At 49.8% G+C, this 65,634-nt stretch overlaps 4 protein-coding genes across 11 annotated transcripts; 2 read left to right on the top strand and 2 right to left on the bottom strand.

Annotated features, from left to right (window-relative positions):
- Positions 1-8,438: 8,438 nt before the first annotated feature.
- On the top strand, positions 8,439-23,527 carry EXOC7 (exocyst complex component 7). Of its 8 annotated transcripts, XM_036900265.2 has the most exons (21): positions 8,439-8,601; positions 8,806-8,871; positions 10,015-10,199; positions 10,389-10,494; positions 11,570-11,792; positions 12,859-13,026; positions 15,885-15,977; positions 16,909-16,977; positions 17,921-18,066; positions 18,317-18,469; positions 18,731-18,829; positions 19,206-19,268; positions 19,561-19,627; positions 20,334-20,372; positions 21,120-21,185; positions 21,475-21,595; positions 21,761-21,856; positions 22,546-22,609; positions 22,837-22,878; positions 22,986-23,119; positions 23,348-23,527. In XM_036900265.2, the coding sequence occupies exons 1-21, from the start codon at positions 8,542-8,544 to the stop codon at positions 23,448-23,450; spliced, it is 2,163 nt and encodes a 720-aa protein (XP_036756160.2). In that variant the 5' UTR covers positions 8,439-8,541; the 3' UTR covers positions 23,451-23,527. The 8 variants fall into 8 exon arrangements, with proteins under 8 accessions (XP_036756160.2, XP_036756165.2, XP_036756162.2 ...); XM_036900270.2 differs by lacking the exon at positions 15,885-15,977 and having other exon boundaries at positions 8,440-8,601; XM_036900267.2 differs by lacking the exon at positions 16,909-16,977 and having other exon boundaries at positions 8,440-8,601.
- An 807-nt stretch (positions 23,528-24,334) lies between these two features.
- Positions 24,335-27,653, bottom strand: ZACN (zinc activated ion channel). Its single transcript, XM_057499541.1, is given in 15 exon segments — positions 24,335-24,558; positions 24,561-24,632; positions 24,754-24,783; positions 25,124-25,222; positions 25,225-25,254; positions 25,415-25,541; positions 25,543-25,623; positions 25,736-25,830; positions 25,833-25,851; positions 26,450-26,457; positions 26,563-26,732; positions 26,957-27,063; positions 27,188-27,232; positions 27,326-27,479; positions 27,616-27,653. Coding segments are annotated over 15 exon segments (1,299 nt in total).
- Positions 27,654-27,970: 317 nt separating this feature from the next.
- GALR2 (galanin receptor 2) lies at positions 27,971-31,411 on the bottom strand. Its single transcript, XM_036900336.2, has 2 exons — positions 30,910-31,411; positions 27,971-29,635 (listed from the first exon to the last, which is right to left on the bottom strand). Exons 1-2 carry the CDS (start codon positions 31,275-31,277, stop codon positions 28,861-28,863), a joined length of 1,143 nt encoding a protein of 380 aa, XP_036756231.2. The 5' UTR covers positions 31,278-31,411; the 3' UTR covers positions 27,971-28,860.
- A 4,019-nt stretch (positions 31,412-35,430) lies between these two features.
- Positions 35,431-62,874, top strand: SRP68 (signal recognition particle 68). The gene is made up of 16 exons (XM_036900285.2): positions 35,431-35,617; positions 37,149-37,215; positions 38,505-38,618; positions 40,383-40,578; positions 41,126-41,208; positions 41,480-41,589; positions 41,909-41,991; positions 42,902-43,042; positions 51,764-51,862; positions 53,960-54,024; positions 56,909-57,065; positions 57,743-57,837; positions 58,844-58,973; positions 61,027-61,102; positions 61,551-61,603; positions 62,045-62,874. Exons 1-16 carry the CDS (start codon positions 35,452-35,454, stop codon positions 62,270-62,272), a joined length of 1,863 nt encoding a protein of 620 aa, XP_036756180.1. The 5' UTR covers positions 35,431-35,451; the 3' UTR covers positions 62,273-62,874.
- Positions 62,875-65,634: the final 2,760 nt, after the last annotated feature.

The raw sequence follows: 65,634 nt of genomic DNA, 5'->3' as shown, positions 1-65,634 counted from the left end.
CCCCCTGGCCGGGCCCGCGCCCTCCCCTCGCCCCAAAACCCCGGCGCCGGGAGCCCCGGCTGGCGGCAGGGGCGCGCCCCCCAGCGGCCTCCGCACCCGCTCACGGGGTGGAAAGCGAGCGCGGCCGCCAGCAGGGACCCGACCCTGAGGATACGGGAGGGCTGGCTGCGCAGGGGCAGCGACGCTGCGGGGAGAGGCAGAGGCGAGAAACCTCTCAGATTTCTTCACACCGAAACTCAGTGTGGGGTGTGGGTGTGGGTGTGTGTGGGGTGTGTGTAGGGGGGGTTGTGTGTGGGTGGGGGTGTGGGGGTGTGGTGTGTGTGGTGTGTGTGGTGTGTGTGGTGTGTGGGTGTGTGTGGGTGTGTGTGGGGTGTGTGGGGTGTGGGGGGGTGGGAGTGTGTGTGTGGGGGGGTGGGGGGGTGTGTGGGTGTGGGTGTGGTGTATGTGGGTGTGTGGTGTGGGGGTGTGTGTGGGGTGTGTGTGTGTGGGGTGTGTGTGTGTGGGGTGTGTGTGTGTGTGTGTGTGGTGGGGGTGTGGGGGGGTGAGGGGGGTTGTGTGTGTGGTGTGTGTAGGGGTGTGGGGGGGGTGTGGGGGTGGTGTGTGTGTGTGGGGGGGGTGTGTGTGTGGGGTGTGTGTGTGTGTGTGCTGTGGGGGTTGTGGGGGTTGAGGGGTGTGTGTGTGTGTGGTGTGTGTGTGGTGTGTGTGTAGGGGGGTGGGGGGGTTGTGTGTGGTGTGTGTGTGGTGTGTGTAGGGGGGGTTGTGTGTGGGGTGTGTGTGGTGTGGGTGGTGTGGGGGTGTGTGTGGGTGTGTGGGGTGTGTGTGGGGTGTGTGTGGGGTGTGTGTGTGTGTGGTGTGGGTGGTGTGGAGGTGTGTGTGGGTGTGTGGGTGTGGTGTGTGTGGGTGTGTGTGGTGTGTGTGTGGTGTGTGTGTAGGGGGTGGGGGGGTTGTGTGTAGGGGTGTGTGTTGTAGTCCGAAATGAAGTGTCTGTGTGTGTGTGGAGGGGGTGTGGCGGGGAGGCGGGGGGTGCGCGCGCACGCGGCGGGGGTGGAGATGGGGAGTTGAGGCAGAAGTAAAGGGCCACGGAGTGGCCCTCTGTCCCGGGACAGCCCAGCTAGAGTGAAAAGCTAATAGGAACATTTTCAAGTGTTGGTCATCCTCCGCATCCAGCGGAGAGTCGCTTGCCCGGAGGCCAATGTCAGAGCAGGTGGTCAGTGGCCTGGGCCCTACGGGGTTCACCAGGGACGGTGGAGGGGCTGTGGCATGTGGATGGGCAGTGGGGTGAAAGCTGGGTGCCTACTTGACCCAGTCTCCCACTTGGAGACACAAAAGCCGCTAGACAGATTGACTTCTTGAGGATCTCTCCACGGGCCCCCACGGTTGTGGCCTCCGGGTGCACCATCTTGCCAGGTGGTGCAGTGACCCTGGAATGTTCCATCTGCCCCCAGCGGGTCATTCTGGTTTCTCTGGGTGAGTCAGCCTGCAACATTGTGTGGGACAAAGTGGAGCATCTGCTTCTCTGGACTGGCTCAGCACCTTCTAGATGCTTCTCTCACCTTGGTTTCCGCTTCTGTAAAGACACTAATTACCACCCCCTCACCCCTCACACCCCCACAGGTTGTTGTGGGAACTCCAGAAATAACCATTAGAAAGGCTCAGCATGGTACCAGACACAGGGTAGTACCCTCATCACAGGCTTACTTGTGGCCTGGGAAATGGGGGAAATGTGGCCCACATGCACAGCTGGCGCCTCACGGCCTCTGCTCTTTGAACAACCCACTGAGCATTTGGCACTCACTGCTTGGTTGATCTCGAGGGAGGGGTCAGCCAGGCCTCTCGGGGTGCTGTCTGTCGGTGACGTGGAATGGTTTGGGGGCAGACAAGCAGACACAAGGGGGGTTTCCCCGAAGGTTCTGGATAAATTGACAGTTTGGAACTCAGAACACATTTCTTTTTCTTTTTTTTTTTCCAATTTTTTTGAAATTTAGAACACATTTCTAAGCAGTGCCTTACATAGCAGCAGCAGTTTATTTAATTTCTAATATAGCCTAGCTATAGCTGGGAAGGCCAGTGAAGAGCTGGGGTGGGCACTGCTTAACATTTCTTAAGCACCTACTGCGTGCCAAGCCCTTTATGTAAGCTCTGTCACCTCAATCACAGTCTGTTATTCAGAGGAGCCCTTCCGTGACGGCAGTCACATAACTGGCAGGTGGCAGGGCTGGGAGCAGACTAAGCCTGTCTGACCTCACACCCGGGCTTCTTCCCTCTGTCCCAGCATAGCACCAGCTGATCCCCACAGGAGTCGGCCACTGCACGGAACACACGCCGTGGGAACACATGTTCAAAGCCAGGCTCCCACCTGCTCCGCCGAGCTCTCCTGGGACCTGCCCTGGGTGAGGTGACCAGTGGGGGTGGGAGGCCAGGGGATTGCAGAGGGGCAGGAAACGATGGCGATTCTCGTCAGCCACATCTCTGTGTGATGTTTCTGCTTCTTGTATGTTGCTCTAATTCTCAGGGCAGAGGAACTCACAGTTACCTCAAACACACACACGACTTCCCCTCGATTCCCCTCTGGGACGCATACCACGAGCTTATTTCACCCCTCTGCTCCTCCCTCCATGCCCCCGCTGCTTTGGTGCCCCCTGGATCTAGCCATGGTGCGCTTTCTTGTTTATTTGTTCATCAGAGATTTGGTGGCACCCTTCCTGTGTTGGGCCAGGGCTGGATGCTGGGGAGGCACCTTGGGAAAGCCGGCCCAGGTCTTCCTGTCGCCCCAGTGATCCCATCAGCCCTGTCGGCTTTCCTCTCGCTTGTCTCCCAGCCATGGAGACCCGTTGCTTCTTGCCCGCCTTTGGTCTCCCCTCAGAGGCTCCCTCGGGCCAGCGGCTCCTCAGCTCCAGCTCTCACCTGTGAGGGCCTTCTTCTCCGCAGGGGGCCGGCTCTCTGCAGGCCGCTTCTCAGACGGGACAGGACTCTGGTCCGGCCTTCCAGTGCACCAGTGCCAGCGTCACACTGTGCCTACCTCCTCAAGCAGGCATGGGTGCCCTGGTGGCATTCCAGCCTCTTTGAGGACCTGGCTTCAAACCAGTCCACTCAGGGGACATTCAATTTGCTGTTGTGAAAATGATTTTAAAGCTCACTCGAAAAAAATAAAAACAAAATGACAATATCTAGGGAGTCTTTTTTTCAGGAAAAAGGAAAGGCCAAGAAGGAAATAGTAAACATTAAAACCCCATTGCTTTAACTGGAATTAAAATTTCAGTTACAAAGTTTAACTTGTACAGAAACAGGTAAAGCAGTTCAGTGAAATAGAATACACCCCAGACGATAGGTCCAAATATCTATGGAACTTAGTGATGGTACAGGTAGTATTTCTGTTTCAGGTTAACAATGGATTATTGAAGAAATTATACTGGGACACTTATTGTCTGCTATTCATTCAGGAAAAAGTCCAGATGGCTTAATGATGTAAATAGTAAAAAAATAGTAGAAAAAAAGAAGGGTGGTTTTAAAAAACCTTAGACTGGGGTATGCTTTCCAAGAAAGGCACACAAACACAAAGTATAAAATAATGTCTGATCAATATGAATAAATTAAAAAATTAAAACTCTAGGAGAAAAAGTCAGCAATAACAAAAAAATTAAACTATGTAATCAAAAAGGAAAAAAATAAGAGAACTGTTTTCACATAAATGACAAAGGTTACTTTAATATATAAAGAATTCTGAAAAACAAATATAGTTCATTAAACAAGAAAGATTCGCAAACTTAACTTTTAATTGAAGAAACAACCAAGATTCCATTAAATGAGTAGACTTGATATTTTAGTGAAGTTTTAGGTTTACAGAAAAAAATGTGCCCACAGTGCAGAGTTCCCAAATGCCTCTGCTTATTGCCTCAGGTAGAACTTGTAGTATGATGCTGAATAAGAGTGTTGAGAAAGGACCAGCCTTGCCTTACTCCTGATCTTAGGGTGAGCATCTAGTTTCTCCCTATTAACTATGATGTTTCTGCTGAGTTTGTTGTAAATGTTTTATCAAATTGAAGAAATTACCCTTCATTCCTAGTTTGGTGAGAATTTTTATCATGAGTGGATGTTGGATTTTGCAAGTGCATTTTTGCATCTATTGATATGATCATATAATTTTTCTTCTTTAGCTTACTGATTGTGATGGATTACCTTAATTGATTTTCAAATGTTGAACCAGCCCTTCATACTTGGAATAAATCCCACTTAGTCATGGTATGTAATTCTTTTTTTACGTTGTTGAGTTCGATTTGCTAATATTTTGAGTATTTTTGCATCTGTATTCATGAATGATATTGGTGTGTAGTTTTTTTTTTTTTTTTGCCTTGTAATATCTTTTGCTGGTTTTAGTAGTAAGGTAATGCTGACCTCATAGGATGAGTTTGAAAGTTCTATTTTCTGAATAAGACTGTAGAGAATTGGTATTGTTTTGTCATTAAGTGTTTTGTGGAATTCATCAGTGAAACCATCTGTGCCTGGTGCTTTCTGTTTGGGAAGCTTATTACTAGTTACAGGCCTATTCAGATTATTTATTTCTCCTTGTGTGAGTTTTGACATATTGTATCTTTCAAGAAATTGGCCTATTTCTCCTAAGTTATCCAATTTGAGGCTTAGAATTGTTCATAATATTCCTTTCTTATCCTTTTAATGCCCCTGGGATCAGTAATGATGATCCCATTTCATTCCTGACACTACCACACCAACTTGTGCCTTCTCTTTCCTTTTCATGATCAGCCTGACTAATCAAGGTTATCACTTTACTCATCTTTTCAAAGAACAAACTTTTGATAGTCTTGATTTTCTCTACTAATTTTCTGTCTTCAATTTCATTGATTTCTGTTTTAATTTTTATTATTTTCCTTCTCCTTATTTTGGATTTAATTTACTTTTTCTTTTTCTAGTTTTCTAAGGTAGAACCTTAGATTACTGCATTTAGATCTTTCTTTTCTGATGGATCCATTCAGTGTTATAAATGTTCCTCTGAGCATTTTTTTTTCACTGCATTCCACAAATTTTGATAAGTTGTATTTTCCTTCCCATTTAGTTCAAAATTAAACATGAGGTGCCATTTCTCATCTAACAGATTGGAAAAAATGTTAAAGTTTGACAATATTTAGTGTGAGTTAAAGTGTGAGGAAATAGGAACACCTATGCATTGTTATTGAAAGTATAGACTAGTTCAACCATGTTGGATGGCAATTTGTACACATCTATAAAAATTTTTAAGGTATATACATGTTTTAATTTAGTCATGTATGGATGTCTGTACTGGGGTGGTCATGTACAAGCCCTCTAGGTTCAGGGGAGGGGTTTCCCACAGCAAAAAACTGGAAACAATTTAAGTGTCCATTAATAGAAGACTGCTTCAATGCGCTCTACCTGTTCAATGAGATACTAGACAAAGAATGGAGCATATCTCTATATTGAAAGATGATCAAGGTATACTGTTGATGCAGGAAACGGGAAAGCACATTTAATGGGATGGCATTTATGTTTTGTCTTTTAAAAAAGAAGAGTTTATTCTGTGTATAATAAGCTTGGAGCTGTTTGAACACATCTGGTGTCAGAACTCTGGTGACATCTGGGACAGAAGTGCCTGGAGACCAAGGAGGGGGAGGGCACCTTTGTTTTCCACTTTACACCTTCTTTACAGATTTATTTTTTAACCTTGAATAAATATTACATTTAATTTGAAAAATAGTTTTAATACGCAATTGTAGATTCACGCCCACAGGTAGCTCGAAGCACACTCCACATTTCCTTTGCTCTCTCTTGCTTAGAAGAAAGCATGAGAAAGCCTGCCCACCTCTGGTCTTTTCTCTCATTTTGCATCTAAGAGGATTTCAAGAAAAAAATGAAAGACCATCCTGACCACGCTGTTGGACAGCACTGTTGATGACTGGTGGTTTCTAAAAGAAGAAAATAGACTGTTTTTGAGCATTACAGAAAAAAGGAAGATTTGTTTCTCAGAAGTGTTTTAATAGAAAGGTAATTTAAGTTCACCATTTTTTGAAACTAGAGAAAATGAATCATCCATCTACTCTACTTATCAGTTTAGCATTTTTGGCGGTGTTTTCTTGAAGTGTTTTTGCAATGCACCTGTCATATTTTAAATGGCTGCAGTCCCAGGGAAAATACACTATTATGGTCATTTATGTCACAGCATACACAGTTTCAGTATTGCTGCGGGGCCAGGAAACATCCATTTGGAGGAATTGTACCCCTGATTCCTCAGAAAGAGCACACCGTCAGAAATGGAAGTTACCAAACTAAAGTACACGCTGCTGAAGGAGGGAGCTCCTCTCCCTCCTTCCCTCCTTCCCTCCGGGAAGAGAGCTTTGAGTGGGTCACGTGGGGCTCGGCTGCCTTATGGCACCTCCGTGATCTGCACAAGTTTGCAAATGAGAACCAAAGCTTCCGAAGCTGCAACCGAAACACCTTTTGCTAAAGCTGCTGGTGCCAAGTATAGTTGGGGAATTACAGCTTTTACTGAATCAATGTCTACTTGTCAACACCTGCCTGACATTGGGTTGAGAATAATTCAAACTCATCTTTTCATTCTGTCTACTTGCACTAGATATGGTTGTCATAAATATAACCTGCTTTTTACAATGGATATTCTTGTAAATCAGATTGGCAGTTTTGCATAACTTACATAAACAAAACTCCTGAGCTACCCAGCAAAGGGAGGCAGAGAACAGCCTCAGCTGTACCCAGCCAGCTGTGTTGACTTAGCGCCGCTGACCTCTGTGAGCCCAAACTTCCTCAACTGCAGACCAGAGACAACAGATGTGCCTGATTTGTAAGTTTGTTGTGAGGATTAGACAGGATAACAAGCAAGGATGGTGTTTGTAACAGAGATGGGCAAACAGAAGGCTCTTAATACATGACAGCTGGTTACCAAATTACACTTAGTGAAGGAAACTTAGATGATGTCATCCATATATTTTTTGAGTACCTACTATGAGCTAGGTGCTGTTCAGAGAGGTTAAATGCTGAATGAGGCTCTCCTGGCTGGTCCATCTGAGTCCAAAGCCTTTACCACTGCAGCCCTCCAAGCCACTCATTTTGTACTGTAGCTTTTGTGTAAACTTTTCCCTTTACTTCGTCTCCACCATGATGCTGCCTTTCTAGCTCCCCCATTAACAACAGGGCTGCACCTCTTGGATATATCTTTCATTGTCTTTCCTTTCATGGTGACCTCCTGCCTGGGCAGAAGAACTGCCCTGTCTCTCTCCAGTCTCTCTCCCATTTCTTCCTCTTCTTTGAGGAGCCAGGTCCTGGGGGAGATCTGGGAACCCAATGAGTTGGTGCCCTTACCAGCACATGCCTTGTTGTCTATCTTCCTGTGCTTGGATGCTGGCTCCAGAGGGCCAGAACAAAGCTACACGGCTCCTTACTTCCCCGGAGACTGGGGGCAGAGGCGGGTGAGCAGGGACAGGATAGAGGAAGGAATATGCTAGGTTTTGCAGAAGCTAGGTCTTGTGTGAATCCAGAACATTCTGGATTCAGGAGTCTGGATCCAGGGGCATCTGCCCTGAGCTATGGGTAGAGGAGACTTTGGGCAGAGGAGTTGAAATGTCTTAGAGCTCCAGGAAGATGCCCTGCCAGCCCTCCAAACCTTCCTAATTTCCCCAAAGCCCCTGGAGAAATGTTCCCTGTGTATCTGAATACCTGCGGGCAGGCCCCCCTCAGTCCTTAGCTGACAATAGCGCCCGGGGCCCCAATCCCTCAGATAGATCTGGGGTCTTTCAGCCTTTGCTTTCACCTTTTCCAGGCCTATGTAAGTTCCCAGCAGAAGCCATTCTCTACCACCAACCTGGTCCTCACTCCCAACTAATAACACCACACAAACACCCTAGAGTAGGGTTTGTACAGCAAGCTCCAAGCCCCCAATGGATGTTCTGAGGACTCCACCAGCCCCTAGAATTTGGCTGGGCCTTGGCACAAGTCAGGATTATGGTTATGGATGGCCTGGGGCCATGGGCAACCACTCTGTCCCCAGCCCCAAGCCCAGGGCTTTCACACAGGGCCTGCTCTGTAAGCTTTGGCATAAACGTAGGGCCTAAGGGGGAAACCAATACACAAGCCCCTAGTTCATTACATGAGCACGTACTGTGTGACACACTGTGTGCTGTGCTCTATGGGGAATGAGACACAGTATGTGCTTTAGGAAGACAAATTCGTCGCCTTGCTCAGCGACCTTGTCTAATCCTCCCAAGTGAGCTGGTAACTCCTGACAGCCTTGACACAGAACACCACCCAAGAACCTTCGACCAGGCAGAGCACCTGCACAGAGGAGGGTCTCGGCCAGACTTCCCGGCCACACCCATCATGGCTGCCTGCACTGGCCCTTTACTGGGCTCTGCGCAGGCGCATTTCCACCTACCACTCCCAATATGGCACCAGCAGCAGCCCCGGGGCGGGGCCAGGAGCGGAAGTGGGTGTGACGGAACGGGAGCCGAGAGGACTCGTTGAGGCCAGGTCCTGGGGAGTGAGAGCCGAAGGGTGAGAGCGATGATTCCCCCGCAGGAGGCGTCTGCCCGGCGGCGGGAGATCGAAGACAAGCTGAAGCAGGTGGGACTGGGGCTGGGCAGGCGGGAAGAGAAGTGAAGGAAAGGGCCGAGAACCGGTCTGGGGCTTCTACTCAGGGAGGAGGCAGGGGTGGGAGAGAACACACCCTGCTAGGTGATGGGGTTGGGGTGAGGCCAAGGGGCTGGGACGCGGCGATCTCCTTTGGCCTCCCGCTTCTTGTGATGCCCTCCTCTTCGCCACCCCCAGGAGGAGGAGACGCTGTCCTTCATCCGAGACAGCCTGGAGAAGAGCGACCAGCTCACCAAGAATATGGTGAGTAACTACTCAGCTGGGAGAGGTGGAGGGCCTCCAGACCCTGGAGGAAGCCCTGTGACCTGGCGGCTCTGGTACCGAAGGCCCGGGGTTCTGGCCCCCCGTGGTGATGATGATAATGTGAGGATTTCTCTAGCAACAGTGTGGCCAGCTCCTCCCCTTGTCTGCCCCTTCGCTGAGGATGCCACAGCCCCTGCTGGAGTGAACTTTCTGCTTTCTCCATTCTTTCCCAAACTCTCCATTCTTTCTCCTCTCCCACATTCAGTCAGCCTATTGCCTTAGGTGGGCTGGGTATTTGTCAGGTGTTGTTCTCAATTCAGGTGGCAGGGTTAGCATCCCTGAGATTCCTGAGGGTCTAGAGAACACTCAGCTTTCACCCTAGAGGGCTGAAGGGGTAGAAAAAGCTCTGACCTCACAGATCTCGATCTAGTCCTCGCCCCTCCACGTATTTGTGTGTGGCTCCTGACCGGTAGCTTTGGGCCTCAACTAACTAGTCTACTGAAATGGAGACAACTCCAGCCTCCCAGTGTGGCTGTGAAGGTCCTAAGAGCTAATGCATGAGAACACATCTTGACAGTACCTGGTGTATTCTGTTCAACAGGTGCTCGACAAATATGAGTTTCCTTCCTAATTTCTAGAGAAGACTGGAAAAGCATAAATTGAATAGCTGCAAACTTGGGTGTGTACTTACTAACACAATCATAAAGTCCCAGTCTTTACTTAATGAGATGCACCCTTAGAGAGAGAAGGTTTTGAAGGTACCAGAAATGCATTTGAGGATACTCTGTATGAAACTACTTCCTGTCCAGTCTTGGAAAGCTTCAGAGAGAACAGAAATTGAGATTTGGCTTCAAAGGGTCAAAGGAAAGCCATCCTGGAGCGATTATCTCGGAAAGAATTAATTTGAGGGTTGGTTGCCTTCAAATCAAACTTCATCCAGTTTTTTGGGCCACCTCCTATGTGCTGGGCACACAGTAGGTACTAGGGATACAGTGATGAACATGCACACCGTGTTCCTTCCTTCATAGAGCTTATTGTCTAGAAAATCGGAGAAAAGGCAGCAAATACCGAAGACCTGGTGGGTGGGCAGAAGCAGTCCTGGGACAACCCTGAGGCCTGAGAGCACCCGGCTTCCTCCTGCAGGTGTCTATCCTGTCGTCCTTTGAGAGCCGCCTTATGAAGTTGGAGAACTCCATCATCCCAGTGCACAAGCAGACAGAGAACCTGCAGCGGCTGCAGGAGAATGTCGAGAAGACTCTGTCCTGCCTGGACCATGTCATCAGCTACTACCATGTGGCCAGTGACACTGAGAAGATCATCAAGGAGGGGTGAGCCAGGGCTAGAGGGTCGTATTCCCGATGCTTCCTGGGCCAGCAGCCCTAGGCTGGAGGGGTACAACAAATTTGAGCCTGTTGTCCCTGTGTTAATTCTCTGCTTCTCCTTCCAAATACCATTCCCTTGATCCTTCCTCTTCATCTGCCATCCACCCAGACTAATGCAACTCTTTTCCTTCCCAGCCCCACAGGCAGGCTGGAAGAGTACCTGGGAAGCATGGCCAAGATTCAGAAGGCTGTGGAGTATTTCCAGGACAATAGCCCAGACAGCCCAGAGCTCAACAAAGTGGTGAGGGGACTGCAGGGTAATGTGAGAGGTGTGGGGACGTCAGTCCCTGCCCTGGTGTCACGACCAACTGGAGCAGCTTAGAGAAGAATATAGTAGAACAAACAGAAGTATATACTACAATACACACAAACATTAAGACCTCTGCCTCAGGAATTACAAATACACATTTCTTTTACGTTACTATATTTTTATAATTTACCTACATTATAAATTACATGTAAAATGTTCATTTAACATTTGTGTTTTATAAGTACATTTTTTTATTGTGGTCAGATGTGTATAATATAAAATTTACCATTTTAACCATTTTAAGTGTGCCATTCAGTGACATTAATTACATTCACACTGTTGTGTAACAGTAACCACCATCCATCTCCTGAATATTTTCATCATCCCAAACTGAAACACCCATTAAACACTAACTCCTCTTTCTCCTCTCCTCCCAGCCCTGCTGTGTCATTCACCTTTCTGTCTCTGTGACTCTGACTACTCCAGGAACCGCATTCATGTTTTATGTTGAATTTTTTTTGCTTCGTATCTTTATGTTTAAGTATTGGAGTCATTAAGTCACCAGAGCAAGATGGGGTCAGGCTTGGTAGGGGGTGAGGTTTACTCCCCGCATTGAGGAAAGGAGAGGATGCAGACAGAAGACATGGTGGGCACAGAGCCCCAGGCCCCCAAGAGGGTGAGGAATATCAGGAGGAGATACCTGGCACACCTTCCTGGGGGCCCCACAGTTCTGGCCCTCAGGCCTGTGTCTTGCCCAGAAGAGCGAGTAGGCTGAGATGGGGGGTGTCCTTTGTCCCACCCCGAAAGCTTTTCCTTTCTCCACACTGGGGCAAACTGGTAACCAGCCAGTGGTCTCTGGCTGTGCAGGGCCCACCTGATGGCCTGGAGGGTCGACAGGATCAGTACCTTGTGCACTGGTGACCCAGCGGGGACACACCGGTATCCTCAGTACACCGCAGTCACGGGTGGGAACCTAGGCTCACACAGAGGGGTGTCAGGGCTGGAGAACTCTGAGGGCCACTCCCACTTCTGGATCCTCCCTTCCTTCCTCCTGCTGCCCCTGCAGAAGCTGCTGTTTGAGCGGGGGAAGGAGTCTCTGGAGTCCGAGTTTCGCGGCCTGATGACCTGGCACAGTAAGGTCGTCTCCCCTGTGCTCATCCTGGATCTGATCAGCGGTGAGGATGAGCTGGAGGCCCAGGAGGAGGTGCCCCTGGAGCACCTCCCCGAGGGGGTGCTCCAGGACGTGATCTGCATCTCCCGCTGGCTGGTGGAATATGGCCGCAACCAAGGTGAGCTGGCCCAGGTGGGGGCCCTTGTGGTGGGGCCAGAGTAGTGGGATTTTTTTTCCCCTTTATTTCTTTAATTCACCTGGATTTGTTTTAAATAAAAAGAAACATTAGGAAACAATATATCAGCAATAAATCTACAGTTTATGTATAAACTGCACAGTGACAGGTCTCAGGGCCACCATGTGTTGACCACATGAACACATCCATGGTGCACACGCTGTGCTGTGGGAAGCCTAGGGAGACTTTCAGGGTAAGAGGCCAGCCGGTGGGCAGCCTTCAGGCTCCTCAGCACCTCTCAGCCAGAGCCTATGTGCTTTGGTCTGTTTTTAACTTGGGGCCCTGCCAAAATGTACCCTGGTATCCGTATCTTTTTCCCCCTTGTTTGCACTTTAGAATTTTCCCGTTTTCTAGTCTTGATAATTAGTGCTGTGGTGGGCATGCTTATTTGGCTTGCTTTCCTTATATAAGGAGGTCTTTGGGGTATATTCTCAAAGGTGTAATTCTCAAAGGTGTAGAAACATCCAAACAAATGTGTAACTTTGCCAATCCGAATTCCTCTCCAGGCACATGGGACTGGTTGGCAGACACACAGCAGTCTCATGGCTGTTTGTTCTTCATTCATTTTATTTATCTTAGTTACTTGATGGAGCTGGCACAGCCCTCTAATTTTTCGAATTTTCACTTTGTTAATGGCTAAAAATACGGGGTGTTTTCTCATTCACTGACACTTGTCTCTTTGCCTCCTCTAATTGCTCATATATTTGACCCCTTACCAAATGAATGTGGATTCAACTTTATATTTTTATCTAAAAAAACCTTACTTTCAAAACTTACAACTGATCATTGGTTCCCCTGGGGGATGTTTTCCCTTTTAAGCATTTGCCTGATTTGGGACAAGGCCACATAGGGGGCTGTGAGCCAGAGCAGACACCAGAAAGTGGTTAGCAAACAGAAATAGCAGGCCGCGCTGCCGCCCCGCAAGCTGCATCGGAGGGGAAAGCACTCCTGTGGCCGGGCAGGCCAGGGGCCATGGCTGCCACGACTCTGTTGCCCCACCTCTCCTCAGATTTCATGAACGTCTACTACCAGATTCGCTCCAGCCAGCTGGAGCGCTCCGTCAAGGGCCTGAAGGAGCATTTCCGGAAGAGCAGTTCCTCCTCCGGAGTTCCCTACTCCCCTGCCATCCCCAACAAGAGGAAAGACACGCCCACCAAGAAGCCCATCAAGAGGCCAGGTGAGCCCCCGCCCAGGCCCATTAAGCACCAGCCAGAAGGCCGCGTGGGACCTGGATTGCTTCTGCTGCCCTGGAGTCAGCAGCACAGGCCCCACCAGAGATTGTCCTCATGGTGACCCCGACTGGAGGTCCACAGGACAGAAAGCAGGTGTCTACCCACCCAGCAAGGCCCCGTCCAGGGAAGCCCTTCTTTCTGCCCAACAGGGGCTAAGGGTTGCATACATACCTTCGGAGCTGGGAGTCACAGACGTGGAGAGGCAAGGTGGCGGTACCAGGGCAGAGCCACGGGCTCAGCCTGCTTCCCCTCCCTCCCTTGCCCTGTCAGGAGGCCAGGCACGCTGCTGCAGCTGTGACAGTGGGCAGGCACGGCAGCCTTCACCTTCCAGAAAGTCAGGGGTGCTGGAAGTGGCACATAGCTGAGAAGTAGATGGGGAAGCTTACATATTCACAACTGATCCAGAAAGTAACAAAAATTCCAGACCATCTTCTCTGAAGAACTGGCTTTCAGGCTGCGCACAGTCAGGGCCTTGAGGTGGGAAAGCGGAGGGAGTGTTGAGGTGGGGGAGGCCTGGGCTGGGGAGTCGGTCCTGAGGGAGCAGCTCAGTTGACCCTTCTCCTGTCGTCATGTCCCCGTAGTCTGTACTCCCAAGTAAACAGTGTCCCTGCGTGTCAGCCACAGCTTCGCAAGCCTGGCTGTGGAGGGACATGGCCCTCAGCCCAAGGAGAGGCCAGGATACTGCATGCTGAGGGGCTGCTGCAGGCAGCACCAGGGAGAGGAAGCCCCCAAAGCAGAGCGCCGCTCCCACCCTGCCAGGGCGTACCCCAGGGGGCGGCCTGTCGGTCGGACCCTCCCGACAGCAGGCTTTGTGTGGAGCTTACACCCTTTGTTTCTTCGTTTTCCCTACCTGCCTGTGCCCCTCACAGAGCAAGGAGTCTGTTCATACTCAGAGCCCCTGTCCCTCATTTGATCAGCAGAGGCTGTCTGCAGGGATGACGTGTGCAGAGCACGGGGTCGCTGAGCCTGGTGGCCTCAGCTGCAGAGGCACTGCCTTCTCCCCCTCTGGTGTGGCTATCCTGGTGGTGCCCTAGAAAACGTGCTGCAGTGACTCTGCTAGGGCAGCCTGCTGGGCTTTAGCGGGCTGCATGGGGGCTGGTCCATCTTGCACCTTCGAGTGTTGGGCGCGGGATTGTCTCTGAGAGGCTATGAGACTGCCTGGGCCTCGGCCAGTCCTGCTCTCTTCCCCTCTGTCTCTTTGAAGGGCCCACTGCTGGCCCCAGGACCCTATTTGCATCACCCCAAGAGTGCTGGCTGGCCAGGCAGGACGGGGCCTCCCACAGGAAGCAATCTGATCTCAGGGGCTCACGGTGGACCTAAGCTGCCCTCCGCTTCTAGGCCCAAGAGAAGCTCTGGCTGTGAGGGACCCTGTGGTTTCTGTGGGCTTCCAAGAATTGTCAGGAGCTGGTGGGCTCAGGACTGATGTTGGAAATTAGGGAATCAGGCCCCTGGGACCTCACTTCCTGGCCCTGAGGAGAGGTGCAGGGAGGCCGCCTTAGGTCAGTAATGAGACATCAACCTCGGAGTCTCCGTGGTATTTGGGCGCCTGATGCTCTTGGCGGCTGCCTGATCCACGTCCCTGATTCACCTCCATGCCAGCGGCTGGCCAGGCTCCTGAAGGCCCAACTGCTCCAGGTCGGTTGTGGGGCAGGAATTTGATTCACTCATTAAACAGGCCGCTTGCAGAAGGGGGAACGTAGGGAGTCAGATGCTGAGCCACCTGAACTTGGCCGTTAGTAGCTAACTGTGGGGTGGTGCAAACAGAAGGAAATGAGCCACTCCAGACCTGCCCCGTTCTCGCCCAGCTCTCTGGGGAGTTGCCTCACTGTGTTCTGGGTCACAGGGATTGGGGCATAAGGGGCACAGGAGTCTCTAAAGAAGAGGGACCAGAGTCAGGCTTATGGGTGCTTCCCTCCCCCAGACGTTTTATGAACAAGGCGACTGTTGGAGTCTGTTTTAAATGCTGTTTTATTTCCTACATTTTCTGCCCTGAGGTGTGTCGTTCCCACAGAGGTGGCTGATCCCGAGGCTGTGGGCACTGGTCTGGTTTTCACTGTGATCCTGTCGTTTTTCTCCCCCCTGCCGAGAGCACACCCCCCTCTCCTCCTGCCCCCACTCCTCTCTGTGTGGTGGTTCTGGCTCTCTCAGCTTTGGAGGTTTTTCCGATTGCTTTGGTGATCTGGGCAAGTGGGGCAGGGCTAGGCTGCCCCTGGGTCCCCAAGCTTCCATTCGGGCCCTGCTCTCCCAGGAAGCCCAGCCCCGTCTCACCAGCTACCAGTTCCGCTTTCCGCTGACGACTGCTTGGCCCCGTCCCAACACTGAGCGCCCCCAGGGAGCTCTGCCCGGTGTTTGGGGCTGGGCCGTGGGCCTGCCGCCTCAAGGTGCCCCCAGGCTCTGCCAGCCCAGGTGTGGGAACTTAGCACTGGCTTCTCCAGCCCAAGCCCTAGTCTGATTTAGATGCGGCTCAGTAGTATTTTTCTTTTTGGCCTCCCCCGCTGGGTCTTTGCCATCTTACCTCCTTCACCCTCGGCACTTGCCCAAAGTGAACTCAAGTCCAAACAATAAAGGCTCAGTAGCAGAATCAGGAGCCTCATCTGGGGAACAAAATATGTCCATTCCTTCATCTCTGCCTGTAGGGTCTCCAGAGGGCTGGGGAAGGGCCTGCTGGGAGAGAGGGTATGTGAGCATGCTCACTCTTGGGGGGCCAGTGTGGGGCCTGGGGGGCAGGTGGAGGGCTGCTGCTGTTTTCTCTCACTCATTTCCTAGGTCTTCTTATCTCCTCTCTGTGTGGCTCTGGTGACAGGGACGATCCGGAAGGCTCAGAACCTTCTGAAACAGTATTCCCAGCATGGTCTAGATGGGAAAAAGGGGGGCTCTAACCTCATTCCTCTGGAAGGTAATCACCCTGTATTCCTCTCCTGACCCTCCTCCTCCACCGTGTGTCCACTCACATGGCAGGGCAGAGCCTCCGACCGCCTAGGAGGGCCTTGGGGGAAACCCTGGGAGGGAAGCAGGGTGGGGGAACTGCAGGTCCCTGGTGCCATGCACCCTGGCTGGCACAGGGACAGGTTTCGTGGCCTCGGCCTAGTCCTGTCTTGCTGACGGCAGCTCTGCCCTCCCTGAGGTTTACCCCCCCCACCCATCCTGTCTCTGTCCTTGTCTCCTGTTTGAACTCAGAGGGAGATCCTTGTCGTGGGCAGCCCTTTCACGCTCGGACCAGCAGTGGCAGGACCAAGCCAGCCTAGGCCTTGCGGCCACTGGCCTCCTACAACTTTAGGAAAGAGAGTGTTTGTCACAGAGAGATGGGCAGCCCATAGGCCGTGTCCCTCCCTACGTCCTGGCAGAGGAAGGATAGCCCTGCCCTGGTAGACCTAACCCTCCTTCAAAAGAATGGCTCTGCGGGACAAAAGAAGGCTGTCCCATTCTCAGCAGTGACATTTCTCTATGTGGGTCTCTCCCCAAATATGGTGAGGGGGATAAACCCCTGTGGCCCAGCATCGCACTGTCTGCGGCCGCCAGAAGCTCTGCAGAACCCTCCCTGGTCTTCCCACGGCTCTCCCTCGGCTTCCAGGCCTGGGGAAACCAGCCCCCAAGGATGGGCTGGGGCATCACAAGGCAGGGCACTGCAAGGCAGGCTTGAAACGGCTGTGCCCACGGTGGCCTGCGGCGGAGGAGGGGCTCAGAGCCCTCTCCAGTGCCACTCCCCCTACACCCCATCTCACATCCCCCTCCTGGAGACTGAGGGCTTCTTGTCCATCCCTGGAGGGGCAACCCACCTGGCCCCTGGATAAACGCTGCTTGTGTTTGTGCGGCCGACGTCTTGCTAGGTCACGAGCATGATTTCCGAGTTAAGCATCTGTCCGAGGCCCTGAACGACAAGCACAGGCCACTGGCTGGTGAGTACCACAGCCCAGCCCAAGGGCAGCCACCGCCGCCCTGGCAGCAGCCCATGGAGGGCCTGCTCTGGCCTGGCCCAGCCAGGCCACTTGCTCTGAGGATGGGCCAGACCTACTCACCTCTCTCCAGTCTCTCTCTCTTTTGGGCACTAGGTCTCCTTGCCTCTCTCCAGATGGGAGTGCACGCCTGGCTGTCAGGGCCTGGGCCAAGGGGAGAAGTTGCTGCCACTTGGAAGGCGGGCAGAGAGGGAAGGCTGCTCCCTGAAGGGCAGGGAGCCCCAGCACTGGCTCCAGCATCAGCTCCATAGCTCTGTCTCAGGGTGCATCCCTTTGCTCACAGGACCCAGCCCTCAGTAGTGGGGCCCGGTCTCTCCTGGGGCAGCTGACAGCCAAGGAGCCCACCCTACCAGAACTCATATTACCTCTTCTCAAAATCTGACCCCATGCTAGCTAGCCTTGTAGGCTGTAGTCCACCGCCTTAGACATTTCAGAAGGCCTGGCTGTGCTGATAACTGCCTCCAGAGGCCCAGCATTTTCTCAGGTGGATGACATGGTACCCGCCTTCTTGAGCTGGCGCTGCCTCCTGCCCAACCCTTGCTGCCCAATTACTAGTATATTCAAAGACCTCCATCCTGGGGTCAGACATACCTTACCCAGGAGGTGGCTTTAGGAATCTTTCCTCCCTTTATCATCTCCACTACCTAGAGTACCTGATGCTCTGGGACGTAAACACTCTATGTGGCCAAGAGGCTAGATTCAGCCCGTTTCTCCCCCCAAACCCAGTCAGGCCTGCCGGAGTCCTCTCGGCTCTCTGCCAGAGCTGTCTTCCTCCTCCCCATCTGCTGCCAGCCTGGGCTACAGGCCAGGAGCTGAGGAGACCAACCACCCCAAGCAGGGAGAATGGCTCCCTCAGAGCAGCAGCTCAGGGCACTGTGTCCCCCAGGGAGAGATGACATGCTGGACGTGGAGACCGACGCCTACATTCACTGCATCAGCGCCTTCGTCAAGCTGGCCCAGAGCGAGTACCAGCTGCTGATGGGTGTCATCCCTGAGCACCATCAGAAGAGGACCTTTGACTCCCTGATACAGGTCCTGCCCTGCCGTGCTCTGGGCCTGGGCAGGGGCTGTCCCTGCAGAAGCTTGCGTTTGTGCAGGCCTAAGGTCCCTCGCCCTCAACTGCAGCCGTCACCTCCACCTCAGGGCGTCACCCACGCCCTCTCCCTGCCGCAGCATGCAGGCTTCCCTGGGGGCCTCCCTGGGGACTCGGGATGGGGTCCCTTCTGGGAACCAGCTCTCACCTCTCTGCCTCCTCCCTGAGCCGTGTCCTTGCCCATCTTAGGATGCCCTGGACGGGCTGATGCTCGAGGGGGAGAATATCGTGTCTGCTGCCCGGAAGGCCATCATTCGGCACGACTTCTCTGCCGTGCTCACCGTCTTCCCCATTCTGAGGCACCTGAAGCAGACCAAGCCTGAGTTTGACCAGGTGCTCCAGGTATGCGGGTTGGGAGGCCCCTGGGGACACAGGGAGGAGGAATCTTGTTACCTGGTGTTCCCGGCCCCACACACCCGCTCAGAGGGTGAGTGGGAATCAGCTGCCACAGGGCCCTGGGCACATGGAGACAGAATGATGGGAGAAGAAAGCCGGCGCCTGGGGTGAGGGGCTGGGAAGAAGCTGGGCCCCATGCACAGCCTGCAGCGGCGGGCGCTGGCTGGGGCTCGGGGCCGCTGTGCAGGCAGGCGTGTGCTTCCCCAGGGCACGGCCGCCAGCACCAAGAACAAGCTGCCCAGCCTCATCACCTCCATGGAGACCGTCGGAGCCAAAGCGCTGGAGGACTTCGCTGACAACATCAAGGTGCTCCCTCCCCCCTGCTCCCTGCCGCGCGCGAGGCCACGCGGTGGGCAGGACCACTGGTGACCTGCCTGGGGAGCTCCTTTGGAGAGCAAGCCTCCAGGAGGGGTGGGTCTGCCCCGTAGGGAAGCCAGCTGGGCTGCTAGTCTCCTCTCAGCACCTACTTACCTCGCTTTTTTTCTCAGGGGATCCCAAGCTCCTCCCCCCAGTCACCACCCCAAGAGTGAAGCCCCACCCCACTTCACCTGTCCGGTCTTTCTCACCTTTGTGTCTGAGGGGCATCCTAACACCTGTCTGCCACAAGGTGGCGCCATGAGCAGGCTGGCTGGGACGCGGGGCCTCAGGACCTGTTTCAGGGAGTGGGTCATTTTTCCCACAGAATGACCCGGACAAAGAATACAACATGCCCAAGGATGGCACCGTGCATGAGCTCACAAGCAACGTAGGTGCTGCCCGAGGGGTCCTGGGGAGGGGAGGGGACCCAACCTGGCCCAGAGCCACCTGCACTTCATGACCAGGGTGCTGAAGGCAAGTTGGATGAAGTGCTTAGTGACTCCAGGAGACACAGGCCCTTTCCAGGCAGACCAGACCCATAGGGTGAAACATGAAATTGCAGCCTCTCTTGTCACTGGGCGGACCCCTGGCCCCGCACTCACCCTGGACTGCACGGAAGGGAGGTGTGGGAAGTAGTCTGACCCTTGACCTTCCTCCTGGGCCTTTTTCTCCTGATGCAGGCCATCCTCTTCCTGCAGCAGCTCCTGGACTTCCAGGAGACGGCAGGCGCCATGCTAGCCTCCCAAGGTACTTGGCACCTCCCAGCAGGGACCCTGCCCTGTGCCCCAGCCCTCCTTCTTGCCTGGAGACACGCCGTCAGGCCCCCAGAGGCCCTGGCCCCTCTGGACGAGGTGATTCCCTCCGGCCCTGTGGAGGGGGCTGTGACTGTGTTTCACAGTCTGACCTCCCCTTCCTCTTAGCCGCCTCCCCTGTCCTCGCTGTGGACAGTGGCTCGTACTCTTCTGAAGGCGCCCTTCCCAGCCCTCCTTCCGCATGCCTCCGCCTCCTCCTGGCCCCATCTCTCCTAATTACTCTCAGCTGACCCTTTCAGTGGGCTGGTCTCTAGGGCCAGCCTGGTGGGGACCAGCTGATCGCTGCCCTGGGACTGGAGTGCAGGAGGGTGGCATGTAAGGAGGGGCGCGTGTGTGAGCACAGAGACCCAGCCCAGCTGGTTGGGACCCGCAGGCCCTCCCTTCTGCCCACACACTGGGGGCAAGGAGCCAAGGGGTAGCCTCTGGCCCAAGGTGTCCAGCTCGGCCCGCTCCTGCGTACTCCCTGGTCTTCAGGGGATCCAGGCTGGGGGTGCCCTCCTGTCTGTGTTCTGACTGTTACGGGAATGGTCTGCTTGCCTCGGGTGGACACGCCATTTCTAACCTGTTTTGCACTTTGCATCTTTCTCCCTTCTCTGTCTCTCCCTCCTTCCCCTCTGAGGGCACTGCCTTTCACTCCGTAGTTCTTGGGGACACATACAATATTCCTTTAGACCCCCGAGGTAAGCAGCAGAGCTCTGTCGCCCCATCCTTCCCCTCTGAAGGCCCATGAGGTCCCCTGGGGACAGAGGCACGTGGGGACCTACTGGGAAGCGGGGATCAGAGGGACATGAGTTACTTCAGGGTGCTCCCCACTTTCAGCTCCCTGCACAGCCCCTCTCCATTTCTATGCTTATCCAGGCGGCACCCTGTTATGTCTAGCACCCTGAGAACACCCTCTAGGCTAGCGGCACCTGCTGGCCCCACTGCCCCTCCTGTCCCCGCCCACCTTGGTCTTCTGTGGTGCGTAGACAGCCAGTCCCCTCGGTTCAGAAGAGCCTGAGAGGCGGCTTTGGGATATGGAGGAGGAGGTGGAAGGGCATTGCGGCGCCCATTCTAAGACTCTGCTCCTGACCAGTGGGATAGTGGGCCTTGTAGGTACCACACAGCATGTGCCAGGCCTGGGGGTGAGGGGCTGCCAGCCTTCCTGCTGCCCATGGGCCAACGCATTAACCATGACACCCCGTCACCATAGAGGGGCTTGCCTGGGGTTCCAGAAAAGGTCCAAGGGTTGCTCCCTGGGGTGAGCAGGGAACCTGGTAGCTCAGCGGGTGCCCAGCTCTGCCCTGAGTGCCTCTGTGTCCTGTCTGCCTGAGGAAGGCTCAGGGGCCCCTCCCAGGGTTTCCTCAGTTGTTCCTTGGGCTGAGGGAAGGCGGGCGAGGGTCTTGGCTACTGCCTCCGATGCAGTAACAGGACTTCTGCTCCCGCAGAGACCAGTTCTTCCGCCACCAGCTACAGCTCCGAGTTCAGCAAGCGCCTTCTAAGCACCTACATCTGTGAGTCCTCCCCAGCTGCCAGTAGCCACTGCGTGCAGACTCCCTGCCTTTTCCCTCCCTTCTCTCCATGCTCTTCTGCTATGTGCTGTCCGCTCCTGAGCCCTCTTATCTCTGGAATTGCAACCTAGCCTTGGATTCAGAGGCCGAGGGGGACTGAGCAAAGGGCTCCTGAAGCTCATGGAGTGTGGGAGGGACAGGAGCGAGGAGCAGGAGCTGGTCTTTGGGCCCCGGGCCTAGGTGGTTTGGCCAGACTGCTATGGCGAGCGTGACCGCATCCTTCCCTGTGCAGGTAAAGTCCTGGGCAACCTGCAGTTGAACTTACTGAGCAAGTCCAAGGTGTACGAGGACCCAGCCCTGAGCGCCGTCTTCCTGCACAACAACTACAACTACATCCTCAAGGCCCTGGAGAAGTGAGTGGCTGCGCGTCCGGGTGGGGAAGCCAGTGCTTTACCCGGCATGGACCCAGGACCCGGGGCATGCGAGGCCACCCCACTGCTGTTGCTGCTGAGGCCGGCAGCTTTGGGGCCCTGGGAGCCAGTCCCATCCCCCTCTCCTGCCCCCTACCCCCACCCCAGGTCTGAGCTGATCCAGCTGGTGGCTGTGACCCAGAAGAGTGCTGAGCGCTCCTACAGGGAGCACATCGAGCAGCAGATCCAGACGTACCAGCGCAGGTGGGCCCCGTCAGGGTGGGGTCAGTAGTGGGGAGCTGCTGCCCTGTGGACCGCAGTCCGCCACTTGTTTTTGAGCCACATTCATAAGGTAGAGAGGGAATCCCCCTCCTTCCCCCAGGTCCTGCTCCCTGTGGGGGCGACGTGGTCTGCCGAGGGTGAAGGCTCAGAAGAGCTGAAGGGCTGAGTGTCAGAGATGTGGGTAACGTGTACCCCAAAAGAGAGCAAGGTTGCAGGACCCCCTGAACTCGGCTGAGCCCCGCTCTGCGGAGCGCCCTCTGCTCCTCCTGTCCCCAGTTCCCCACCCTTGGTGGGCCTCTCTCTGTGTGTTTCTTCCCTGGGGGGCCTCCTCTTCCTCCCCTTCACCTCTCCTCTGCTCCCTCCTTTCTTTCTCTTCTGCTTCTCCATCTGAATTTGCTGTGAGATCTGTATGTAGTTCATAGTATTTGTTTAATTTATTAAATGCTGTGTTTCTTGTCCTTAATTTTAAAAGCAAGCCCTCCGAGCCTTCCTACTCCCAAGGAAAACATCTCCGTTTTCTCCTGCTTAGTTGTGACCCCGATCGATCGTTGCCATCACCCCCCCCCCCCAGGAGACCAAGAGATTGAAAAGGAAGCAGAACGGCCCCAGGGAAGCAGCAGCTGCCTGCCGCTGACCCTTCTCTGCCCTCTGCTTCTCTCTCTGCCTGACAGTTGGTTAAAGGTGACTGACTACCTCGCTGAGAAGAATCTGCCTGTATTCCAACCAGGAGTCAAGGTGGGCTCAAGGCCTGGGTGGGGGAGGGCTGTCCAGCAGGTGTGATCCTTTCTGTTGTGTCTCTGGGAAAAAATGGACGAGTACCCTGCTGGGATGAGAGAGCAAAGGATGCCTGTGCCATCAGGGCAGCAGGAGGAGAGCTGGGCTCAGATATTTGGACAGGGAGCAGGGGCAGGGCGATTCTGCTCTGAGGAACGCTTTCTCTGCCATCTCTCCCAACCCCCCAGCTCCGGGACAAGGAGCGGCAGATGATCAAGGAGCGTTTCAAGGTGAGGTGGGAGCCTCTCCCTCTGTTGCTCCCTGCTGCTGTTGTAGACATACAGACCCAGTGCATCTGTCTCTGGGTTGCTTCTGTATGCACCTTTTCGGTGGCCAGGGCTTCAATGACGGCCTTGAGGAGTTGTGCAAGATCCAGAAGGCCTGGGCTATTCCGGACACAGAGCAGAGGGACCGGATCCGGCAAGCTCAGAAAAACATTGTCAAGGAGACCTACGGGGCCTTTCTGCACAGGTGAGCCCTCCATCCCCGCCTTCCCCAGCCCTCCGCTCCCACTTCCTTGGGCTGGGCTCGGTGCTCTTCTCTGCTCGAAGAAAACGTGGAGGGGATGGCAGATGCGGGGCCACCTGGGCTTTGGTGCAGGGCTAGACAGGGACATGACTCAGCAGTACCTTTCGGGAGTGCCTTAGGCTGAGGCAGAGCGGGGGAATTGAGCCCCCCCTGACCTCAGTGCCTGGTCAGGTACAGCAACGTGCCCTTCACCAAGAACCCCGAGAAGTACATCAAGTACCGTGTGGAGCAGGTGGGTGACATGATTGATCGCCTCTTTGACACCTCGGCCTGAGCCTGCTGTTGTCCCTGCCTGGTTCTGCCAGACCAGCCATGTTATTGGACGCATAAACCAGTGTTAACTTGCCTCTGGACCGGGTGAATTTGACATTCTTTGGGACAGAGACCTTTCTCCACCCTCTCCCCTGCCAGGAGCCCCATCTCTGAACCCTTGAGTCCTGGTTTACACTTCTCCTCATAGCCCATGTTCCTTGTCAAACCAGCACGCTCCTGGAACACTGGGGTTCCTTCATGCCTTGGGTTTTGTGTCCCTGATTGCAGCCTTCAAGGGCCATGTGATAGCTTTCAGACAGGAAAAGGCAGAGGAGGACAAAGGCCTGTACTCACAGCCGCCACATGTGGACAGGCGCAGGAGGGCAACACCAGCCTGCCTATAGCTCATTTCAGAGCCAGGCCTAGGGAACTCCCCGTTCAGCCCATATATGAGCCCCCAGGATTCAGAGGGATAGGTCACACTGTAGCCAGAGGGCCTGGAGAAAAGGCGAGCAGGATTGACCTGCTCTTAGATTTAGTGCAGAAAGCATATTCCGCATCACCCACAGTCCTGAAGCCTAGGGGTGTTCTGCCCCCCAGGCAGCTGGAGCAGGAATACTTGCTCTCCTTGCCATCTGGAGTCCAGCACACTGGCGGCAGGAGGTCAGAGCAGACCTGTCTTCCAGTCCCCAGTCAGGCCAAGCAGCAATGGTTGTAGAAATGGGGGCTGGGTGACTGGTAGACAGTGGTAAGAAGTTCAGGGGCAGAGTGGGGGCCTGGCACAAGGCGGGGCCCCAGCTCCTCAGGACAAGTGAACAGCTGAGCTCCATGCAGACAGACCCTTGAGGTGCACTTGCACTTGGGTGATGAATTTATTTCATATTGCTTGCATGCCAACAGGAGAGCTCAGGGTGCCTGAGGTCCTCCAGGCATAAAGGAGAGAGTTGGCCCCTCTCCCCTCTTCCCAGCACCCCTGTCATGGCCCTCCCCCAGGTCTGCAGCCCCAGCCCTGCTCTGGTACAGCCTGGGCTGCCCTCCATGGGGTGCAGCCTCTCCAGGGGCTGGGTCAAACTTGCACATCACCCACACCCAGAGACCAGCAAAGATGAATTGGCTGCATATCACCCCATCACATACACCAGGAAGATTTGCTCAGCAGCCTCAGCCCAGCTCTTCCTTGAGCCCTGTCCTCCTCTGGGGACTCCTGTGAGGAGAGAGGCAGGGAGAGGAGCTGTGCTTCGGGGCTCACCCAACATGCTCTTCCAGAGCAGAAGAGTAAACCCAAGGGGTGTCAGCCTGCAGTCCTCCTGTAGTTCACAATTAACGAGTATTTGGGTATGGCCCATTCTAGCCATCTTAAGTTGAAGAAACACTCCCGTAGAGAGGCTTCCTGGGGCACAGGGTTGTCTCTGGGAGTGTGCAGTCACCCGGGCCGTTAGGGAGGCTAACCTTGCCCCCTGCTCCACACCCACTTCTTCTGTGGGCAGACATGGTGGAGCCCAGGGACAGCAGAGCCGGCAGAGGGAGTGCAAGGAGCCTCTCAACAGCCTAGCAACCTCTGACCCTGGCCCCAGCCCCAGCTGAGCAGCCTGCCAGCTCTGTCCCTGTCAGACCTGCTTCTAGCCTCATTCCTTACCAGCCCCCAAGAAAGGGCCCCTGCCCACCTTCAGGATTAGGCCCCAGGTTCGTGGCCACGATCTTGCTATTCCCACCTCACGGCTGAGCTGGGGCTGCACCTGGCCCTGAGGTTTCCCTGGGCCAGCAACCTGGCGAGCAGCACAGACTCCATGGTGTGATGAAGAGCAGCAGGTTAGTGAAATAGTAAACTGGGTGGGGTGTGGGGGAGGGAGTCAGGGGCCAGGCCTGTGCCTCTAGTGCCCAGGAAGCTAAGCAGAGGCCCCCTGGCTCAGGTGACAGGAGGTGTGGAGGAATGAGGCAGGCCAGGCAGTGTGGTCCTGCCCAGGGCCATGAGGGCACAGGGCTTACTGAGCAGTGGGTTGCAAGAAGAAGAGCTGGGCAGAGCCACCAGGGAGGAGTAGAAGACGAGATAGCCCAGCAGCAGGGTCACCTTGCAGGCAATGTGCTGGGTGACCTGAAGGGGCAGCAACCCACCCGCACTTGTCCACAAACAGCAGCGCCTCCCTGGGCACCAGCAGAGCCATGATGGCCTTCGGTGCTGTGTTCTGCAGGCGGAGCTGGAAGACTTTCGAGCTGGGCAGGGGATGGGCAGTAGAATGGCGATGTCAAGCCTCTAGCTCTGCATCCTGAACACCCCACCAGCCCGCCATCAGCCACCTCCCTACTCACTGTCACCTGGAAGCAGGGCACAAGCTGCTGGGGTCTGATTTGGGTTTTCAAGTCCCAGGCTACATATTCCCCCTTGACGCCCACAGTCTCATTACCATGTGGGCCTGGAACTCCAGCTCATCACTGGAAGGGGTGAGGGTGAGAATGGTGACCTAGGAAAGGACACCCCTGCCCCCAAATCTCTCATGGGAGTAGGGGTAGGGACAAGCTGGAGCCCAGGGACAATGGAGACTTCTGGTGGCTGGGGGGGCTTGTCCAGTTGGAGGAGAGGCACCTTATCTGGTTCACAGATGAGTTTTCATTGTAAAAATAAATGAACTTTGCACCACTTATGAAGAGGGAGGTGGTGACAGACACATCCACAGGTGCATCACCTTGCACTGCACTAGAGGATCGTGGGGTGGCAGCTGCCGCACTTCCCAGAGGGGAGGGACCTGAGGGATGGGTGGGACTTCTCTACCAAGTTAGACATCACCTTGTGGGTCTGGGATGTTTACTGGTGGCTACACCTTCAGGATATTTCCAGGAATGAGGCTGCAGCAACCTGAGCGTCTGGGCTTAGCAGGAGGCCCCCTCCACTGCAATCTGGTCCAGGCCGTTGAAGGCAGTTGCCCTGGAGTGGCTGAGTGGGGGAGAGACGTAGGCAGGGCTGCCGGGTGATGGGCGGCTCTTTAAAGGGGAGAGGCAGGGTGAGAAGCTCATTCACTCCAGGGCCTCTTCAGCTCCCCTAAGCCTGGGGATTCAAGGATGTGAACATAAGCTGGCTACGCTCGTGTCAAAGGTGCTGGAAGCTCCCCCGCCAGCCCGAGTCCCTGTCCCATCAGCACCAGTGTTGCCGAGGGCGCAGAAGCTGAGGCTGCAGCTGCTGTGGTCCCCGGGGAAGTGGAAGAGCTCAAAGTCACAGTTGGTCTCTGCGGTGAGGGCCAGGTAGAGCTCGACATGGCCATCTGGGTCCACTCGGACCTGTGGCCTCTGGTCCTGCCAGTCCGCCCAGAGCCTGTGGGGGAGAAGCATCACAGCCGAGACCCAGCCCCTTCCCTGAAGGCAGAGCCCCACATACACCCAGCTGCAGTGGCAGAAGAGGGAGGGGAACGCGGGGCCAGTGGTCCAGGGCACCGGTGGCCTAGCAGGAGCATGGAGGGGGTGGGCGGATATTCACTAAGGGCCTCTGAGCCTAAATGAGAGGGATATGTGGGCTGGGTTCCTGGGGTGGGAACTCCCGCCTCCTGGACAGTGAGGCCCGGCATCCAGAGTGAGCCCCGGGGCAGCGTAACCACACGCTGCGGGTATACACTGGCGTTCCAGGCCAGGCGAGTGTCCAGCCAGGACTGGAGACACAGGAACGCCGCTACGGCTCCCGCTCTCCATGCACACACACGCTCCTCAGCTTGGCGGATCTGTGAAGCTGGGCTGGAGCCGTTCTGCTGTCCCCCCTCCGCTGTGAGTGCTCACCAGCCGAGGCAGCAGCATGGAAGACGCTGTGTACCGCAAGATATCCTGCAGGAGGGGGTAGCACATCACCCAGGGGTGGGCTCTGTGACACAGGAAGGCAGGACACCCAGCTCAGCACTTGGGTCCCGCTCCCTCCACTGCCTGAGGATACGTAGACACGTTTGACACAAACACCTGCATGTCCACGAGTAGGGGTGCACTCCCATTGTTCGGGGTGTGCTCCCACTGTTTGGAACCTGGGTGGTTTCCTGAACCTCCTGGGGCGGGTTGAGTTCGAGGAAGGATAGCCAGACTGAGGAATGGGGATCACCCAGGTGCCCTAGGTCTCAAATCCCAAAGCTTGTGACTGTTCACTGCCCTCCACTCACCAAGCGCTGGCAGACAGAAGGCATGCCCATGGACCGAGGGCAGGGAGGGTGCTGCCCAACCTGAGGAAGGCCGGATGGGGCAGGAGCTGCAGGGCCATCATCAGGGGATCTCGGAGGGGCTGGACGGAGCAGTGGTGCCCACGCTACAACCTCTATTTCGATCGCCTCTCTAAGGGACTGGGCAGCCGGTGGGAGGCAGCTGCTCTGTGCAAAGACCCTGGAGCCTTGGATTGGCACCCCACCCCCACCCACCTCAGGTTCTGCAAACACCCGGAGACAAAGCCCAGGACCCAGCCCCGCCCACCCTGACCCCGCCAAGGCTTTCCTCTCCTGCTCCATTTCCACCACCTGAAACCAGTTGCCATGTCCGAGGCCTGCCAAGCAGCCAGGGCAAGCACAGGAGCCCACACACACCTTTCCCTCCCTGGGCCCGCTACCCCTGCTTTTCCATAGCAAGCACCCACCTGGTTAAGTACCTAAGCCCTTGCCAAAGTGCCCTGTGCTCAAAGAGGTGAGATGGATACACCCTTGAGTATTAACACTGAACCGATTTCCAGTAAAAAGCTTTGGCTCGAGAACTCCAGGAACAGAGGTTAGCAGCTCATAAGCAAAGCCTTGGGGGCAATCCCGTTCCCCACGGGTTCTCAAGCTGCTCCAGTCCAGGGGTGCCTTGGAACCACCTGGAGAGGGACTAGAGGGCGTGGGGGGCTACTTCCGGACTTGGAGGAGAAACAGCCCTTGGAGACCTGATCCTGAACAACTGCAGCGAGGGAAGGAAACCCTAAGGCCGCGGAGCCCCAGGGGCCCCAGGGACCTGGGAGCAGGCAAGAACACCCTACACGCTGGCGCGTGAGCACTGCTAGAGAAATACACCTAGTGTCTGCGCCTGTCATCAGCTGACTTGGTTCAGCGCGCTTAAACACTGTCTGCGTTTGTCTCACGTATTGGCGGCTGCTGGTTCGCGGATCCATATACACAAGGAGTTTCCGTATGGCCACGTGCAAGGAGCCTTCAGTTGTCCCGCGCCCCCAGAGTCAGGGATTTCTGGGTAGTTCATAATTCAGCTGCCCTCTTTCCCTTGTAGCTCAGCAAAGCGCCCTACGCATTCATCCAGAGCTGCTACCCTGGGAAGTCCCAGAGGCTTCTTACCGCGGATCCTCCTGACCATGAGATACGCGGAGAGACAGCGGCCACTGCATGTGAACAGCGCGTTTTTATTAACAGACGAAACACCCTCCACGATCCCAACCTCTTCCTCCTACGGTTTAACATCCAAGCGTTTCCCCTCAATGTCCCCAGGTCACGTTAAGTGTCAGGATGCCGTTGGTCTCCCCAGGACAGGCTGGGGACCAGGCTGGCGGCTGGGCCGCTGAGAGGCTCCGGCCCAGGGGCAGATGGCCCTGCTGCCTCTCTCACGTGCGTCAGGTCGGAGGACTCGCGCTCCAGCACGCTGCTGCCGTGGGTGCCCTGCGCCGCGACGCACACGCGGCCCGAGACTCTGCGTGGGGCGCGGCGCAGCAGGCCGGCGCAGATCTTAAGGAAGCCTTTGCGAAAGTGCTTGGAGACCAACGCGTAGACTATGGGATTGACGCATGAGTTGGCGTAGGAGACCAGGTGCGAGAGGATGCGCAGCGCGTAAGTGGCGCGCGTAAGCGGGAAGCGGCCGAACCATACGCAGAGGATAAGCGCGTGGTGAGGCATCCAACAGAGGCAGAAGAGCGCGGCCACGATGACGATCATGCGCGTCACCTTGCGCTTGGCTCGGCGGGCGCTGGAGCCGGCGGCCACCGGGTCGACGGCGCGCCAGAGGTAGCGCAGAGTGCGCGCATAGGTCAGGCCAAGCACCAGCAACGGCAGCAGGTAGCTGAAAACGAACGTGCAGAGGTCCATGGCGCGGCGGCGGGGCGCGGTCCACGTCGGGTGGCACACAGTCAGGTTGGCCAACCGCGACTGGCGGTAGTAACTCAGGTAGGGCCCGGAGAAGAGCAGGGACAGCCCCCAGATGAGTCCAATGGCCGCCAGCGCGTTTCGAGGCGTGCGCAGCTCACGGGAATGCAGCGGGTAGCGAATGGCCAGGTACCTGAGGGTCAAGCCAGGAAGAGAGACGGGTGAGCGAGCGGGCTGATCCGCAGGGCAGGGCCGGACCCCTGAACCTCGAGCCCCACATCCTCTCTTGAGGAAAGTCCCCAGCGCAGAGCCGCACTGAACACTCCCGGAGCATCCTGGACACTCTGATGTGCGTCTAAATGTAGGGTAGGACCCGACAGCGTATAGGCGGCTTCTCTGCTTTTCCCGGGCGAAAAAGTCAGGAGGGCACCCTGAAGGTCGAAATGGCTCTGGGGCCCCGGGAGGCTGTGATTACCAGCAGTGACAGTACCAGAGTGTTACTCGGTGGGTCCCAGGCACCTTGAGGCTCTAGCAGCCAGCCAGGAGACACGTCAGTCAGGCAAGGTACCTCGAGGAAATTCCTTAGAGAAGCCGTCGCTGTGTGGATTCCACCGGCGCTCAGCGGAACTGGGAGGTATATGGGGAATGTGGCCTCACCTCTCTGCTTGTCGGGGGAGGTCAGGAGGACGCGGGGGGCGTAGGAGGCGGGGGAGATACCGGAGTCAGACCTGGATATCCTCCCCAGGAATCATTCAGGGGTTCTTCCAGGCTCCAGCAGGGGGTGGGGTGGGGGTAGGGGGGCCCATCGAGCGAGCTCCTCTCTCTGGCCTTGACCCCAGGCCTGGAGGTGGAGCGTAGAGTGGGGTAGGACCGAGCTGGGAACCCTCTGGTGCGTGCGCCCGTTCGGACTTTGGCGTGGGTCCCTCGCCAAGGAACCAAATTCCGCGGTCCGGATCTGAATCCACTGGGCCAAGCAAACCGTGACTTCAAGTCTAGCAAGGTAGAGGCGCCAGGAGTTTGACGCCAGGGAACCGTTGGGTCACGCACACGTTAACTGGATGGGCAACTCTGAGCAAGTTACTTATGGACTCGATCTCGTCTATAAATTGGGCACAGTATGCCCCGCATCCTCACAAGGGCACTTAGCTCAAGCCAGACCACGCACGCAAAGACGATTGTACCTGGAAATGCTGCTTATTGTCAGGCGTCGGTGGCGCTGGAGAGCTGAGGGTCTCCAGCCTGCAGACCCGAGGGCGTACCTAACCGAAGCACGCCGCGGTCCCCATTCTTATTTCTTTCTCCTCCGCGCCCGCTTGTCTTTCACTCACCCTCCCTCCGTCCCTTTGCCTTCTCAGCGTCCTTTTTTATTTCCTGCGCATCTCTCCTTGACCCTTGAGCGCCGCCCCCTCCTTCTCCAGTGCCTGCCTGGATTCCCGACCCCCTGAGGCCGCCAGGGTGCTCCTTCACCTGTCCAGGGAGACAGCGGCGAGCGTGAAGCTGCTGGCGTGCATGGTGAGGAAAATAAGAAAGTGCACGACCTTGCAGAGCAGCGAGCCGAACACCCAGCCGTCCAGGGTGTAGATGGTGGCCTGGAAGGGCACGCAGCACACGATGAAACACAGGTCGGCCACGCCCAGGTTGAGGATGAACAGGTTGGTGGTGCTGACCGCCTGGCCGCCGCGCAGCAGCACGGCCAGCACCAGCGCGTTGCCCACGGTGCCCAGAAGGAAGATGAGCGCGAATAGCATGGGCACGATGACCGCCTCAGGCTGCCAGCTGCCCCCGCCGCCCGCCTTGCCTGCGTGCTCGGCCCCCGGGCCACCCGAGACATTCATGGTGCCGCCGAACCGGAGGCCACCCGAGCTCCTACAGCCGCCTGGGTCTTTGAGAGCTCGCGGCTCCCGCGGCTCCTGGCCCAGCGCGACTAGGCGGAGCTACGGGCGGAGTGAGCCTCGCGTGGGTGCGGCGGGAGATGGAAGTGCGGAGGGTCAGGGGGAGATGGAAGTGCGGGGGTGTCAGGGGGAGGAGCAAGCACCGGAGGGGTGCGATGGTCCCCCGCGGCGGCCGGCGCGCTGGGGGCAGGGCTGTCGGGGGGTGGACCCTGCGCGTCGCGGCGGAGGCGCAGGCAGCCCGCCCGGCCTGCGCCCGGCTCTCCCGCTTCGTGGGCGCGCTCCTGCGCACGGGTCCGGGCTGTGCGGGGCTGAGCGGCGAACTGACCTTCCAGGCAGACGCCGAAGTGGTGGAGAGACCGCCAGCCGACTCCTGCGAGTGCCCTGCGTTGACTGGAGTGCCGGCCCTGGACCCCGTGGCGGCTCGCAGGGGGGTGAGGGAGCGGAGACGGCAACCGGCGAGGCGGGTGGGGGAGCCACGGTTTTCCAGAACTGGAGAATGGACGGCCTTCAGCGCGCTCCGCGCTTCTTCCCATTTCTAGCTCCCAGATGCGCTGAGCCTCATAGGAGCCCTAGAGACCCTTGGTGGGAAGGGTGGAAGCACGTTTTTGAGGGAACTTGGTCAGCTTCATCTCATTCCCTTCGCTCCCTCACTGAGAGCGTCTCCCTCCAATCCAATCTATTAATATTCATGGAACATCTCCTGTACGTCAGGCTCTGTCCTTGGCACTGTGCTTCAGTTTCTCTAGCTGTAAAGTGGGACAGGAGCGCCGTGGCAGAGGGCTGTGGTGGGAATGGAATAAGCTGCGTGAGGAGGTCTGCAAGCCAGTTTGCTGAATCTGAATGAACCAAACCTTTTTCTTTGCCTCCTTACCCTAGTCAGATACTCAAAAAGGGAAACTCAAAGGAAATACAAAATAGCAGAGTTCAATGCCCAGCAGCACTTTCCTAGATGGCCAAGAGGGTGTTTAGTTTGCAATAAAACTTAAATAGTTGTATCTAATTTTGATGTATTAGGCACTAAGCATTTGTGAGATGAACTATTACTGTTTCTATAAAATTTAACTCTTCCAGTTCACTGGGTCCAAAAATCACCACCTTCTGCCACTGTAGCTTGCTCTCTGAGTCACCTTTCTCTCCCCCGTTCCTTGGGGCCCAGTCAGGAACATTCTTTTTCCTCTTCTCCCCCACTCCCCCCACTTATCTAGGTCAGGAAACCTTATTCACACCACTGCCCTGCCTGCCTATTCACTGAATAGGAAGACAATAGCAGCTCGTGTTTATGAGATGTTTGCTATTCATTTAGTCGGTATTTATCAAGTACCTCCTCCATGCCAGGCACTGTTCTGGGTCCTTGGGATATATCAGTGAGCTCGACAAAGATCAGGACTTCCATGAGCTTCCTTTCTAGCAAGGGAGACAGGCAAACATAACTCAAGTTATTAATATACTGCAAGTTGGTAAGTACTTGCAGGAAAAGTAGCTCAGGTAAGGGAACTGGGAATACTGTGGTGGTGGTGATGGTGCAATTTAAAATAGGATGTTCAGGCAGATCTCATTAGCAAGGTGGCATCTCAGCAAAGACTTGAAGGGGGTGAAGGAGGTAGCCTTGGATCTATCTCGGGGAAGAACATTCCAAATAGAACAGCCAGTGCAAAGGCCCTAAAGCAGGAGTGTACTTGTGTCCCTAATCAAGGAGGCTAATATAGTTTAGCCGAATGAACAGAAAAAGACTGGCAGAAGAGGGGGTGAGAAGCACAGCAGCTCTTTTCCATTGTAAGGACCAGGGCTTTTAGTCTGAATAAAATGAGAAGCCACTGCAGGGTTTTGACTAGGGCACCAACGCAATATGACTTACTTAAAAAAATTTTTTTTATTGAAATATAATTCACATGCCACACAATTTACCCATTTGAAGTGTTCATTTGTTTTTACTATATTCACAGTTGTGGAACCATCAGCACAAAAAAAATTATAACATTTTTGTTTCTCCCCAAAGAAACCCCTACCCTTTGGCCATCAGCCAGCAACCTCCATCCCAAGCCCCAGTCCTAAGCAACCACCTTCTATCTATAGAACTACCTATTTTGAACATCTCATATAAATGGAATCACAAAATATGTGGCTGCCTTTCACTCAGCATAATATTTCATAATACACGTTGTAGCATGTGTCAGTACTTCATTGCTTCTTAGGATCAAATATTCCATTGTATGGTTATACCGCACTCCATTCCTCCATTCATTTGTCAATGGACATTTGGGAAATTTACTTTTTTAAGATTTATTTTTGTGGTAAAATATACAAAACATACAATTGAATCATCTTAAACATTTTTAAGTGTATGTTTCAGCACCGCTAAGTGTATTCACATTGCTGTGCCACCAACCTCTGCAAGAACTTTTTAATCTTGCAAAACTAAAACTTTATACCCATTAGAATATACCTTCCCATTTCCCCTGCATCCAGCCCCTGGCATCCACCATTCTCTGGAGTTTCTTGAATTTGACTCCATGAGATACCTCATGTGGAATCATACTATATTTGTCTTTTTGTGACTACCTTATTTAGCACAATATTTTCAAGCTTTATCCATGTTGTAACACATGAGAATTCCCTTGTTTTTAAGGTGAAATAATATTCCACTGTATGGATATACCACCTTTTATTTATCCTTCGAGGGCCACTGGGTTGCTTCTATTTGTTGGCTACTGTGAGTATGCTGTTATGAATATGGATGTGGAAATATCTCTTCAAGACCCTCTTTCAATTATTTTGCATACATACCCAGAAATGGAATTGCTCCATCATATGGTAATTCTTTAATTTTCTGAAGAACCATCAAACTGTCTTCCACAGTGGCTGCACCATTTTACATATGCACCAAGAGTACACCAAGTTTCCAATTTCTCCACATCCTTGCCAATACATGTTATTTCCTGTTACAGTTGATTCTTGAAAAACATGGGGTTTGTTTTCAAAAACAAAAACATGATGACCAGGCAGTTGAAAACTCATGTACAACTTTTGACTCCCACTAAAACTTTACTACTAATGGCCTGTTAACTAGAAGCCTCTCTGATAACATCGCCAATTAACATGTATTTTCTGTGTTGCATTATATATAATTCTTACAATAAATTAAGCTACAGAAAATGGTCTTTCAAAGTATCTCAAGTCTCCAAATATTTTTCCAATATTTTAAAAATCCACGTATAAGTGCATCCACGCAGTTCAACCCCGTGTTATTCAAGGGTCAATTGTATTTTTTTTTTAAGTAAACACCTTATTGGGTGTGAGGTGATAGTTCACTGTGGCTTTGATACACCCTAGCGATTAGTGATGTTGAGCAGAGACTTTAAAATACGTTTTATTTAGTCTTCCTAACATTCCTCTTTAATTCGTTATCGTATTTCCCAGATGACAGATAAGGTTTAGAGAGAAAGTTATTTGCCCAACATTTCTCCCAACCAGCTGCAGCGGAGCCGCAGGACTCAAGACTCCAGAGCCCGCGGTGCTCTAACTGCAGAGCAAAGCTTCGAAGTGTCCCTCCCCTCAGCACTCGGCCCGCGGACAGCCGCCCCGACGTCCAGGGAAGCCACGGGGACCCTGCAGGCTGAGAAAGTTCCTTCTTCGGGCGCTGCTTGCTGACCCCACAGCGCTTCCTTTCTCAGGGTTGGTTCCCTCAGGCCGGGTGCTCCGTCCCGGTAGCGTGGGAACCCCACCTCCCGAGTCCCCCAGGAGGCAGACTCCCCGAAACGCAAGGCCCTTAGCCAACCGCCCCGCACTCTGTGGTCGGAACGTGAGCCGAGTCCCCAGTGCGGGAGCTGGGGGTCCATGTCCGGTCCCCCGCCCTTGGGCACAAGGTGGGACTGCCCCCGAGAAGACCTCGGCGGCAGTGGTCCCCCCGCGCCCGAGGGCTCCCGGCCCGCCACCACTCGGGACCGGGAGTCCCAGCGCTCGCGCGGGAGCGCGCCAACGGGTGGCCGCGGCCTGCGGGCAGGGCTGTGGGCGGCGGGGTCCACCGCTATCCCGGAAGGCCGTCCCGCGGGTCCCGCTCTCTTCCGCCGCGGCCGTCCCGCCTCCTCTATCCCGTCCTGCTCTGCGGCGCAGGGGCAAGATGGCTGCCGAGAAGCAGGTTCCTGGCGGCGGCGGCGGTGGCGGCGGCAGCGGGGGTAGCGGAGGCGGCGGACGCGGGGCAGGCGGAGAGGAGAATAAGGAAAACGAACGGCCTTCAGCCGGATCGAAGGCAAACAAAGAATTCGGGGATAGCCTGAGTTTGGAGAGTATCCTGGAGTAATCGGGCCTAACTCGCCATGACTACGTGTCGATCGGGCGGACCGGGGGCGGGAGAGGCGGCGGGTGCCTGCAGGTCCTGGGCAGGAGAGGCCGAGGGTGGCAGTTCCTCTTACTTTTTGGCACTCAGAATTACAGGGTCTGTATTTCGGCATGCCTTTTCTCGCATCTCCTTCACCCTTCAGGCAGGGGGACGTCCTTTTCTTTCAGGCGGCACGGGGGTAACTGGGCAGATTTCTGTACTTGCCCGGTTGGAGGGCTGGTGACGGGGATGACACTCTGACCACCCCGGTGAGCTCCTGCCTGGGCACCCCGAGCCGCTGAACGGGAGAGAAGAAACTGCAATCCCGACGTTTTGACTTAATACTTTTGTCTGACAGCCGTCGGAGAATGGGTAGTAAAAATTACAGTTTGATGCTCTGAAAGTGGAGGCAAAGTTTGCTCCAAAGAAAAGCTTGCGACCCATTTTGGATATAAGTCATCGTAGCTTGTTAACATGACTTGTATACCTTTCTTAATGGGTCTGTGCATTTTACCTCCTTGAGAATTCAAATAAGCTGGAGTTCAGATAATCGGTTTCCAGTTTTGTCAAGAATATCTCGAGTGCTTACGACGCTAGTTTGTGGCTCTTTGAAATAAAGAACATGGAGAAAATGTACTTCTGATATAACACATTTAACTTGACATCTGAATGCAGTTAAGTTTTGGAGCTTTACTTTTCAAACTGGTGGTATAATTCCAAACAGATGTTAGAATGCCTTGATTTTACTGCAAACTTTGTATCTCCTTGTTCCTTTTTAGTTACTGAAATAGTTCTTTCAGTGTTCAGTATTTTTAAATACATGTGTGGAAAAACACTAAGGAAACTTTAAAAGAAAAACTGTAGGTAAAGCTCTTTGGATTCCTAAATCTTCGTACATAATCTTAAAATATTTTGCGATTCTTAAAAAAAAGTTTGCTCAGGCCTTTTTCTTTTACAAGAAAAACTTTATTAATATTTTTAGGCAAACTGTGGCCTAGTTTGATAGGCATGTGCTAACCAAAGGCTTGTGCAGCATCACAGCTGTTAAGGAAAGTAAAATTTGGCACACATAGGAGGTTATGCAAAGAGCAGAGTAGTACACGTAAGTCATTTATAACCTGAACCTGTTTGAATGAGTAAAATACTGGGTCCAGGTGTAAAACAGTGGGAACCACTCCAGTTATACTCAGCATTAAGAATCCAGCAACTTCATTTAAGCTGTTGGGTTTTAGTAACCCTCCGTGGTTCATAACGCCCTCCTGTTTTAGTTTGAAAGTAGTAACAGTTCAGGGCTTTGGCTTTTCTGCACCTTTAGAAAAGCCCGTCCTATGACAAGGTGGCTATTGAAAATGGTGGCAAGAGATTTCACTAGTTAATGAACCAAGTATTTGGGAAATGCTTAGTGTGCTGTGGGTTGATACAAATACAGTCTAAAGAGGACATGTACTGATTTATTTGGATTCTTGCCATTGTAAGTTTTTCCTTAATCTTGACTCTAGTTCTTCAGATTATTAAGGAATCCCAGCAGCAGCATGGTTTACGGCATGGGGATTTCCAGAGGTACAGGTTAGTAACATGTATGAGATGTATGGAGGTCACCGTGGAATTTTCAAACTCAGTTTGCTTTCACTGATATCCTACCGACTCATAAATCAGAAAGTGTACCTAGAAAGTCTAGCTCTGAATTTATATTGAATCCTCAGAAGGTACTTAATATTTAATTTTAAGGTTTATAGTGAATAAAAGGAGCCAATCTTTTTATCCATTTTGCCTCACAATATTTCAGATACACTGGAAGCTTCTGCTGAAAATAACAGGCAGTTATAGTGATCACCATATTGTAGAGTCTCTGTTAAATGCAATGCCTTCCACATTTTAAACATATAAGGGAAATTTCTGTTATATCATTAAAATTATCGGTAAATTTTATAACAGTCTTCAAGTTGGGGTATAAATTTAACATGACTCTTAAAATTAGAATAGATGCCTAATGTATAATACAGTTCAGTATTTTGAAAGCAGAAATATCCAGCTATTTCTATAATGTAAATATAGGCTTTGACTACCTAAATTTTTAAAGGTACTATCCAAAATACTCTGTATCTCAGATTCTGAGGAATCAGCCATGTGGTGAAGGGTCAGCAGTGCTGGGGCAGAGTGAGCAAGGTGGAGAGTGGTTGGAGTGATTTTTTAAAATCTAGGCCTTAGAAGGTGCCAGAATGTGTAGGGCCCTGTGGGCCAGGGAAACTCATTTAGGTGTTAATCTAGGGGTGGTGGGAAGCCACAAGAGAGTTTTAAATAAGAAACTATTATGATGTGATTTTTTTTTTAATTATTAAGGAGATTTTCAAAGCAAGTGTAGAGATGATAGTACAGCAACCCCACCACTCAAGTTATTATACCTATCAACTTTCTGCCCTTTTTGGGTCAACTGTTCCCTCTCCTTTCTTTAAAAACATTAAAGTTTTTTTTACAATTTCATTGAAGTATAATTTATATACAGAAAAGAGTACAAAAAATAGTGAGTTTTTCACAACCTATAACCAGCTCCCAGATTAAAAGACAATACTCCCAGCATCCCAGAAGTCCCCCTTTTGCTCCTAATCATAAACCTTTTTTCCCCAAAAGGTCACTGCAGTCACGATTTCTTCTACCTTAGATTAGGTTTGAAATGTGTCCTCTGTAATACCAGTCATACTGCCCAGCATGTTTCATTTCAATAAATGTTTTCAAGATGTTGTGTGGTTTCTATAGTAACCATAAGTAGAATGCCTTAAACCTTTGACCTTATAGAATTTACTTTTTGAAAGTATTGCCAGGTTGGCTGAACAATTTTTGCTTGTGGTTTCTCACAGGGGCTACTGTTCCCGTAGACAAAGACGTCTCCGGAAAACACTCAACTTCAAGATGGGGAACAGACACAAATTCACAGGGAAGAAAATAACTGAAGATCTTCTGACTGATAACAGGTATTGACTGCTCAGTGCTAGGTGTGAAATATTCCTTGTTGATAGATTTATTGAACAATTACGATGTGCCAGACATTGTGCCAAACTCTTTAATTATGTCTTGTGATTCTTTTAGCAACTCTGTGGAATGGGCCTTTTTCTGTTCCTCTGTTATAAGATGAGGAAACTGAGGCTGCAAGAGGTTCAGTAACTTGTTCAAGAACTATGGTGGGATGCTAAATGTTAAAGTCAGTGATTAGAATCTAATCAGTTATTAGGTAAGATTTCTAGAATACAAATTTCCATGTCTAAGTGCCTACTTAAATCAGTATATCTCAAGTGAAATATGGCTATGTAAATTATTACAGAAGAGTTCTGTATTTCAGTGCCAATTGCACTCATTAATATTTGCTGAAAGATGAATCTGTCAACCAACATGTGCTAAAGGTCTCCAGGTCAGTTCCTCAAAGTTTGGCTGTAAGCGAAATTGTTTCTTCTGTCACCTGTTTTTATAAATAAAGTTTCATTGGAACACAGCCAAACCACTCATTTAGGTATTGTTTAGAACTGCTTTTGTGCAGCAATAGCAGAGTAGCTGTGAAGACCACATAGCCTACAAAACCTAAAATATTTACTATTGGGCCCTTTACAAAAAAATGTTTGTCGTCCCCCGGCTAGCCTGTAGCCAGGACTGACCAGACACTATATTGGGTAGCATAGTTCCTAAACCTCATTGACTATGATCTCGTCAATAGACGTTGGTGAAGTACAAAACAGGAGCTCTATAAAAGCAAAATTGCCATATTGTGTGTCATTTACTCTCAAGAATTCTAAAGTCTTAGAAGGGAACAGCTAGCTTGTGGGTTCTTGATTGAGAAGCTAGGAAACCTGCATGGAGGAGACTGGACCTTAAAGGATTAGTGAGAGGAAAAAACGTTCTATGCCAGGGAAAAGAGCATGCCATGGTTTCTGAATGCACCCTCGGAACTGTAATGCTGTGGACAATTGTTAACTGCTTCTCAGGCACCAAAGAGTTTGGGAGCTTGGTGTATGGAGACATAGTCAGAAAACTAGAGCATAGAGACTGTGTTGGGCTATAGTGGGGTGTATGATTAAATCTGATGAGCTCAAGTTAGGAAGAGTCTCTTAGGATGACAAGATCCTTTACTTTGGAGAGACAAGATAAAGCTGACATTTAAGGAAGATCAAGGCAGTAATTTAAAGAAAGATTCACCAAAATAGTAATAAAGAGGCTAACTTATTTAGGCCTTAGAAGGTGCCAGGCTCTGGTCTAACTGTGTTAACATGTATCACTACATGGGACAGTGAGGCACAGCAAGGTAGTACTTGGCCCAGAGTCACAGCACTGAGATTCCAACCGAGACTCTAGAGGCGCCTTCTTAACTACTTCAATATATTGCCTCTTAAGGACTTGGATTCTAACTGGGTTGGGATGAAGGAGGTGTTGATTCAAAGATGAGGCCAGGTTGTGTGCCTGGGCTACCTCTGTTTGCTAAAATTTGGGAGGGGCAAGCCTGGGTTTACTGAATTTGAGGTAGCAGCAGACGTTTCGGTGAGACAGCTGGTAGGTGGTTAGAAGCCTGACGTGGAGCCTGAGTCTGAATCTGAGATGCTGATCTGGGGGTTGTGGTTGACGCCATGAGAAGAGCAGTTCTGAGGAGGAAAGCCACAGAGAGTGTAGGAAAAAGATAGTCCCTCAGAGAATATCTGAGTCTGATGCTCCTGGCCTTTAGCATTTAGTCTCCTGTGCTCTCTCTGATGTAGATACTTGCTTCTGGTTCTGATGGATGCTGAAAGAGCCTGGAGCTATGCCATGCAGCTCAAACAGGAAGCCAACACTGAACCCCGAAAACGTTTTCACTTGTTGTCTCGCCTGCGCAAAGCTGTGAAGCATGCCGAGGACCTGGAATGCTTGTGCGAGAGCAATCGCGTGGATGCCAAGACCAAGCTAGAGGCTCAGGTTAGCGTCCTAAAATCAGCTTTGCTCTGTTGTGGCCATTAGAGACGTCACATGACTTTACAGTTAACTAGAACAGAGCTGCTTATGTTACATATTGAGAGGAGAGGATAAAACCTGATTTTGCTTTTTCAAGGTGAAGTTAGCATCTGTTGTTTTTGAGCTCTTGGTTTTTAGTAATTAGCTCTAACTTTCAAAGAAAACTTATGCTTCTTTTGATTTGAAGATGGAAAACTTGAATCTTAGATTTGGGAAAGTTCATAAAATAAGAATTTTTTTGCAAGTTTATATTCATCTTCTGATACTTACATTATCATCCCAGAAGCTGGTTGTTAAATCAAATGAAGAAAACAACTTTCCTTAATTTTGCACTTCTCTCCTGAGAAGTAATGAATCAAAACAGATGATCTCATTGTACTAGTGAAATAAGGTTTTCTTTTTTAAAATCAATACATTCTTGACATCAAAGCTCATAGCAAGTAGAGGCGATGGAGCTGTAACATTGGTCCGTGGGTGGTGAGGCAGTTCCTCTTTTCCTGTCCCCTTCCAGGCTTACACGGCTTACCTCTCAGGAATGCTGCGTTTTGAACATCAGGAATGGAAAGCCGCCATTGAGGCTTTTAACAAGTGCAAGTAAGTCCTCCAGTCCAAAGGCTGTGACCAGTTTTGACTATACATAGATGCAAACTGCAGGTTGGTTAGTGATTGTTTCTGTGAAAGTTAGTACAGTTTTTTTCTTCCTTTTAGAAATGTTGATTATTCCTTCATCCTTAGAACATGCCAGTTCTGGCAGTCGATAGAAGGGCCTCAACATGCCGTGTTTTGTTTATTGCCAGTGTGTTCCTTAGGAGTTTATCTTCTTAAAATAAGGCTGCTGTGGAACCTGATGTTTCTTTCCTCACAGAACAATCTATGAGAAGCTAGCCAGCGCTTTCACCGAGGAGCAGGCTGTGCTGTACAACCAGCGCGTGGAAGAGATCTCGCCCAACATTCGCTACTGTGCCTATAACATTGGTGAGCAGGGACTGGGTTGAGTATTGACCAGTGGCTTGGTGGTAGCTCATCTTAGGTGGCCTAGGGAATGTATTTGGCTTTCTCCCCTTTCCCTTGCATCCATCCATAGCATGAGTTTTGGCTGGTGGGAAAAGTACAACTGTCAGTGTCAGCCCTGCTCAAAGTCACAGAAAGCAGTTAATTCCTTTGCTTCCGTTTCTATCTTCCCCCTTCTGTGCTCCCCAGGAGCTTTGTGAGGACTCACTGAAAGGTGCTTGGTTCTCAGGAGAAGAGACCAGACCCTTGGGTTTTCCACTCAGTCTCTCCCTCTCTTCCTCAGGGGACCAGTCAGCTATCAGTGAACTCATGCAGATGAGATTGAGATCTGGCGGCACCGAGGGTCTCCTGGCTGAAAAATTGGAGGTAATCTTGTATATATATTTTTGTGAAAAGTCTTTGATTTGAAAAAGTCCAGAGAAAGAAGTAATTCATAATCCTGTCACTCCATATATGAATTGCTAATGTATGCATATTTATATCTATACCTATTTTTTAAGAAAAGCTTTCATTTAATATTTTTAAGTATTCAGCTTTTTACCTCATTACATTTATTTTCTAAGCAAGTAATTGATACAGGTTCATAGAAAAAGTAGGAAATTGAAAAGATGGGGAAAAAGTAAAATCACATGGGTTACCACCTAGAGATAACCACTATTAATAATGTTGTGAATATCTTTCAGACTTTCATATGTGTGGAGAAAAGAGGCACATGTTTTAAAAACAGGATCTCAGGATACACTGTTTAGTGATGTGCTTTTTAAATATGTTACATGAATTCTTTCCACTTCAGTAAATGTATTTCTATACCATGTCTTTTGATGGCCATTGTACTCCGCTGTACTGAAGTTTATTTGCCCACTTCATTATTATTGATGGTGTAAGTGGTAAATAGTATTCCAGTGAATATCTATTCCCCAGTTCTTGTACACATCTTTAGTTACTTCCTTCGGATCAATTCCTAAAAGTAGAATTGAATGTTTTGGAAGCTTTGGATATGTACTGACAAATATCTTTCAGTTAGGCTTCTACTAATTTACACTTCGCAGTGTATGCAGATACGCTCTTCTCCTTACACCCTTACTGAAGCTTAGTGTTGCTTTTCTTAGCCTTCTATTACATCCTTTTAACATTTGAGTTTCTGTAAGCTAAAATATATGGTACCAAGGAGGAATTTACAAATTTGAATGTACTCTATAAGGCAGTATATTAATTAGGTGGAGACACTTAATAGTTTCCACAGTTAAAGGTTTAACTTTGTAAAACTGCTTTCCAGGCACTGATCACTCAGACTCGAGCCAAACAGGCAGCTACCATGAGTGAGGTGGAATGGAGAGGCAGAACGGTGCCCGTGAAGATCGACAAAGTGAGAATCTTTTTGTTGGGACTGGCTGATAATGAGGCAGCCATTGCCCAGGTAAGGTGGAAGTTCTGTTCTCTCTTCTGTATGTGTCTGAAGGTTGTCACTACGTGTTGAAGATGTAGCATTTTGTTGGTGTTCATTTCTCACAAAACAAAAATTTATTTTAATGCTATGTGAGATTTGGTAACAGTTTCAAGATGCCCTCTTGAATAAAATTATTTTAAATGCTGATTCTATAGAGGAATTATGTTTAGAGGGCAAAGAAGTTGACAGTGATGGTTATTAACATAAAAATGGGAGCAATGAGTAGCTGGCGTAGGGGCCACTGTTCAGCCGGCAGGTGGTGCAGAAGCTTAGCTGTTTGGTCCCTCGTGTCTGACCTCTGTCCTGGCCCTAGTCATAAAGGAGCCAGCTCTTTGTTCCTGGGCTGTTTAAGGGAAGCCTAACTAAACCAGAATATCTTGTTTTATGTGCTGTATGTGTGTAATGTGCATGCAAAGCTGTGCCTCTTGATGCTGCCTGCTGAGGTCATGTTACCTGTTTGTGGTTGAGAACATCAAATGAGTTCCTGAAGATGAGAAGTCGTGGGGATCTTGGTTTGTACAAAATAGACAGTGTTTAAGGCACTTTTTAGAGCTCTTCCTTCACATGAGGTGAAGGAGCATCTTAAAAAAAGAGCCCAGGCTGCTGAGGATGTCTGCAGCCTCACCGGGGACCAGTAATATTTCCTGAGACTTCACCGTAAGCTCTTGCACCCTGAATAGTTTGTATATAGGGGTGCTTTTTTAGGGGCTGGTGAGTTGTTTTAAGCATCCAAACTTCTCCAGTGACTTGTTCTGAAATAGCTACTTTGGGTTGGGGGCAGCTTTCAGCAACTGAGGAATTTCTTTGTGCTCCGTCTGTGTTGCGTGTTGTCCCTCTCCCTTCCCTTTTATTTGCTTAAGGGACAGCAGACTAAAACAATATCAGGAAGTTACTTTTTTTTTCTTTAAACTAAAAAGCTGAGAAGCTTTTTTGAGAACATTTCATTGACACTTTTGTATGGCGGAATCTCTTAGGGCTGGGGCTCTGGTACCAACCACTTAGATTATGCAATTGGGTTCTTTCCTTTCTGAGTGATGTGCACTGGAAGAAAAACCTGCCCTCAGCGACAGTGGGGCAGGAGTTCTGGCTAGAATAGGTTTGGGAAGCCCATGAGGGCAAACTAAATGGGGACTCCTTAGGAATGGGGCCACAGAGCTAGAGCAGATAAAGGACAAGAAAAATTAATGTTTATTAAGTAATTCAGTGTATTTGCTTTTAGTCTTTTTCACATTCATAAGACATGTTAGGTATTTTTTTACATGTTGTGATACACTGAAATCTGATTTTGTATCCTATTTTTATTAACATGTTATAAGGATTTTTCACATTCTTGCAAATCATCCACAACATTTTTTAAATGCTTGGTAGTCACCTGAACGTAGAGTGATCAGAGGTAGGTGATGATCCCCTTTAATGTCCCCTGCTTAATGCTTTAAAGTTTTGATCTTTTTAACCCTGTGGGGTGAGTGATACTCCCATGTCACAGATGGGAAAACTGGTCTCAGAGAGACTTTAACTTGACCACAGCCATATATCCGATAGAAGGGGATGCTTGCATTTAACACCATGTCCTTTTGATGCCAAAGCTCATGTTCCTTGAACTTTTCCACATACATGATAGAGTCATTGGAAGGGCTACTAACAGGATTGTTTTATTTTACTTTGGTGCATTTCTAAATGTCACTTAACTGAGTACACTAGCAGAAACCTGGTCTTCTGGTAAAGACTGAATAAGCAGAACCTTAACAAAAACAAACAGTCCTTGGCAGGGAAATCATCTGCAATTCAGTAGGTTAATTGGGGGAGCGGACTTTCCATATGGAAGGAGAAGGTATGGGGGTGTTTTATCTGAATTTATCTTCCCCTTGCTTTTTTACACATAATTAGAGAATAAAAATCTGTATGGGGGAGGTGTTCTTGTCTTATTTGTAAAAAAAAAGTAATCTAGTTTGGGCTGATTAGACCAGGTGAAAACACCTTACAACTGCACATGAAACCATTGCTTTTAAAATTGAAGATCACTTCAGTCATGCAATGACTAATTGAGCTTTGTGCACATTTTTAGAAGCATTCCTCTCAAGCTTGAGTTTTATGAGCGTTGAAGGGTTGACTTCTGGATCTCTAGGTCATAGCCACCCCTTCCAAAGCAGTTCAGGGTCGGTCGAGATTTTGATCATCTTGGCAAAAAAAAGCAGTGACGTTATTCCAACCTTGAATACATAAAAAAGAAAAAAATGTGGGCATACCTTGTTTATTGTGCTTCACTTTATCGCACTTTGCAGGTACTGGTTTTTTCACAAATCGAAGGTTTGCAGCAATGCTGCATTAATCAAGTCTGTTGGTGCCATTTTCCAACAGCGTTTGCTGACTTTGTGTCACATTTTGGTAATTCTCGCAGTATTTCAAACCTTTTCATTACTATATTTATGGTGGTCTGTGATCAGTGATTATATGACTTGCTGAAAGTTCAGATGATGGTTAGCATTTTTTAGCTCTAAAGTATTTGTTAAAGAGTGTACTTTTTTTTTTAGACATAATGGTTTTCAGTGTAGCTTTTATGTGCACTGGGAAACCAAAAAATTCATTCGACTTTCCCTGTTGAGATACTTGCTTTATTGCAGTGGCCTGTAAGCAAACCTGCAGTTATCCCGGAGGTGTGCCTGTTCTCAGAGCTCGTTATCTCAGCACAGCTGCTGCTAGGTCTGCATTCCTGCCTCATCTTCAGTGTTCATGTTTATGTAGTTCAATGTACTCTATTTAATATCCATTTTTAACATACATAGATAGTGGCAGGTGTACTTTTTAAAGTGCTGTTTAATCCGAGCACATCTCTTACTGGATATTTGCATTGTGTATGGCTTTTAAGCACTATAAGCAGTGATGTAGTGAATCTTTGTCTAGATGGATTTTTCCATATTTTGGATTATTGGTGTATAATAAATTGCCTAAAATGAGAATACCACATAAATTCTAAAACGCATATTCAACTTCTTTTCTGATTAAGTAAACTTACTTAAATCAAGAATTTTAGATCTTAATTTACCAAAGAAGATGTTTATTTTAAAGCTTTGGTTTATTAAGTACCTGCCCAAAAAACTGAAGTGGAAAGATAACAAAAGAATCTCAATGTATTTGATAGTTTGGGTTTTTTCCTCACGTGCCATGTTTTATTATGGTATTTAAGGTCCTTAAGAAGAAAACCATCCTTCAGTAAATAGGTCTTTGCAGTAATACAAAAGCTCAATAATGAAGGTGATGAATTTGTGTGATGTAACATTTTCTAAAGATCTCCACCAACATCCATTTAAGCCCATTATCCTCTTGTCTTACTCAACATTACTTCAGTTATTAGATTTAAATGTACAAGTGCTTTTGCACACAAGAGTCCGAACCGTTCCCGTTGGACATGTTTTATGCAGATCCATGGAGGCTTGGTCGGTCCAAGATTTCACGTTGGGGTCAATCAGCATCAGTAGCCACGGTTTCCTGCCCCAGCTGGTGCGGGCCTTCGCTGCTCAGTGCAGGTGCGCCCCAGTCCGATAAAAGTGGGCCATTAGGAGACCTAACGAAGGCTTCTCTGTACCTGTGAAGACTGTGATGGACAGTGCACTTGGAATACCGGGTGGGCTTCAACTCCTGTTCCACAGGACACCGTGGAGTGTTTGGGGGATACATGAGACCAGAGTTGGAAGAGCACATGAGGCCAGCTGAAATCTTCCAATTTGGAAAGATACAGGCTGAAGGGGGAAGACTATTTGAGCCCTATTAATGTAGTGAATTATGTTGATTAATTTTCAGTGTTAAACAACCTTGCATATCAGGGATAACCCCACTTGGGTAAGGTATGTTGCACTTTTTGCTTATTGCTGGATTTGATTTGTTAATACTTTAAGAATTTTGCATCTGTTTTCATGAGAAATAGTGGCCTATGATTTTCTTTTCTTGTAATGTTTTTCTTCACAGTTTCTATCAGTTATGCATGCCTGATAAAATAAATTTGGAGATGTTTCCTCCTCTGTTGTCTGAAAGAGTTTGTGTAATATCAGTATCTTGTTTCCCTAAGTGTTGATTATAATTCACCAGCGAAACCATTGGGCCTGGAGTTTTCTTCATGGAAATGTTTTTTTTTATTTCTTTTTGCTTGTTTAAAACAAATATAATTCCTTTATGAGTTTAAGGACTATTCAGATTCCCTATTTCATCTGTGCCAGTTTGGATGAGTTTTGCTTTTAAAAAGAATTTATTAATTTCATGTAAATCGTTGAATTTATTGACATAAAGTCTATAATATTCCCTAACCATTTTAATGTTTGTAGGAGTTGTAGTGTTACCTCCCATTTAGTGCCTGGTTAATTTGCTAGTTTTGGTGAATACAATTATCTCTGGTTTTTAAGGATCTTACAAATCATTAGGGTCATCTCTGAGTATCAGAGACCTTTAAGTAATGTGCTAGATCAAACAAAACATGAATTAATCTCCAGAAATCCCAGTAAGGTTTTAACGTTAAAAACAGTTAAGTCCTAATGTTCTATATTACCAATGTCCTATGTATACCAAATCAAACCAGTGAGTAAAATACTTTTTTAAGTACAGTGTCAGGGTTAGTTAAATGCTTAGATGTCAGGTCTAGCATGAGCTGATTAAATATCTACTGAATTGAACGAATCATGATTTATTAAATATGGGAAACACCCTTTGGCCATGTGAAGTTAATCCCAAGAAGAACCCTTGGTGCCACTGTCAGATTATTTGGCTGGGGATGACTTGGGCCTTACCCACCTTGCCAGTTCTCATTATTGTGTCACGTTGTTCTCTGCCCTGGAAACCAAGAGCTGTTCCTTAGATACAGGGCTCTGAGTTTCAGCATTCCCTAACTTTGCTGGTATTGGTACTGGCCACCCTTTAGGAACTGGCAGCCCTAGCTGATAGCTTGCTGGTAGAGTTTTTATGATGTTTAAATACTAAAACAGTTTACCGAAAGGCACAGAAGGAAGAAATAATTCAGGGAGATAAAATATCAGCCTGAGTGTGTGTGGGGGGCACGGGGAGGGCTGTGCAACACAGAGAAGACAAGTAGTGATTTTACAGCATCTCACTACGCTGATGGACAGTGACTGTGAAGGGGCATGTGGGGGGGACTTGGTGAAGGGGGGAGCCTAGTAATCATAATGTTCTTCATGTAATTGTAGATTAATGATACCAAAAAATAAAATAAAATAAATAAATTTTAGCCTGAAAAGACTGGAGTGGAGAATTATTCCACAGCCAGAATCCAGTTGTAAAATCCAAAGTCTCTTTAGCCAAGCTTTACAGCTTCACTTCCTTAATACCGTCTTACTTTATAATTTATCTCTGCTTTGCTTTATTAATACTTGATCACACCCAAATTGTTACTGGTGGTTGCACTTTGAGGGTGTTGTTAGGCAGCTCTTTTGGTGGGGGGCATGTTTACAATATCTCCAGGTTTGATGATTCTTATCCTTAAGTTATGGTTACTATTTTAATATTTGAGTGGAAGAAAGACCATTTATCCTTCTCTCTTTAAAAAATCTGTTCATAAGTGAGGTTTGCATCCTCCTTTACTGGATTTCTGTATGTTTTTTCCTAGACCTCAGTGGACAGGGTGGGTCTTGGTTCCCATCCCAAGACTGGGTTCTTTTTGGGTGTGGTGGAGAATGTAGTCAGACTCGCTTTGTCTGTCTCTTAGTCACAGCACCACCTTCCAGCAATTTTTGTAGACATGAAAACAATTTGGGAACTCTGTTTTTCATAGCACGGGGTCTCTATCTCATGACACAGGGCAGCTTGTTTTCCTCTGTACAGTCAGCCCTGAGACATGGCTTGAGGCTTGGAAAAGCACATGCTGGGTGTTTGAGGTTTTATAAAAAGTGTTATTTATTTATTCATTAATTCATTCATTAGGACTAATGAGTACTGTATTACTTCTTGGCTTAAGATTGCTGTGTTTCATAGGAACTAGGCACTCCTGGGGAAAGTCCAGGCAGACCACAGATTCGTGTACAGGGAGCAAGGCACTGTGTTGAGGAGCGTGCTCTCACTGGTTCAGGGCAGACTTGGGAGTCTGTGTAGAGATGTAAGGAATCGTGCCCCCGCACACAGAGACGCGCTTCTTGTTCCGTTGTCCTTTCAGGATTATCTTATCTTCCGTGACAGGCTTAGAGAATAAGAATAAACCTATAGAATAATAGGTTTATAGAGAATCTGAAATATGTCTCAGGCCTCCTGTGTGGAGGCATTTTGCCTGGCCCAGGGGGAGGCATGGCAAGTGCTGTTCCAGAGTGGCCTCTGAGCCACTGTGCGGTGTGGGCGTCGTAAGAAAACACAACTGGCTGAAGTTCTCTCTTCCAAAGATGAACTTATTCCTTCACTGTGATTGAAGGCTTATGTCAAATTCCCAGTGGAACTTAGAATTTTGTGGAAGCAGTGGGAAAGTGTGCTATGTTCAGCACCTTGATGCAGAGGTTTCCTTATTCAAAGGGAACAAAGTTAACACATGGCAGTAAGGAGGTCTTAGCATTTCAGCATCGTTTTTATTTTTTATTTGAGCCATACCCTCCCTCCAGAAAAGGAAACATCCTGTATAGCTGGTAAAACGAAGTCTACTCTTCTCTTTGTTACACACCCTTTGCCCTAAACGCTGAACCCCACCCATCTCCAAAACGGTGTTGGTGGCATATTTGCTGGACTGCATGGTATCAAAACTGACGCAGGAGCTCATTCTGCCTTCTGATGTCTGACTGTGTGTGTGTGTGTGTGTGTGTGTGTGTGTGTGTGTGTGCGCGCGCGCGTGTGCGTGTGCTTGGTGCCAAGTCTCCTCACATCTTCGTCCAGCTAACTGTTATACAGCCATGCCATTCCACAGGATTTGTTCTTTAAAAAGTTTGGCCAGTGAGTTTGATTGAATGACTATAAATAATCTTACTAACTTGAGATGCTTAACAGTGTTTTGTGTGAAGTGTGCTTCTCTAGAGGTGCACTGTCCAGGACAGAAGCCAGGGAAACACATGGCTACTTAAATTTAAATTAATTAAAACTTGAAGTACTCAGTAGCCATACGTAGCTACTGACTACTGCATTGGCCAGGGCAAGTATAGAGTGTGTTCATCAGGCGGAAAGTCCTGCTGGACAGCCCTGCTCTGGGCTTTGGTGAGTTCACAGTAGCCATGTCTGCCCTCACAGATTTACAGAATGACTGCCCCTCATGTGTTCCAAGTTTGTGAACAACAGGAAAGTCAAGCAACTTTTAAGTAGAAAAGTATGTTTGATTTATACTGGGTAATTTACAAGGAAGATTTTTTTTCTCAGTGGAAACGAGAGAAAACATAAGAGTTCTTAAGAGAAGAAAGGGTTTGCTTTTGGGCTTTCTTAGAGGTCAGTTGAATGTGAGATCAGATTGGGTGTTAGTTGCCGTGTAAAGTCAAATATAGTAATGGAATGTTGATGTTTTCATGTCACAGTGGGTCTGCCAGTAACACAAGTTCATCTCCTTTCTGTCTTTCGTTCATTCCCACCTGCTCAGTCAGATTCTTTAGAATGATAATGTAGTGTGACAGGTATTCAGTTAATGAATCACTTTTTCCCTTATCCCGGCGGCTAGCAGAGGGGTGACGCCCTGTAGTTGTGCAGAGACTGTTGACTGCTTTCAGCCTTGCCCATCCTAAAAATGTCCTCAACAGGGTCCTATGGAATATCTGAGAACAGATTTTCTGTGGTGAAAAGAACTCTTATGCTATCTAGGAGGAATGTATTTTTGATTGGGTATTTATTAATAATGTTTCTCACTTGCTTGGGTGATAAAGAAATCTAGTATCTCCAAGTCTGAATACAGTAGGGTTCAAGACAGTTTGTTCCAGAGGGAAAAAGGAAAAGAAACTTGCGGTGTGCTGTGCTTCATTCAGTGTGAGGGAGCAGTGCTCCAAATCCGACCTGTAGAGCCCTTTTAGGGATGCCAGATGCAGGTCCTGAGCAGAGAGAAGTGTTGGAGTCAAGTCGTGGAAAATTCTCAGACAGGAAAAAATTTAAAGCATATGTTGCCTGGAAGGTAGTTTTAGATCAGTTATACAGATACTTTTTCAGTATGTTCAATTTTTATGTACACTTGACCCTTGAACAGGGTGGGAGTGGGTAGGGGCACTGACTTCCCACATAGTCAAAAAATCTGTTTAACTTTTGACTCCCACAGAACTTAAATACTAATGGCCTACTGTTGACTGGAGGCCTTACAGGTAACATAAATAGCCAATTAACACATATCTTGTATATTAGATGTGTTATATACTGTATTCTTAAAGTAAACCAGAGAAAAGAAAATGAGTTTTCAAATTGTCACAAATCTTGAAAAAATTTTTCCCATATATTTTTTGTTTTTTGAAAAAGATACCATGTATAAGTGGACCCATGTAGTTCAAATCCATGTCGTTTAAGGGTCAACTGTGTGTATATGTATAAATATATGTATATATGTATATAAGTTCCACTTCCATATGAATAAGGAATAAGACTATAAGAAAAAACATATATGGAGGAGAATCATAACAATTGAAATGGTCTCTGATGTGGGGGGGATTTGGGTTGGATGCGTGTGTTCGTATGTAATGGGGGCATCAAAGCACCGTGTGTCCTGCGGCTTACTCAACAGGAAATCTTTTAACTGCATTCTGCCTTGTTCAGGCTGAAAGCGAAGAAACCAAGGAGCGTCTGTTTGAATCCATGCTCAGCGAGTGTCGGGACGCCGTCCAGGCTGTTCGGGAAGAGCTGAAGCCGGATCAGGTGGGACTGCTGCTGCTCACTGGCTCCTGCTGTGGGGCTGGGGTGCCCCTCGGTGTGTGTGTCTTGTCCTCAGGTGGGGTCCCGGGGGTGTGCGTGCACTGACTCTTAGCCACTGGTTTTTTTAGATGTGGTGACTGGCCAGCAAACAACAAAAGCCTCTGGACTCTATCAGGTTGAGAAATTTTCTCTCTGTCCTGTTCCTCCTGATGTTTCATATATTACTTTTAAGCCTTTGGTCTCAAATTCATATCTTTAAGTGGACTTTTCTGGAGCCCCTTTTTCCTAATAATGTCACTGTGACTTGGGCATCTAGGCAGAAAACCTCAGAGCCATTTTGGTTTCTTTCTTCCCTGTCACCAAAAGCCCTGCTTATTCTCCCTCTGTAATTTCTCTCTGCGTGGCCGTCCACCTGTGTCTGACTAGACGTTTATCTGTGCCTGGACTGCTGCAAAGGTCTCACGATGGTTTTTCTTATGTTGGTCTTGGTTCAGTTCTCCAGGCTGTTCTTGCCAGAAGCACCAGTCGAATCTTTCTGGATCCCATCTCACTGTCTAATGAAAAGCCCAGTGATTCCCCTAGGTCTAGAGCCCTGGTCTCCCCAACTTTTATAACACACCCTCTAAGTAGAATTGAGCACATACCTTTGCTGTTTATTTGTAAGTTATATACCTTACTTTTTAACTGATTTGTACTACATAAAATGCATTAAAATAAAATTTTTAGAAATGAGATAAATATAAATAGAAGTTCCAATTTTCTTCTTACACTTACACTTTTTGGGTTGTGTGTGCCCCCCTTTAGAGGCCACTGGTCTAGCAGGTACGCTTCGGACTCCCTGAGCCTCTGGACGTGTGGCCCCGCCCCGCTGGCTTCCAGCATTGCGTTGCTGCTTCTCTGAGGCTGCCTGGGCTGCTGCATCACCACCTCCTGAACGCGCCTCTCCGCCGCAGTGATCCCGCTCCCTCCTCACACCTGGCTTAGCCTGCCTTTCCCTTTTCACCTTTCCAAACCCCGCCTGTTTTTCAAGGTCCAGCTCAGAGCTCACCTTTAGAAACCTGCCTACACCATCCTAGCCCACAAAAATCTCTCCCATTTCTGATACTTGCAGCTGTAATTTTTGTTTGATAATCAATCAAGAATTGCCTTTTGACATTTTGTGTATTATTTGATACTTACTTTTTTGTTGTGTTTTCAAGACTGTGTCTTAAAAGCAACTTTTTTTTTAGTATCTGCCACAGTACCTCGAGTATAAAGTGTTCTATAAGTATTTGTTAAGCTGTAGTCACTGTTTTCTTTTCCCATCAGACTGCCTTTGTATAGTACACTACCCTTTACCACTTATTCAGGTACATGCGAGGCCCAGACCGCCCCACCCACCTGGAATGCACAGCTGCTGCAGGAATGTCTCCCGATTGAAGGGAATATGCTGATACCAAGGTGTATTAGCTCCTGGTTGCTGCTTTAGCATTACCTCAAAGTTAGGGGCTTAAAACAACATAAACTAAACATACAGTTCTGGGGTTGGAAGTCTGAAATGGGTTCGTAGGGTTGCGTTCCTTTGGGAAGCCCCAAGAGGAGACTCCACTGCCAGTACTCCAGAGGATGCATTTTCCGGCTTCTAGAGGCTCCTGCATTTCTTGCCCCATGGCCCCTTCCTCCATCTTCCCAGCCAGCAGCAGAGCACCTTCCCATCTCTCTGACCTCGGCTTCAATCCCTGCGTCTTTCTTGTATCACTGACCTGACAGCCCAAGGGGGGTTGAACATGGGTCTAAGACACAGACCCCAAAGTGGAGCCATGGACTGTAGAATGTCTGGTGTTGATGCATTGGGCCTGGACACTGGAGCAGTGGACAGGAAGCCTTACTGGCCATGATTCTGAATTCACTTACTCATGTCATTTTCCCATGCCAGTGGCAGCTGAGTGGCCCCTTTGTTCTAGAATATGCCAGGTGGATCTTTGATATTTGAGGACCCCCAACCTACTAGAGTCTGTGCCTTATGTTTAGGGCACTTTGGGGACCACACCATTCAATGAGGTGGTCAGAGCCAGGGACAGAATCCGCTGTTTTATCCTTTACCTCTTTCACTTTCTGCAGAAACAGAGAGATTGCACCCTTGAAGGGGAGTCAGGGAAGGTATCAAATCTTCAATACCTACACAGGTAAGGGTTGTGACGTTTTTACTTTTTTAACATTGTGAAATATATTATTGAAACAACAGAGTATATATAATGTTTATGTTCATTTAATACATAATTTAATATATAATAGGAGGTATACGTGTTATCATATGAGTATATATACTGCATTTATATACTATGCTACTATATGTGTAATTTAAGACTGTGCACAGCCTAAGAACTAGAATATAGCCAGTAGCCTGGAAGCTCCCAGAGCCCCCCCCCAGACTGATCCCCGCTCTCTCCCAGAGCTGGCCACTCCCCTTCCCGTGCCAAGCTCCTAAGTTTATTCTCCTCTGTGTTCTGAATGTTCTACATTGTCCCTTTCACGTTAAGTTCAGCTTAACTCAAATTTCATTCCACTGGAGTTGGGCTTGAGTGAGGTAAGGATCCACTTCACCTTCTTCCGTGAGGATGGTGGTGGTTCCCGCAGCTTCCTGGCTGCCCATCCTTTCCCCGCAGATGGGCAGTGCCAGCTCTGTCAGGCGTTCCGCCCGTTTTCCCCTTGCTGCTCCTTCTCTGGACTCTTCTGCTCCCCTGGTTTATTTGTCTGTACTTAGACCGCTACGGTGATTCGTTGTGACTTGATACAAGTCCTGGTATCTGCTAGAGCAAGTTACCCCACCAGGTTTTTTCTCAGGCGTGGCTTCACTGTTTCTGTCCCTTTGCTCTTTCGTATACATTTTAAATCACCTTGTCAAGTTTAATTTTTTTTTTAAGATGGATCGTTTTGTTTCACAGAAGAAAGGAAGGAAGAGTGACATTTTTGGAACTTCATGGGGAAAATTAAATTACTTGGGAAAACTGCACTTCTTCAGATTCTCTTCCCCATGTGACCTTGAAATTTTCATTTCTTAGTAACTTTTCAGTAAACCTGACAATATTTTCAACCATTCCCCTGCCCCCTCACATTTTTATAAAAACAAACCACAAAAACACCTTTCCTTAGCTTAATCTCCACTCTTAACGGAATTGGCTATTACCTGAATGTCGGATTCACTGCCAGATGACTCGGATGCACGAATACCCAGCAAGAGCGGCCCTTGGGGGGCCTGTGTTTCCACAGCCCCATTAGAAAGATGAGGCGCCAGGAGCCGAAGGACCGTGTTTATAGCTAACCACCGCGAAGAGGCAGAGTCAGGAGTTGCTCCAACCCTCTAACCATGAAAAGGCCCTGAGAACTTCAGCAAGACCGAGGAGCCTTTCCAATTGGGCAGCCGCCCTGCCCTCGGGTCTGCTCTCCCACCTTCGGGTCTGGCTCACAGATTTCCATTGGGACCCGGATGCCAGCTCGGGGGGAAATCTGGGTCAGGAATCAGGTTGCTTTTGTATTAAATAAAACTTTGTAAGATGTTTCTAGATTCCTATATCACCCTATGAATAACAGTTACTTTGTGTTGAGAGAGTGATTTTTCTGTAGTCCTTTAAGAAAATCCATCTCACGACCTTCTCTCTCTCATTTCTCAGAAGCAGACACCTACTTTTTTCAAATTTTTTTGGCATTTACCTCCAACTCTTTAAATGCTGTGTATGTTTCTCTGTCTTGATCTTTGGGTCTCGGCATTTCTCCCCGCTTTGCTCTGCAGCCTCCCCCATCGGCCCGGCCCCCACGCTTCAGCTCGGCTCTTCCCGGCCCCCATCTATTACAGGTGTTCTTCTTTCTTATAGTATTTTAATTTCTAAGGGCTTTTTATGTTCTTTGAATATTATTTTTAAATATAGTGTCTCATACTCATTTCACAGCCACAAAGTCTTCCCTTATCTTATGGATTTGTCAGTAATAGTTTTCCTAATTAGTTAATAATGACATTTTCTTCCTGCAAGGTCTGGTTCTTTCAAGTTGCTTTTCTTCCCCCTCAGTTTTGGCCCCTTCTGTCTCGTTAGATGTTTGCCTTAAATGTTGGTGATCCTTATTCATCCACTCCCATTAGAAACTGTGGCTTATCTGGTGGCAGTGCTGCATACAGTGGGGCTCGCCAGCTGTGGTCTTCACTGTAGGTGTTCCTGCTCAGCCCTTCCACTGAGGACCCCCCTCCAGAAACTTGAAGGGTTTTTTTTCTGGGCTGATCAGAATACACCAGGCTGCTCTTGTCCTGGAAGCTGAGTAGAAGGTCAGGAGGTCAGCACACAGAATGTGACAGTCTTGTAATCCCTGTGTTTGTTACGGAGTCCCTGACCTCAGTTGGGCCTGTATCCCCGTGTCCAGGCTGTACCTTCTCCCAGGGATGCCTCCAGCCTTCTGCCAGAGTAGGGCAGGGATCTAGAAGCCTAAATGCTTCTTAAGTGGACTTTTAAATAGTTACCATGTTTTTATCCCCAGATATTAAAGGGACTTTCCAGGTGGTACAGTTGAGATAATTAGGCATCATACATGGTCTCTGGTATATGTGTGTGTTTAGTACACATGACCATCCAGAGAGACTGTCTCTCAGTGTTTTCTGAGAAGAGAAGGCCGTCAGACAGATAGGAGCAGCTGCTGTGCAGGCAGCCTGTCCAAGTAGTTACTAGGTCTGTACCTATAGCAGGCACTTGACCGGTCCTTGTTCCAGGGACTTGGCATCCGTGGATCATCTTACGGACTAGCAGCGTCCTCTGAAATGAATAGCTCTGTGTCTCTTAAGAAAAGAAACAGACCATATAATTCAAGCTAAAAGCAGATTTTGTCATAAGGTCTCATATTGGTCCCCTGCAGATTTCCCACCGAACAATAGCCAGAGTTGAGGCCCCTTGAGCTTGAGGCCCAGGCCAAATGACATGCCGTCACTCCCACGCGTCCCCTAGGTCAGTCCCAACTTGTGGCCCAGTGCTCTTTGCAGAACATCAGCTTCCCTGAGCATAATCTGAGCTGCCATGTGGTACATTCCAGCTACCTGACTCACATCAAGCTGTCAACGGCAATCAAGCGTAATGAGAACATGGCAAAAGGGCTGCAGAAGGCACTGCTGCAGCAGCAGCCAGAAGATGACAGCAAGCGCTCCCCGCGGCCCCAGGACTTGATCCGGCTCTATGACATCATTCTACAGGTGACCCTTGAGGACTGGGAAAGCAGGGCCCCATCCTTCACATGTGTTGGCCGCAAAATGACTTAGCTTTGCATGGTGAAAGGGTCATGACAGCCAGGAGCTGTTGGTGTCTTGGTAAAAGACAGAGTCCTTGTTCCTGTACCATGCCGCCATCTGTGAGCTCCAATACTCAGATGTGTCGATGTGTGTGAGACTAGTAAACCCACTGGTATTCACTGAGCATGTCACCTGTGTAAGATGCTCTCCCACATGCTGTGGAGTATCCTGAGACCTGAGCCACACTGTCTTGGTCCACTGGGAGTTTGTCAGCGAGTGAGATTGTGAGACACACGCACCCTGCATAGATGTCAGGGTGTGTCTGTATGGATGTCAGATGAATGGGCCTCTCTGAAACAAAAGTTCAGAGTCAGAGACTCCCCTCTAGCTGGGATGGTCCAAGAAGTCAGTGAAGGAGGTGAGGTGTGAGCTGAGTCGTAAAAGGCAAGTAGGCTTTCAGTATCAGACAGGAATGGAGGGAACACCAGGTGTGGCTGCTGCCAGGTCATTCCTCAAAGACTGCTTGTTATTTCAAACCAGGCTGTTTGTTTTCACCCTTGTCTGTTCTTACAAGGTCTTCTGTAAAAAATTCAACCTGAGACCTCCTCTCCATGAGTTTTCTTATTATATCTGTTGTGCAGAATCTGGTGGAATTGCTCCAACTTCCTGGCTTAGAGGAGGACAAAGCCTTCCAGAAAGAGATAGGCCTCAAGACCCTGGTGTACAAGGCTTACAGGTAAGGTCCATAGGGTGGACAGAGTTTTCCTTTGCTGCCCAGTGGTTCTCTAAGCCTTGGGAGCATGTCCCGTGGCCTGGAAGATTAAGTTGTTGGCTGTGGGGGCACCTTGCCCATGACCAGAGAAGAGTCAGCCTAGCATGTTCAGGGGAAATCTCTACTACAGGTTGAGGCTGGGAGTTCCCAGTGTACTGCGTTTGCTCTTCAGAGATGCTGGGGGAGCAGGGGAGCTGGAGCGCACACATTAAATGTCTTCTCCCTCTTTGCTCAGTGGAAAAGCAGCAAGTGTTGGAAAAGGTGTTAGCAGAGCCAAAGTGGAACCTGAACTGCATTGAGAGAGAGCTAATCCTCTTAGTTTTTAAATGAATCATATCACTTGTAACTTGGAAGTGGGCTGTGTAGCAAGATGGGGACATAGAATGGCAAAGCAGAGCCATGTGTAAGGCAGGTGTAATCGCCCTTCCTGTGCTGCCTCGCGCCCCAGTGCGCTGACTCTCAGGGGCTCCACCTGCGCTCACATTGCCCCTCCTCCTGGCTCCTGCAGACCCTCCATCCTGTCCAGCCAGCAGCCTGTGGGCTCTGTAGTTTCTATTAGAAAGAGGTTTCTTAGATTTGGTTTTTGAAAAAGAGATGAGCAGAGGCAAACGACTGACTTGATATGTGGGTGGTGATAGGTGGGCTTTATATTTGAGCCAGTTGACATTTCTCCTTCCTGCCTGTCCTTGGCTTCCACCAGCACCTTTTGGGAACTGCCTCCTTGCTGAGTCAGCCGGTAAGTAAAAGACAGTGGGTCAGCGCTGGACCTATGCTGTTATCTCCAAACGCGGGAGGAGTCTGCAGGTTAGCCTGGCAAACCTGGTTGTTCAGTGTCCAGGTCCCCCATGCAGTGATCCCAAGGTTAAGTGACCTGTTTCCAAATTTAAAATTTAGCCTAAAGTGCAAGGAAAGCCTCGATCCCAGGTAACTGTTGCTGTAGGACGCTTTGGCTCTTCTTCCTCCCCATCAGGTGCTTTTTCATTGCTCAGTCCTACGTGTTGGTGAAGAAGTGGAGCGAAGCCCTTGTTCTATATGACAGAGTCCTGAAATATGCAAATGAAGTGAATTCTGATGCTGGAGCCTTCAAGAACAGCCTAAAGGTGAGTCGCTTACCTTGTTTCCAAAGCCAGAGAAGTTGCACAGGAAGGCTCTGTATAACTCCAAGGGGCTGCAGCTCCTCAGACTGGCCCTGCCCGGGCAGCTAGGGATGTGGCACATCCCTGAGTGCTTGGGAGCTGCAGGCTGTGTACAGGCCTGAAGCGGGTTTAGGTTCTACGAGGGAAAGCCATTCCTCTGGTTAACGTGAACCTGGAGTAAGCCCTTAGATTCAGTGACGTTTTGGAATCACCTAGGAAGATTTTTAAAAGATGGATGTCTGGGTCCCACCCCCAGAGATTCTGCTTCTAATTGGTATGGGGTCTGGGGCCGGCACTGGGGTGTTTTTAAGCCCCTCAGCGGTTCTGATAATGCACAGGTGCAGGACCACTGATGAAGCCTTCCCACACGGAGTGTACCTGGACCAGCAGCAGCATTTGGGAGACTACTAGCTGTGCAGACTCTCAGGCCCCACCCCAGGCAGTTGGGGTATGCCTCAGGGCTTACCTGCTGATCTGGTTGGGCTTGCTGTATGGACTTTAAGCCCGTCTCCTGCTGCAGTGGTGAGGGCACGAGGCACTGGCTGGCCCAAGGAATCCGTGCACATTTTACAAGCAGAGACTATTGAGGAAAGCGTGCAAAGGTTGCTGTGATTAACAGTCACAAGCCAGCAAGTGCGAGCTGCTGCTCCGAGAGCTCTTGTCGTTTGTGGGACCAGCGCTAGGTTGGACTGAAGTGGACATCTGGTTTCTGCTTTCAGTGAGCTTGTGGTTTCATCACAGCCACAAGGCTTATGTGGAGCCCATCTAAAACACAAAAGAAGAAAGAGGTCCTTGAGCAAGGCAGAGCAATAGGAAGTAGAGGGTCGGGTGACCAGTGTGGCATCTTCACGGTGGGGCAGATGGTCTGTCGGGAGAGAAGAAAGGCATTTTACACGTGCCCACCTACCCTAGTGCACCAGACGGTTGTCGTGGGGGAGTATCAGGGAATTAGAGGTGTGAGGAATTCAGCAGTGTCCAGACCTTATCAGATCATCCTGAATTTTGTCAAGTGAGAGATAGGCCAGAGAATGGCATTGCCCTCTTAGAAGCGGTGGAACGTGGCGGGTAAGGAGGGCATAGGCCCCAGAGCCAGAGAGCCTGGTTCTGAGTCCCGCTAGTTTTGCAGCCACTGACTGGGCATGTTGTTTGGCCTCTTTGTTCTTCAAGGTCTTCTCGTCTGTTAGATGGGAGGACAGATGACCTCAGGATTATTATGAAGATGGAAATAACAATTATAGAAACTACTCGGCACATGCCTGGGTCATAATGCATTTAGCACATGATGAATATATTTACTAATATTATCATTACTGTCTCCAGGCATATTGCTTAAGCCATGGCATAGCTTTTCCCATTTGAAACAGGCTAGTGTTTTGTTTTTTTAATAGGGAGAATTGTTTTTTAAAAAAAAGATCCTATGTGTTTTGTTGCCCTTGTCTAGCTTGGATTAATACTTAGTCTATAGGCACAGACCTGATCATCTACACTTGCCCTCTTACAGCATTAAATTATGCCTTCTATCTTTATCTTGCATCTATCTACCACTTCAGCATTTTATTTAAAAAAAAAATAAGGGAAAAATGTGGGATTCACATATAAATCAAGTATAAAAATCAAATGAATAATCATATCTGACTTGATTGTTTATAGTTCATGATGTGTGATCAAAACCGAAAGTTTCTGTGATATGACTGCCCTTGCACTGTTCACCATGTAAGAACTTATTCACCACCGTGTAAGAACTTGTTCGTTATGCTTCAGAAGATTGGAGACTGTTGAGAGTTAGGCTTGAGGTTGATTAATGATTATGCATTGAGTCCCCTATACAGAATTTTACTGTTGTTAACAACCATTTGATCAATAAATACTAGAGATGCCCTCTCAAAAAAAAAAAAAATTAAGGCTTAAAAAAAAAAAGATCCTATGAAAATACCAGTGGAATCACTTCAGTCAGGTTAGTTTGGTGTGCTTCTGTGACCTGCCCCAGCTCTTGACACAGCTTTCTGAATCATTACAGGACCTGCCTGACGTGCAAGAGCTCATCACACAAGTGAGGTCGGAAAAATGCTCCCTGCAGGCGGCAGCAATTCTGGGTGAGCCCCTGCCTGCTCCTTTATTTCCAGGTCCCCCCTCCCCTGCTCTTCCTCTTCCCTCCTTCCCCCTGCAATGTTTTAAAATTGCAAGGGGTTTTTTGGGTTCATCTGTAAGATGTTTATTTTTCCCTGCCATTACTTCTGCCATATGAAGGCATCTCACTGTGTAGAAGAACTGAGAGAAAGGCTGCTATCTTGCCCTTCTCCCTAAAGTATCTTCCATGCAGCAGCTTGCTTCACTCGGCTGACCGCACTGGCTCTGGTGTACATCATCTCTTTATCTGCATTACTTCTCAGCAGAGTTTGGGCCCAGGAGGGAGGGAGCTAACATCCCCGCACATTAGCCACCCTTGCTCCTGGGAGTTAGAGCCCATATGTGTAACAGATGTCATTCGTGACAATAGTGTGTCAAGTCCCTGTTCTTACTTATTCCCTGTGAAACTTTCAGATGCAAGTGACTCCCACCAAACAGAGACTTCCTCCCAAGTCAAGGACAATAAGGTAAGTCTGGGCTGTAGCTTTTGAGGAAGAAAGAGTAGGACCCATAACTCACTAGGAATGTGTGCACATTAGTAGAACAGAGGACCCTTAACTTATAAGGAAACACCCTACTTCCCTGCCTTTTATTCAAACACCTGAAGGCTGCCCGTATGAGGTTTGTCAGGAGTCATCTCGATGCTCCCAAATTAAATCAGAAACCTGTTGCTGTGCAGAGCAGCACCCCAGGCTAGGAGCTCTGGTACGGACATCTGTGTGGCCCAGTCCAAGCCCACCCCTCTCTGTCCCTCTCTAGGTTTCAGTATAAAATGGAGACATGACAGCACCTCTTCATAGGAGATTTATGGGGATCAAGAGAGACAGCACATGTAGGCTCAGCACTTAGTGTTCCACTGATGGTCTGTGATTAACACCTGGGTTCCTTCCTTTTGATTTAACTTCCAGCCTCTGGTTGAACGGTTTGAAACATTCTGCCTGGACCCATCCCTCGTCACCAAGCAAGCCAGCCTGGTCCACTTCCCACCAGGATTCCAGCCCATCCCGTGCAAGCCTTTGTTCTTTGACTTGGCCCTCAACCACGTGGCTTTCCCACCCCTTGAGGACAAGTTGGAGCAGAAGGCCAAGAGTGGCCTCACTGGATACATCAAGGGCATCTTTGGATTCAGGAGCTAACCAGGCTCTTCCTTGGGGGCAGGGGGAGATCTGACTCTTAATCTGTATCATGAGAAAACCCAGCAAGTTCCATGATACTAAACACAGGTCTGCATTGGCCCAGCGTGGGAGTGTAACATCCTCAGGCCTGTGTCCCTGCGTCTTGTGTGTCTGTGCACTTACCTTCTCAACCAGTGTGCTAGAAGGGCACCCTGTCATCTTTGGGTAGATATGTTTGGGATCCCTCTGTCTGTACCCCCTGGGGGAGGGGCCGCTGCCTTCTGGTCTGTGTGAGCCGTGATTGGTTACCTTTGGTCAGTAATGTGTTCAGGAGGCTCCACCCCAGACACAGATGGGAGCTCAGAACTTTGTATCCTGTTCCTTGAGTACATGGTTTTTAAATGAACTCATCCTTGCTTTGAGCATCCAGAATTCCTTGAGGAGTTTGTGCGTGACTGGGAAACACTGGAAGCGCCACCCCAGAATTGCAGTCAGCCTTACTCCCCTTCACCTCCAAGTGAAAGTCACATTTCAGAACAAGCAAAGATCTCTATTTTTAGAAGAAATATGTTGACTCAAAAATGATGAAAACAAATCTTATATTAAAAGGCAAAGATGCTGGAGACTCTGCCCATTTTTTACATGCCTTGCTCGTGTCCGGTCCCAGATCCCTCTGCGGGGATCTTGTTGCGCGAGCCTGTCAGGTGTATCCTTCCTGGCAACTCAGGTACGTCTGATGCCAGATGAGGGAGTGTTAGAGGCACTGTTTCTAAAGAGTTCCCAGTTTGTAATTTTTAACTGCCATTGTATTTTAACCCATTTCCTTCCTTAACCCCTTTATTTTTTCCCTTAGTCACCCTTTTTTATTTCTATTATAGTATCAACAATAGAAGTCACAAAAGCAATGTAAGAAAAGGAATTAAAGTGATTTAAACATGAGATGTACCTGAAACCTCTGAATCCCTTTGGAAATGGAAGCTCACTTGTCCCCGAGGAAAGAGAATCCACCATGGGAAATGTGGGCTTCAGTGTGGTTCGGACACACAGCCAGCTGAAGAACTACCAGGTGAACGGATAAAGGCCTGAGAACATTATCTCAAGAGGGAATCCTGCTGTGGGCACAGTGGTGCCTCTTGGTTTCCCAGTGAATTGGAGAAAGGAATTGGACAGAAGGTAGAAGAGAATGGTGGGGAGGCAAATCAGACTCCTTTGTTAGACTTGAATATTATGAAGGACTCCCGAGGTGCTCGGAACTGTGATCTCTCCTCTCCCAGGATTTGATTTCGGTCAGAGAGCTTCAGGAAGCTGATACTGCTTTTAAATAGAAAGTTTCATCGTCGGTGCAATACAATTTAGGGCTATCCTCCCTCCCTCCCTCCAGAGATGCAGCCCAGGTGATCTTAGGTTGAGGTCCTGGATTTTGGTCCCAGAGTCTCCAGGCAGGGTCCCAGATGGGGGCCTCTTTCCCTTTCCTCACCCTCCTCCAGCGCCCCAGCATGGCAGCCCCAGGGCTGGGGGCCAGGCTCTGCCCCTGCCTCTGCCTCGCCTCATTCCCTGGGCTGACATCGGCTGCTGCCAGAGCTGCGCTGTCTTCCAATGCCAAGGACCCGGTTCACATCCCCGCATGAGGGCCGTCCCGCAGCCTGCCTGTGCCAGGGTCTGTACACTGGGGGGCTGCGGAAGCTCCTGTCCTCTGGGAAGGTGTCACTGTCCCGGGGCCCGTTCAGCCCCTCCCACTCCTCAGAGTGCCAGCGACAGTGGGGAGCCAGAGCCTGGAAGCCATCATTCTGGAAGCACGTTTTCTAATCTTTTTGTTCCTCACAGACACACCAGAGGTCCCCATTTTCCTGGAGTCCCTGCCAACTGCTCTTGAGGAGTGGCTGTTGTCAGCCAGTGAGGCCATGACAAGACATGTTTAGTATTAAGAGCACATGTTTATGTAAGAAGACAGACCTGGCAGGGCCGAGTCTCTGGGTAGCTCCTACTTCCCTTCACATAGGATCCCGGACATAAGACAGGTGGTGTCATGGAGGACAGAGCAACAAACGCAGGACCCTGTTCCTTCCTCAGGCCTGGGAAGCAGCTCTCACCTCATGGGAATGGGCTCATTCCGGCGCTGGGCCTCACGCCTGGCCGCCTGGGTTCCCAGGATGAAACGCCAAAAGCCAAACATGCACTGAGGTCGCCGTGCTGACCGGGTGCCGACACCTGCTTTGCGCCCTGCAGGCTTGCCCGCTGTTTCAGCTCCTCTGCCTGCACCCAGGTGAGCCAGGGTCTGGTCAGCAGGTTCTGACCCCGGAGAGTCTTCGTCCCGATCCAGAGAGCGGCTCAGTCCAGTCTCCCATTGCCAGGGGCCTGTTCCTGGTTTCATTTTCCTGTCTTTTGGGTGGTGACGGTCCTGAGCCGCAGAAACCTTAGAGGTTAGAAGCTGACTTTTTGTTTTTCAGAATAATCCTGAACATCAGAGTGAAAAGACATGACTTGGCCAAGTTTGTTGCCTTTAACCCTGTTGGTTCTGTGTAGAAAAAAGGAGCATGAGGCAACTGGGGCTGCACACACCCTTGGCCGCTCAGTCTCCTCGTTTTCTTTCCATTTCAAATGCATTGTTTTGAAATTAAACCATTTTACATTAAACCAAGTGAGGGTTCTTGGAATCTGTTTGAAATGAAGCACTGCCAGTCTTGGCTCCATCTCCTCCCTCTGATGGCAATCTGAGCCTTTCACCGTAGCTATGAGGGGACAGCCTGTGGTGACAGTGTGCCCCTCAACCCACAGTGGCCCTGGCCGATGGCCAGTCTTCCCCTCCTGAAGCTGAGGCTATGGCCTCACTCCCGCGAGAGAGGAGGACGCCTCCAGGCACTCCCAGGTGCGGCTGCACTTGGCCTGTTCACTGTCATGGCGATGGCAATGCTGACTTCCCACATGCTCGTCGTCCTTAATTACACAAAACAGCTAGTTGATCACAGAATTCTAAACAGCATGTTGCTGTCTGCAGCCTTGAAAAGCTTGGAACTTTCAGAGGGTTTAGGAAATGTACAAAGATAGCAAAAATATGTGTTGGTTCAATTTTTTTTTAAGACATTTGTGGCTACAGAGGAGATGGAAAGCAGATCTAGCTGTAGAATTTATCAGTGTTACAAAGCAAAGAGATACATTGGAAACTGCCTGCATCCTGACAACACCAACTGGAAAAATCCAGCCTGTTGGTCTGTTAGATGTTAGAGACACCACAGGGGCCGGGGCGGGGAGGGTGCAAGTGCCAAACAGGGCCCCCAGCCACAGGGGGTCCACCCTCCCCGGGCGCCACGGCACCAAGGGCTCAGCAGGCAGTGGCTAGAGGTGTCATTAGCCTGTGCAGGTTAAAGAACACGTACCTTGAACGA

Source organism: Manis pentadactyla, chromosome 4 (assembly GCF_030020395.1).
Source record: "Manis pentadactyla isolate mManPen7 chromosome 4, mManPen7.hap1, whole genome shotgun sequence".
In the NCBI taxonomy this organism is placed as follows: domain Eukaryota; kingdom Metazoa; phylum Chordata; class Mammalia; order Pholidota; family Manidae; genus Manis; species Manis pentadactyla.
This window is presented reverse-complemented; position numbering and strand designations above follow the sequence as displayed.

Bases quoted from the DNA above. Each gene is read 5' to 3' on its own strand.
- EXOC7 (XM_036900265.2), top strand. From the start codon at position 8,542: ATGATTCCCCCGCAGGAGGCGTCTGCCCGGCGGCGGGAGATCGAAGAC. The intron at 18,067-18,316 runs GTCCTGCCCTGC...TGCCCATCTTAG, and splicing joins CCTTTGACTCCCTGATACAG to GATGCCCTGGACGGGCTGAT. The intron at 22,879-22,985 runs GTGAGGTGGGAG...TTCGGTGGCCAG, and splicing joins TGATCAAGGAGCGTTTCAAG to GGCTTCAATGACGGCCTTGA.
- GALR2 (XM_036900336.2), bottom strand. From the start codon at position 31,277: ATGAATGTCTCGGGTGGCCCGGGGGCCGAGCACGCAGGCAAGGCGGGC. The intron at 29,636-30,909 runs GTGAAGGAGCAC...CTTGACCCTCAG, and splicing joins GCCGCTGTCTCCCTGGACAG to GTACCTGGCCATTCGCTACC.
- SRP68 (XM_036900285.2), top strand. From the start codon at position 35,452: ATGGCTGCCGAGAAGCAGGTTCCTGGCGGCGGCGGCGGTGGCGGCGGC. The intron at 41,992-42,901 runs GTAATCTTGTAT...ACTGCTTTCCAG, and splicing joins TCCTGGCTGAAAAATTGGAG to GCACTGATCACTCAGACTCG. The intron at 43,043-51,763 runs GTAAGGTGGAAG...TGCCTTGTTCAG, and splicing joins ATGAGGCAGCCATTGCCCAG to GCTGAAAGCGAAGAAACCAA.